Raw genomic sequence first — 56560 nt, 5'->3', positions numbered from 1 at the left:
GGGGAGAGAGCTTTATGGGGAGTTGACCTGGAAGATGGAGAACCGGATGCAAGAAGTGGAGGTATGGGTGATAAGGTTGTGGACTTCTACTAGGTACCAAGGGTTGACGTTTTTTTTTGTTGTAGTACTTCAGAGGACTCAGTAGTACGCTTTGACGCTCTAATGATCGCCTTGTATGTGTCATGGAGTGACCACAAACCCAACCATGCTTTGGGCAAGAGGACCTTTAAGTGGATGAACACAGGTCTAGACTCTACTAGACTAGGGCAAGTGACTAGACCACCTGGCTGGACCAGGGACGTGGACCAAGGACGAGGAAGGACTAGACTAGGGACGAGGAAGGCCTAGACCAGGACAAGAGTTGGTTGGACCAGGGTGAGAGAGGACCAGACGAGTAGGCTACATAGTGCAAGGCAAAGTAGGCGAAGCTAGGTAAAAACCAACCAGCTCCTTGATTTGTACCTCGACAGAGAGTGAGACTTCAGTTGAGGTCCCATCTGAGAGCACCTGTAGCGCGGATAATGTGTTGTGCTCTCTACGGTGGGTGCTCCTCAGTGCAATGTGCATGACAATCTCACTCAAAACAGACTGAAAACAAAAGAAACAATAGATAACAATTGATCTCACACAGAGACACAATAGTAGACCAGAACATATGACTCGACTATCTCAAAGAACCGATATAGACTCTGGCGTGGCAACACACTCAACTCTAGCCCAGAACTTACGTGTACAATGGGGTGTCGAGATGAAGAGGTGCAAGGATGGTGCATACGTGTTGTGTGTATAGACTCGCTACTATAGACGATGACGAAGGACCATATCTGAAGACGATAATCCAATGACGACCCAACAACTACTACTCGTATGTACAACCATAAGAGCCACCAACAACTTATAAATGTCAGCCATCTAAGTCTATCTCCAAACTGAGCGGTGGTGATGTCCTGGCACGATGTCCACTAGACCACCGTCTGTATCTCTACTACCACGTGTCACTGCCCAGCCCAGAGAGTCCATCCAGTGTGAACCAGACCACACCAATTGTACAAACTGTGTGTCCTGTGAAAGTGACATTGTAGCTGCTGCTACACTTTGCTTGTATTTACACTAGAAATCATAAAAATCTTCCAGTTTTCTTCAAGGCAAGATCATAATCTAGCCGAGATTTTGCAATTTTAATCGATAAAAGTATACTAAAAACTCGATTTTTGGCAAACATTACCCCAACATGAGAAAGGTAATTTGTTAGAGTGGAAAAAAGTGACATTGATGTGACTTCTCTTCTCACATACACATATAGAGAGGGAAGGGGGTAAGAGGCCCAAAAACTAACTACACCCTTTTGTTAGGTAAAGGCGGTGTGCCTCACCGTGCTTTACTCATGTCCGTCGGCCAGTGTCCGGCTACCCACATTTATCTCTTTATTTTTTATACATACAAATAATAAGGAGCTCTCACTCACATTCTCACATGGTCCTCATACAGTGAGATTTGGGAGCTCCACCCACATCCTTTGTACTCTCTCTCTCTCTCTCTCTCTCCTTCTCACTCTCCACACACGCACCGCATTCGCGCACTCACAATTGGTATCAGAGCCATGGTGACCGCGGAGAGCACGTCGGCTTTGAGAGCTTCGAGGCGATAGCTCACTTGCTCTCAGAGGTGGAGAGATTAAGAAAGCTTGGAAGCTTTGTGAGAATGAAATGGGAGCTTGTGAGCTCAATTGAAAGTGATGTATGCTCTTGTGGAAGCTCAAAAAGGAGTGTGGAAGATTGTGTGTAAGTGAAGGTGCTGCCCTAAAAACTGTGTGCGCAGCAACACTGTTTTCAGATTCGTTTTTCTCCTTGTAGAATGCAGCTTGTGGTTTGAGAGTTTTTTGGTAGATTTGGGCAACGAAGTACGAAGACGTTTACACACCATCGAAGTGGTCTCTTGAGAGACACGTTTTTTGGAGCACACAGGTGGAGCTTCTTTCACTGGTTTTCACAGGATACTTTGGCAGTGATTTTGTGCTTGGATTCATGGTCTTTGTGAATGGGTTTGCATATGGTTATGGTGTATAGTTGATGCCCATTATATATGCATTTTGGCGAGCACTTTCAAGTGTCGGTGAGCTCTCTTGAGAGCATTGTTTTCGCATTGGTCAAGTTTTCGGATTGCAAATCTTTTGGCGCTTGCTTATGCGCGGTCACTCCGTTGATGATGTTCAGTGCGGATTGCCATTGTATGTGAAAATGTGGAGCCAATTTGGCATTTCTACTCAATGGCATTGAGTAGTGTTATGGTTTATAGTAGAGATTGTACTTGAGTTTTTGATCATTTTGCAGGGGAAACTCCATCGGATTTTTCCCAGATTCTCGCCATAGTTTCTGATCGAGTGTTTACTCTCACTTCGACAGGTTTTGTCAGTTTGGACACAGTTTTGTGTTTTTGTATCTACTCTTGCAAGAGTGAGGAGTTGTGTATCTTTCTTTGCTTGAGACAGTGGTTTTCTCTCGGGTGGGAGAGTTTTGTGATCTCGAGCATTGTTTGCCATAGTTTTGGCATGGAGACGCTTCAGGTTAGAGGCGGTTCTCGTTCACGATCGCGACTGACATGTTGGCACTGCGGCCATGATGGGCATATTAGGCACCGTTGCTTTAGGCGTATGAGGCAGCGAAAGAGGCAGATGCATGGTGCTACTATGAGGACAGATTCTAGACAGTATGCATGTGACGGGCATGTCACTTTTGAGTCTAGCTTGCCTTCAGACTACTTTGTGTCTTGGGATAGCACATTGTCTACGCGTTTTCTACTAAACGAGCATACAGTTTTTCACGTGACGCCACGTTGTGATTTGTTTTGCTCTTTCTCTAGTGGGAGACTTGGTTGTGTGCAGTTTGCTGATGGTTCAACATATGACATAGAGGGTGCTGGAGATGTATGCATGTCTTTACCTAGCGGTGCATTGCTTACGCTACGAGATGTACGCTATGTACCAGGACTCAGGCAGAGTCTCATTTCAGTGCGTCAGTTGCAGAGTAGTGGACATCGTGTACTGCTTTGAGAGCGGTCATTTCAGCTGCATAGGGGATCACTGGTGATAGCCAGAGGTGCTAGGAGTGGTCTGGTATACCCTTTGCATATTTCTGACACACAGGCGATGTAGTCTCTGTGTATTTGCAGCCATGTTTGGAGCGAGAGACGAGGCGTGTCTCTTTTGCAGATGTGCTGCATGAAGAGCAGGTTGTGCATTTGTCTTGTGGTGATATTCACACAGACAGTGGTATCTCTGGGAATTCACAGCTTTCGTAGTCATCAATTGAGGTGACATCAGTTGAGCAAGAGACCGATGCATTGTTCTATGATGCGTCTGATACGTTTGAGGGTGACAGTGTCCTTCAAACAGCTGTGTGATTGCAGTGGTGCTGATTTTTCAGTTTTGCAGTCATTCTCAGCGAACATGCCTTTGCCAGATGATGCTGACATGGTGATGCATAGTCAGGTGGTTCCTGATGAGGATGCATATGGCACTGAGGTTGACAGGGAGAGGTTGGCACACATAGTGCATGTTTCGTCAGCTTTCAGGTCTCTCATGTCTGACCTTTTGGTTTCGAGACCTGATCTTGCTTATGCGGTTGGTGCATTTGCAGTGGGAGTTGTCAGTAGTGCGATGACTAACACTGGCATTGTGCATTGTGGAGCCATGCAGATCGTCACTCGATACCTGCATCATGTGTGTCATCGTAGCTCTAGCCCTAGTGGTATGCATGTTGCATCTACATTAGAGCATGTTTGGAGTGAGCCAGTGGGCATAGGTCGAGAGTCGTCTTCTCTCACCTCTTGTATATACTAGTTGTAGGCTAGTCTTCTCGCCACTTATCGGCACACAGCCTTTAGTGGGAGAATGTTAGGTAAAGGCGGTGTGCCTCACCGTGCTTTACTTGTGTCCGCCGGCCAGTGTCCGGCTGCCCACATTTATCTCCTTATTCTTTATACATACAAAGAATAAGGAGCTCTCACTCACATTCTCACATGGTCCTCATACAATGAGATTTGGGAGCTCCACCCACATCCTGTGTACTCTCTCTCTCTCTCTCTCTCCTCTCTCTCTCTCTCTCTCTCTCTCTCTCTCTCTCTCTCTCTCTCTCTCTTCTCTCTCTGTGCACACACACCGCATTCGCGCACTCACACCTTTCGGGACTCTCGCCTATTTGCTTCCTTCTTGGTAGCGTTTGGGGTTCTAAGAAAGGCTTGTTTTTGCGAAAAGGGCTTGGAGGATGCCCTTCTTCTTGTGGAAGAGAACCCGCTCGCCTTGCCATGGTTGAAGTCCTTGGTTCAGTGATGTGCTGGTGGAAGCGGGATGGGTGAGGGGAAAGTGTAAGTTTTCTAGAGCCCGAGTGGCAGCCCGATTCTATCAACGATTGGTCATGGGAGTTTGTTGTGGTTCTCGTGGATCGCTTAGGGGTTTTCTGTTCTAGGGTGGATAGTTCTACCAGTGGCATCTTGGTTCCGGTTGAGGGAGGCTCCATGTCTTACTTAGGGTTCCAATCTTGTTATCATATTTTGCTTCAGTTTTGTTGCATCTCTATCGAGGCATGTCGGCAGCAGTGGCACGGTCATCGACATGGTGGCACCCTGGTTGGTCGGTTGGTGAAGGGTACTTTGGGCCCCATCCTTTCAACAAGATCTACAATATGCTAGTCATGCATGGCTATTACGCATGGTCTTGGAGGACATGGTGGGCTGGGGTGACCACCCACTCCATCTAGTCGTATGCCTATTTATAGGCAACCCCCTACTCTTCCTTTCGAGAAGTGTTTTCATCCTCGAAAACAAAAGTTGGATATTATTTCTTTAAAATACTAATGACACCTTATTCAGGTTGGTCTTTCCAATCAACTAATGAAAAACCTACAAATTCCAAGAAAATCTAGAGTTCTTTCAAAAAAAATTAAAAAGGCCATTTATGAATGGCATCCAGTTTGGATTTATCCATATGAAGACCCGCAACCAAAATTACATGCCTCAAATAGTGAGTCTCATCTTTTAGAAAGTCACACTTGGATTCTTTGGCATATAATTTGTGTTGCCGTAGCGAATCAAACACCTACTTCAAATGTTGTAAATGCTCTTCCTCAAAGACGTTGTACACTAGAACGTCATAAAAAAAAGAACAATGAATAATTTGCCCGGATATAGTTCGGGTATGGTTCCAAGGACACTATATGGCGTCATGAAAGTAGCTAGCGCATTGATTAACCCAAAAGGCATAATTAAAAACTCGTAGTGTCCAAACCTTGTTTGAGAATGTATATCAACAAAACTAATTCGTACTTGATGGTACCCTAACCGCAAATCTTTTTTTTTTTAAAAATGAGTATGGGTGAGTTTATCAAATAACTCATCCATTTGTGGTACCAAATACTTAATAGTAATTGTGTTTAGCCCATGATAATCTATGCACATGCACATACTACCATCCTTTTTCTTTACCAATAGAATGGGACATGCCCATGGTGAAGAACTAGGTTGAATAAACCCTCTACTAGCAAGCTGACATTATGCCATAATAGCCTCAAAATAACTCATTCTATAGGGTGGTTTACTAATGGGCTTACTATGTGCAATCACATATATGCCGTGTTGCATAGAACATGGGCAAAAAATCTTTTCTAAACACATCCTCAAAGATTGTCCATGTATGTGGAATGATGCCTTTCTCCGTGAGTGACATCCACCATTTATAGGCTTTATCCTTTGATATTAGACTTGTTTGCACTTCCTTGATTGCATGTGGAGCTCAGCTGAGATCGTGAATTACATCCCGTTTGCTCAAGAACATATTCTCCTATCTTGGTTGTGCTCCTTTTTTCTCTCAAAAGATCGGTGGCTTAGTGTTTCAATGAATCATCCACCTCTTTCTAAGAGAAGGGGCAACATATCCGGATTGGAACCTTGCTCAGGGTGTTTATTCCAAGCATAGGACTCGAAGAAACCTAAAGGTTCTCATTAACAGTGCCCTTGGCAAGCTAGTGCATGAATTTGACTCCAAAACACACTTATGTATTTGTACTGCTATAAATTCTTTCATATAAAAAACAATCCTATGCTATCATCTTGGCTAGTTGCCGTGCGGGTATCCTCCATGAGAGTTGCCGATTGCGGGACAAAAGTAGGCTAAACGGGTCATGTGTTTCACAATTGAAAGTATGATGCATGTCTGTGTCTGAATCCATGGTGCAATTGTGTTGTGTGAGCAACAAGAAAAGGAATACCTTATAGTAAGAATTGCCTGGTGAAACGCAAGAGAAAAAGACGAGCAAACTCCACAAGAGATAGCAATTGTTCATGCCAAATCAAAGACCTACATTCAAGATAACTTGCCAAATTGTTTTCAATGTCGATTATGACTGCACAAAGTCCTTCAAAGAACAAGGATAATTAGGAGAAACGGTCAAAGAATTCGAGACAACTTTAATTTGGAAAACGTGTTTCAAATCTTCATAAAATCATCCAAAAATCATGCCAGATAATTTGCAGAACTTGTAGTTAACTTACCACCTGAGAATTTGCAGAATTTGTAGTTAACATCCCACCTGCTCTGTATATTTGGAAAAACTGATCTAGAAGTCCTTCCTCATCATCATCATGGATTTCCCTTCTACTTGTTTCTCCTCATCAATATGAAGCCCTCTTGTGATTAAGAGTGTGATTCAAACTGATTGAGGGCGAGATTGAAATTGTGACTGAGAGTCAAATTATTGTGATATGTTGGTGAACATGCAATGTAATGAAAATGGCCTATGAACTTTGAGAGTAGGACAATTAGGTTATTTGAATAAAGCACTTTTGTGAGATTACTTTGTGAGCATAGCGGGTGAACTTAATTGATGGTAGCAACATAAACATGGTACTTAGTTAACTTGGCATAAACAATACTTTTACGAGAGAGAGAGTTTAGAGAATATGACAATAGTTGAGGACCGGATTCATACGGAGCTGGTCCCCCCTCCAATAGGCATTTGTATTATAGTTTCTCCCATCAAGCGAGACTTGGTACAATACAATTTTTGTGTTCCTTGTGACCTAGGTGATGCAATGAAGATGGAAAGCTTCATGCATCAAAAACATATTATATACTTTGTAGAAAGAATTAACTATCCCAAGCCTCAGTCCCAAGATCTCAAACACCTTCAAAGGTGGAGAGCGCTAGCGGGGAATGAGGGTAGGGAAGAGGAAGAAGAAACATTCCATAGGAGAAAGAAATAGTTCCTCACTTATCATCACTCTTCTTGCTAGCATACATAATAGCATAGTAATGAAGATGGAGAAGTTGGCAATCTTAAGCATTCAAGCATGGCTCTTGGTTGGATTTGAAATCCATAGCCAAGAGTGTTGATGTAGGCACTCAACTTCTCAACAAGCTTGGAGAAGGAGGTAAACTTCCTCTATGAATCTACAAAATGAGTGTGTGAGAGGTGTATACCCCCACAGCACACCCCTTGCTTGCTTGGGGCGAGTTCTACTTTTTTTCTCATGCCTCAAGCTCATTGGACCCCTCCCCCCCCTAGCCAATCATATGCATCATGCATTTCAAGTACATGGGTAGTCTTTGGACAAGTGTCCTCCTTACCCCTTAGACAGAGAGAGCTTGAAAATATCTAGATATTTGTTGAATGAAACTAGAAGCTGATTGGACCCCTCTTTAGCCCAGCCAATAGCATTCAAGCATACCATGTGGCTAAGCATAGGGAGAGTCTGACATGTGTCCCATGTTTCCCTTGAGAAAAGGGTTCCCTTTGGGTGAGTGGGAGGTTAAGTCAAAGATTCCTCTAACTTGGGGGCTTCCCCCCTCCTTTGTAGGGTCTTTTTTTTACTCAAGCACCTTACCCCCCATGCATAGGAAGCTTCTCAAGCACCTTCCTTATCAAGCATGACAAGCACCTCAAGCACGTTAGTCATCAAGAACGACAAGCACCTCAAGCACCTTATTCAGCAAGCACGACAAGCTTAGATCGGGTTCCCAACCTCAAGCTCAGCCCTAGCTTGCCTAAGGTCAAAGGACTTTTAACACTAACTATTGGAGGTCTTTAATGAAGCTAACCCTAAGTTTTTTTAAGCTCCATTAGATGCATGTTGCTCTTGATAGACTACCTCCTTTTGGACCTGTATTGAGATGTAACCATCTCTCCTCTTGGTCCCCTATTGAGATAAGTTTAGAAGCACTTATTGCACATTGCTCTTTGGTAGACCGTCTCCTTTTGGACCCCTATTGAGATGCAACCATCTCTCCTTTTGGTCCCCTGCTGAGATAGGTCTAGAAGCATTTATTACACATTGCTCTTTGGTAGACTATCTCCTTTTGGACCCGTATTGAGATGCAACCATCTCTCCTTTTGGTCCCCTGCTGAGATAGGTTTAGAAGCACATGTCTCTATTCTAACGCTTGTTCCCGTTTATTCTCCCACAATAAATAATCACTTTAATATGAGAAAATCATTTGGGTTAGCTAGATATTAAATTTTATGACATTACCTCTCTCTTGAAATCATAGTCGTCCTCAACTATGAGGTAGAGAAGATAAAGCCTAGTCATTAGTCCATGTTTCTTATCGGGTAGAGGATCCCTTTTTACCCTATGACATCATTCCAAGATGGATGACTAACCCATTTGGTGCTTGGGAGATGTAGCTGCCACAAGCATGTCTGCTCTTTAGTCCATATCATACTTCCAAAGTAGAGTGACAAGTTCTATTTGGTGTTTGGTAGACATTGTCACCATAAACATGATTCTAAGCATCCATACTACTTAAATTTGTGCACAATAAAAGAGAACTAGTCTTATAAGACAAAAAAAATAAATAAGATGCATTTTTGTATGCTTACTCTATTGCAACATTGTAAGCATTGGCAAGGTTCATATTATCCTTAAGCTAGGTTCCTTGCATCCATTTAGCATCTTTAAAAGGATAATTCTTTAACTTAAAAAGATATCATCAGATAATCTTACCGTTTCTTAATACCTTGTCTTCATGTCATAGGATGGACTTATATTGAAGTACTTCTTCTTGATCTTCGATTTTTGGAAGGTCTGCAACTATTGCTTCTTTTGATGGCGCTCCTTTTTAAGGCTTATGTAGGCTCTCATGGAAAACATGGTGCATGAGCCAATGGCTGGGCAAATTTAATTGATAAGCCATCTCATCAATTGGCTTAAGAATTTAAAAAGGACCATAGTATCTTTTTACTAGTTTAGCACTCTTGGTGGCCCGAAGGATTCTTGCCCATAGTATGCCTTAGATGAGCCTTGAGAAAATTTAGCAAGACCCAATCATTTTTCTTAAAGGCTAAGGCTCTTCTATGCTTATTAGCAGCAGCCCTTTTAACCTTTTCTTTGAGATGGATATAGCCTCTTTAATCTTTGGAAAAGATTCTTGTGAGTCTCCGCTATATTCATCAGTAGGCGAAGATCTTCCCATGTACTTTAAGTAGTAAGGGACTTTTGGATCTTTCCTCTTTAACCTCGAAAGGTGATTTCCCCATAGAAGTATGTATAAATATAAGAGGTAGGTACTTCTATCATTGAGAACGTTGATCTACCTCCATGACATAGGCTTTTAGTAGGTTCAAGAATCGTTAGGTTAGTTATTTCACTTTGGTCATCCGTTTGTGGATGATAGGCCGAAAGAGAAATTTAATCTACTTCCTAGATTCCAAAAGAGACCCTTCTAGAAATTAGTGGTCATTCTAGGATCTTTTTCTGACACTATGGATGTTGGAAATCCATGATGCTTGAAAATTTGAATCTAAAGAGGGTTGCCATTTGATGTGCCTTAATAGTCTTTTTGACAGGCATCGAGTGTGTTCTCTTGTTAAGCTTGTTAACTGAAACAATCCAAGTTGCTTCCCTCGATCAAATTTCAACTTGTGGTATACTACACATTTTGAAACATACTCTTGTATGCTTACTTTTCATGGTAGCAGAAATACATTTCTACTCCTTGAAGAGTAGACTATGGAATCCCTCTTTGCCCCGCATAAGGAGAAGTATGGGATTCATACACGACTTTCTTATTGTATGGGTGATTAACACATAGCCTATCGCCGTTTGGAAGATAACCATCCTTCAAGGTGAATGGTTCTTTTTTCTTCCCTATTGCAAAGGCTGTAATTACGTACTTAAAGTCTCGGTCAGTAGCATACTCATGTATCATAAAAGATAGATCATTGTGAGCTGCTATAGACACCACATTTACTCTTCGTCATGGTGAAAGTGCATCGACCACTTGATTGTGCTTGCCAACAATGTGAGCAATATGAATGAAATTTAAATTGCGAAAGAAAATTTTCCCACCTCATTTGTTTGTCGAAGAGCTTGGTTTGCCTCATGAAGTTCTTGGGGCTTTTTGATCCATTCGTATGATGAATGGAGTCCCCAAGAGATAGTGTTTCCATGTGTCTAGGGCATACATAATAGCTAGTAGCTCTTTTTAGTATTTGCCCAAGACTCACTTATCGGAATTGAGTCTTTCACTCTCATATGCTACGGCATGCCCTTCTTGAAGCAAAATAGCTCCAAGGCAATCACCATAAGCATCACATTTAACCTCAAATGGCTTTGAGATATCTAGTAGTCTGCCTCTCCTTAAGCTTCTTCAAAAGCTTCTTGCACTTTTGCAGTCCATGAATACTTAATGTTCTTTTTTATTAAGTCATGTAATGGGCTTGCTATTAGCGAGAAGTTTTTTTATGAAGCATCTATAATACGCACACATACCTATGAAGCTTTGTACCTCCTGTACATTCCTTGGATTAGGCCATCCTTTTAATATCTCTAACTTTGTTGGATCCATACGGGTGCCATCTTTAGAGATAATGTGACCTAAATATTGAATCTCTTGTAGGAAAAATTCACTTTTCTTTTGATTAATGAAAAGCTTATTCTCTCTCACAACTTGAAAGATTACCTGGAGGTGTCGCTTGTACTCCTCAAGAGAATTTGAAGGGCCTGAAGATTTTTGTCCATCATGAGTTTGAATGCGTTTGGAGCATTTGTCAAGCCAAAACTTGTAAATTATCAAATAGATCTTCTACCCGCGGCACAGGAAATCTATTTTTGATAGTGATCTTATTTAGTGCTCTATAGTCGACAGACATGTGATATGAGTCGTCTTTCTTTTGCACTAAAAGCAATGGTGAACAAAATGGAGAGGAGCTAGAACTCACCATCCCTTTTTCCACCAATTCATGCACTTGCCTCAAGGTCTCCTCTTGTTGAGCTTGTGAAACTCGATAAGGAGGCTTGTTAGGCGGTCAGCTTCTTGGTAGGAGCTCAATTGCATGGTCATCATCCCTCATTCTAGAGGTAGCTCACTAGGGATGCCTTCAATGAAAACATCTTGGAATCTATTTAGGAAATTAGACAACTCTAATTCCTCTTGATTCCCTTTATTGCAGGGATATGGTGTTCCTAAACTCATTAGCATCTATGTACATGCTCTTTTCCCTATAGGTGAAGTAGATTCTCCTTTCAAGGAACTTCAAGTTGGAAGCCATGCGGTTAAACCATGATGTCCCAAAAATAACATCCTCATGTTTGAGAGGGGAGACAAAGAAATCCTCTTTGTCCACATAGCTTTGGACATGAAGCCTCAATTTTCAAATCAAGGGAGAAAATGCGGTTCCTTGCCCCTTGAAGGCTCCATTGGCTACAACCACATCTCGTGGGCTTGTATGCCTAGCTTGGTGGTCAACTCCGTGGATATGAAGTTGTGAGTTGAACCATGGTCAAACGAAATAAAGGCATCATGTTCCCTTACCTTTCCCCAAGCATAGGAGAGAGGTGATCCTTTGCAATGAGCATCCTCTTTTGGACCTTCGATCATGGAAGCTCTAGGAGTCTCAGAACGGTAGCCATGTCCTTGCTCCCCACACTTAAAGCATTTGTGGTCCTTACGAAAAGCTTCTAGCTCTTTAGAAGAGAGTTTATATTTACCTTTCTAAACTCCCTTCTCCTTGGACCGATTGTTGTTGGAATTTCCTTGGGAAGAGTTTCGGACATTGTTCTTCCCCTTTTCTTCATTTCGGTCCCTAGTTTTCGTGGGCATAAAATTCCTTTTAGCCCCTTGTTGAAAATTTATTTGTGAAGTAACCATAGTATGGTGAATCACTTTAATGATAGTCCTAGGCCTTGAGAGTTGACATACTCGGCCATATATTCAAGTAGTCTCACACAAAATGATTGCTTTTGCTAGGTGAAGTCTATCTTTTGAAAGACAGTAGCCTTGAGATGTAAATTCCAAAACTTATCAACATATTTGTGGATAGACTCATGAGGGAGAAGCCTCAAACTCCGCTATTTGGTGAGCACTTTGTTCTGTGCATCGCTTGCAAGGAATTGCTTCATGATGAAAACTCGTACAGTTTTCCATCTCTTTCGGGCTTCACCGTTGCCAAAAAGGCTAGCCCATCATTGACGAGCTGATTTTTGGAAGTATAAAGCTACATGGCATAGCTTGGAGGACTCCGTGAAGCCCTCGTCTCCAAAGGCCGCATCAAATTGTTGGATGAAGTCCAATACTTTGTCAGTAGGATCAAAGGTGCCATCATAGGTGAGAAAAGAGATACTCTTTCCTCCCTCTTTGAGCTTCTTGAGCTTTTGTGACCTTCGCCATGCAGGATAAGATTTGCGATGTCCTCCCCTCTTGTATTCTCTAGGAGAATAACTATTACTTTCGTCATAAGAGGAGGAAGGTGAAGAAGAAGGAGAAGACGGTGACCTCTTTCTTGTCCTTTTCTTCCTTTGTTTCCTCTCTTCCCTTTTTGAAGTGATCAGGAGAAGGACTATGGATTGACCGTTTCCTCTTGGGAGGAGTTGGCGATTGTATAGTCCGCTGTCCTCGTGGAGCCACATCTTCGGAGGAACTTAGGGATTCATTACTTTTTGGTTCTTTGGATTCCTCCTCTCGTATGGGAGAGAGTCTTCTTTTGGGGGTTTCATCAAGAGGACTCCTAATCTCTCTCTCCTCTTGGAGAGGAAAGAAATTCCAATAAGCACGAAGTTGTTGAGTAAATTCGGCTTGTAAAGCGGGGTTGCCCATAGCTTGTTGCAACATAGTAACAAGATAATTAACAAACATAGGGGCATCATCATTAGCACCTTCATCTGCAAAATCAAAGTTATCAATGTTCATTCTACTCTCTTGGTTATTGTCAGCCGTGTTAATTAAACTTATGTGTCTACTAGTGTATGCTTTGGCAATTCAAAACCTTGGTTGCTACTACTGTTAGCCTTTGAAAATACGTACTTAAGTATCTACACCCACGGCTTGAATTGGTTAATTATAGAGTGTAGTGGAGTGAGTCTAACATAGCGAAGTTGTCGAGGGATAGCTCCTTTCGGACTTCCTTATGGCTCAATAATGGTAAAGCAAGTAGGCAAGTCTAAAAAGACTCCATTATCAAGCCCAAAGCTCCTGAGGTGTGCACCATATCCCACATAGTTGGCTCAACAAAATCGATAATAGATCCCAGTCCCACTTACCCTAATATAATTAACAAAATCAACCATTAATAGGCTACTTAAGGACCTCTCTTCTTAAGCAAGAAAAGAGAAATCAAATGCTCTGAAACCAATGTAATGGAAATCGCCTATGAACTTTGAGAATATCGGAACTAGGATATAGGATAAAGCACTTTTGTGAGGTTACTTTGTGAGTAGAGCCGGTGAACTTAATTGATGGTAGCAACATAAACATGGTACTTAGTTAACTTGGCATGAATAATACTTTTGAAAGAGAGAGAGTTTAGAGAATATGACAATAGTTGAGGACCGGATTCATACGGAGCCGGTCCCTCGTCCAATAGGCATTTGTATTATAGTTTCTCCCATCAAGAGAGACTTGGTACAATACAATCTTTGTGTTCCTTGTGACCTAGGTGATGCAATGAAGATGGAAAGCTTCATGCATCACAAACATATTATAAACTTTGTAGAAAGCATTAACTATCCCAAGCCTCAGTCCCAAGATCTCAAACACCTTCAAAGGTGGAGAGAGCTAGCGGGGAATGAGTGTAGGGAAGAGGAAGAAGAAACATTCCATAGGAGAAAGAAATAGTTCCTCACTTATCATACTCTTCTTGCTATCATACATAATAGCATAGTTATGAAGATGGAGAAGTTGGCAAGCTTAAGCATTGAAGCATAGCTCTTGGTTGGATTTGCATTCCATAGCCAAGAGTGTTGGTGTAGGCACTCAACTTCTCAACAAGCTTGGAGAAGGAGGCGGAGTTCCTCTACTTTCACCAAGTGAGAATGAATCCACAAAATGAGTGTGTGAGAGGTGTATACCCCCCCAGCACACCCCTTGCTTGCTTGGGGCAAGTTCTATATTTTTCTCATGCCTCAAGCTCATTGGACCCTCTCCCCCCTAGCCAATCATATGCATCATGTATTTCAAGTACATGGGTAGTCTTTGGACAAGTGTCCTCCTTACCCCTTAGAGAGAGAGAGAGAGAGAGAGAGAGAGAGAGAGAGAGAGAGAGCTTGAAAATATCTAGATATTTGTTGAATGGAACTAGAAGCTCATTGGACCCCTCTTTAGCCTAGCCAATAGCATCCAAGCACACCAAGCATAGGGAGAGTCTGACATATGTCCCATGTGCCCCTTGAGAAAAGGGTGCCCTTTGGGTGAGTGGGAGGTTAAGTCAAAGATTCCTCTAACTTGGGGGATTTCCCCCTCCTTTGTAGGGTCTCTTTTTTACTCAAGCACCTTACCTCCCATGCATAGGAAGCTTCTCAAGCACCTTCCTCATCAAGCATGACAAGCACCTCAAGCACCTTAGTCATCAAGCGCGACAAGCACCTCAATCACCTTAGTCAGCAAGCACGACAAGCACCTGAAGCTTAGATAGGGTTCCCACCTCAAGCTCAGCCCTAGCTTGCCTAAGGTCAAAGGACTTTTAACACTAAGTATTGGAGGTCTTTAATGAAGCTAACCCGAAGGTCTTTTAAGCTCCATTAGATGTACATTGCTCTTTGATAGACTACCTCCTTTTGGACTTGTATTGAGATGTAACTATCTCTCCTCTTGGTCCCTTGCTGAGATAAGTCTATAAGCACTTATTGCACATTGCTCTTTGGTAGAACGTCTCCTTTTGGACCCCTATTGAGATGCAACCATCTCTCCTTTTGGTCCCCTGCTGAGATAGGTCTAGAAGCATTTATTACACATTGCTCTTTGGTAGACCATCTCCGTTTGGACCCGTATTGAGATGCAACCATCTCTCCTTTTGCTACCCTGCTGAGATAGGTTTAAAAGCACATGTCTCTATTCTAACTCTTGTTCCCGTTTATTCTCCCACTCTAAATGAACATTTTAATATGAGAAAATCATTTGGGTTAGCTAGATATTAAATTTTATGACATGCAACGAAGAAAAATCTTGAAGGTGGTCAAGTGGAACAAACTTCTTCAAGAGGATTTTTTGTTTCACAATTGTAGCTTGACTATCTAGATATAGGAACCCTCTTCTCCTACATATATCCCTATCTTCATCTCTCAAAAGTTTTCTTCCTTTGTTATTGTTCTGTTAAGATCTTGAGGTGCTTTACCAATGGTATAATAGTAGTTCAATCTTGCGACCATGGACAAATACAAGAGAAACATCAAGGGACAAGAAAAATTGACTCTTCTTCACATGGATTTGAAGCAAGCAAACATATCTAATCAACAACAAAAAGGTGGTGCATACGAGGATCTAACAACAATTCTTTAATGAAGAAGAAATTTTTAAGGAATAAACTTACTCCTACTCGGTCTAGTTCATCTACAAGCTATTAATTTCTTCATGAGATTTTTGAGATTCCATCAGCTCCAGCATCAGGCCTTGCAAGCTATCCAACCAAAAACTTAGCATGCTGGATTCGAACTCTCACCGCTCCACGCGAGCATCTTCAAGTTAACTGAGCTAACCACATTGGATGCTGCATATGCTGCACGACTTAGCGCAACGCGTTAATTAAAAAAATATAACCAACCCCCCCTCCCCTCCCCTCCCCCAAAAAAAAAAGAACATGCCTGACTGCACTACCGTCAATGACTGTCTGTCGTTGACCCCAAGCTCCTGCTCCTGCTAGCGTGCTACAGTAGACAACTGCACATCGTTCCTTCTGTCAGTCCCATCCTTTATCTTTGCAACAGGCATCTCCTGAGATTCACGTCGTACTTTCTTTTTCGAAAATCATAGAGACATACTAGTGTCTTTGCAATGAAGGAATAAAGGCAAGAAATCAACATGAATTGATTTCATGATCGAGAAAGAAAGAGATAAATCCTATTCTTGTTATTCTCATGAATTTATTGCTTACTGTGCATGTATATTTTGTTTATCGGCTATCTAAAACCCAACTTTGAGGACAAAGTTCTTGAACAAGGGGAGAATGTAACATACCGTGATTGATTGAAGTAAAGATGAAAGGCTTAGAATAAATATTTACTATCTATTTATAAATAAAACATGCATGCTTTTCCTTAAAGTAAGTGAAACTTGTTCTAAATTTAGAGAAAAGAGAAAAATCGTGTGGTATGATAAATTTCCTAAATAACTCATGATATATGAGGATTTCAAGAAAGCATCTACGTTTTTAATGTAGCATCTACGTTGCTACAGCAACTTTGGTATATTAAAGTTTTTGATTTGGAGATGGGAAGAGGAAGATATGACGTGATTACTAAAACTCTATAGATTTGGAAGTACCAATCTTAAAGTCCTTCCTCATCATCACCACTCATTTCCTTTCTAGTTATTTTCCTTCATCAACATGAAGCTCTCTTGTGATTGAAAGCAAGATTGAAAGAGAGAATGTGATCTACTGCTCCACATGCCACGAAGAAAAACTCGAGATTAAAAGCGCGCTATTGTTCTGTTAAGATCTTATGGGGCGTTTCATGCATAGTGCTTTCATGTTGATGCTTGTATCCACACATATACATGTGCACACGCACACACACACACACGCACAGAGGGTGATGTCAGCCAAAGATGTCATGCAGGTCTTGCATACTTACATGAGCCAAGGAAAGTCTTAGCAACTTAGCTCAATCGGGAGATAAATAATGTGGGTGACTATGTATGGGCCCCAAGAAACTTTCATAATTGTGAAAAACATACTCTATGAGAGAGAGAAAAAAGAAAGTTCCATTAAAGATTGGAGTCCTTTCGAAGCCAATAGATACATCATGCCCAATTCATGCCCAATTCATGTGTTGGATGTATCCATGTCAATTTGGTGTCTAGCTGAATCAAGTACTATCTAATAAATCTAGTGGCCTCTATCCACGTGAGAGACAAGGAGGGTGCATCCAATGAGAGTCTATACTGAAACCATGTAAATGAAACAAGGATATAGCATGTGCATACCAACAAGATGTATCTCCTTGTGATGCTAGGTGATGGGAGGACTCCAAGGCTAGTCAGGTATATCCGTCTCTGGGGAGGTCCCAAATACTATGTATAAAGGAGACTGATCTATTAAGTGGTTCTACCACCAATGAGAAGGCAACTAGCTCTGCACGAATAATTTCATGTGGTACAAAAGCCTTGGCTCTAATCATCCTAGATAGCATATAAAACAGAAGCCTTTTCATACATCTCCATCCTTTAGTGCTACGATACATAGAAGGGCCCCATATCTACACTCCATGAAGCATAGATGAGGTCACCAACGTATCAAAAAGCCAAAGCTTCGTTCAAGATTCCTGGAACTGAACCTACGAGCACATCCTCTCAAGTCTCCCCAAAGCTACATATGCACTAGTCAGTCTAGTCTCTACTGCTCTCTTCAAGGAAAACATTCGGCCACTAAGTACCACCCCAAGATAAGTGTATGCATTTGTATACTCCACCGCCTCCTGACCATAGGTAAGGGTGGGTGTTGACCTCCTAAGCCATTGGGGTGTGGTAACTTGGTCTTGCCAAGGTTAGCAGACAAGCCAAAAATGTGCAAAACATCCAAGTGACGTTACATTCCCTCTAAGGGAGACGAAAATCAACACAATGTCATCAATATGAGCAACAATGGAATCCATGTCCCTGCCAAGTGTGCTCCTCTATCACACTCCCTCTCTATGTAGTCTGAAATCTCATCCATATACATACCAAAAAGAGCAACCTTGTTTCACCCCAATAGTGGAGAGAACCAACTCAGAGGTCTCTTCTAAAGTGCAAACTTGCCCTACAACTATCCTGAATAACGCCATGATCCCCAAATCAATTGTGTGGGCACCCACATCTCCTTCAGTCTATGCATCAATTCGTTGTGGGACTATATCAAAAGCTTTGCAAAAATTCACAAAGCTACAATAAATCCTCCTCAATAACAACTATCAGTGTCAATATATGGTCTAGAGTACAAAACCCCCTCCTCAAACCTGGTTGTTCTGGTGCTCATATGCCCTCTCTTTCTACCCATCTAATTAATTGCTGCTCAAGAATGGATGCATGCAACAATCATGATAGTGCGATAGTTTCCAGGCTCCATTATATCTCTTGCCTTGAAGATGGACACAATAGTGGACATATTCCGAGTATCCGGGAGACCCTCACACATGGTCCGGTTGAAGATCACTGCTAAAAGCACTGCAAGCATGTCTCTGGCATGTATAAAGTGCTCTGCCACCAGGCCATTATATTCATATGCCCTCCCAGTCCTCATTTTGTGAATGCATGTAAGTTCACCACAATTGCTGACAGCACATGCGTGAAAATAATGTCGCATAATAGGCTGTCATCTCAAATGCAACGTATGAGCAATTTCAACGATGGACACTGTTCAAGAAAAGTGTCTTAGCTTACAACCGTACCACGTTGAAACTCAAAAATGCCAATTGAGAGGAGGGGGAAAAATTCCACCTAGAGTTTGTGGAGAATTGTGTAAAATTAGTAATAATTAGCTCAAGTTGTCAAAATTTCCTCTTGAAAAATCTATAGAATGAAAGGTGTCTGGATTTTTCGAATGATGACAGGCCCCAGATTTGAAGGGCTGCCCTTGCTTTCATTTAGAAGCCTTCATAGAGCCATCCCTTTTTCTTTATGTAGAGATTGGAAGGGCATATAACAAAATATATTGCACTGGTATTTAAAAGCTTCTTTAGAGTGTAAAACCTCCTTCCGTAAGGGTGTTGCAGCCTTCAAATGTAAGGGCTGCTCAATGCTGCAAAAAGTTAAGCAGGATTACATAGTAGCAAGAGACATCAAAAGAGTGGCAAACATTGACAATAAATATCAATAACAAGTAATTGTATATAAGCATCACCACTACATTTCAGTTCTGAGCTGGGATGACTACATGCAACAACTTGAACAATCTGGACATCATCAACACTCGCAGCAAGTTGACCAAGAAAGAATCCTCTTCCTGCGATCATGGACAGACACTCTACAAGACTCCTTCGCGTGTAGTCTCTTGAACAGCACTGTGCTTCCAAAAGAAAGCTCTACACGACAACATTGCGCACAGCCGTAGATGTTAAGCCGTCTGCTCGGACTATGCCTCACTCCCTCCACCAAAATGGCGAGAGTTTCAAATTGCTTTCACAGTGAAGCCTTTGCTTCACTTCAGCACTTTTCACAAGCACAAGGTGCAGGTCCTGCCAAAGTAGATGACAAACAGGTATGGTACAGTATGTCTGTGCAAAAATAGGGCTCTACATGCAGATGAAAAATGACCCAATTGAGTCGATTTAGAATGTCCGTTGTCATGTCCATTGGTGAATTCAACATTGACCAAATCTACATTTTGACCAAATCATCTCATCTTAGAAGTTATTATCTACATTTGTGGCCAAATCATCTCGTCTTATAAGATGATACCTAACAGGTAAGAAAGTCAAGGGACTTGGATGTGCCACTTTGCATGCCCTTTCTCACCAGCATTGACACACATTGTATCCAGCTGTGTTCTACAAATCCAAAAAGAACGACTATACGCGTTGACATTAACCAAAAGTATACTGTGAACACTTCAACAAAAGCTGGTGTACTACCAAAAACAAATGCAGCATTCATTTTGGAGAGGATATTGGTAGAAGGGGTGAGGGTGGGCCTGTATTGTAATTGTCGCATTTCAAGCGAACACATAGTTCTGCATAAAATGATGTGAGGGAACCAGCTTTATGGCAGGAGCTTTCCAAAGAACCCCTGTACCCTGCTGGATTACTAGCCCCGAACGTGCTGTGTGAATCTCCCTGAAATCAAATACACAGGTCAAAATTGTGTGAGTGACTGCTTTACATCACTACATTTTTCACTGGAATCACGAGTCTAACAAGAAGATTGCTTCAGATGTCATGCACTATGAAAGCTTGGACTTGAACACTAGGAGGCCTAAAACAATATAAAATGCAAAATTAAGAGACAAATACACCTTACAAATTGAACACTCAAAATTTTTGAAGCTTCTGTATTTTCAAAGAAGAAGATCCTCCTATTACTTGGAAAAGCCCAGGTACCCAAAACTCCAAAAAAAAAAACTGGTATCCCAGTTTCTGTTACCACTCTGTTTCTGTTTCGGTTTCGGTTTCCACCCCCCAATTCCCGTAGTTGCCAAGAAACTCATTTCTTAGATGAAGAAACTTACGACACATTTCTAACGTTTCAAACTTCTCTCCAGACATTTCAAAGGTGCATGCTTGTTACTAGTCTCTATGTCACATATCCACCAACTGCATTCTCAACTCAAGGTGGGTTTTGGACTCTCTCCTAGTCTTTACATGTAATCTCTGTGTCAAGGCGTTACATAAATGAGCTTTGCACGTGCATATTTATGGGTTGTCACTCATGGTTGTTGACAAAACTTTAGAGGTTGCGTTTATTGGCACTGCCTTTCGGCAGAAAGGGAGGGTAAATGCGAGGGAATTTCAGTCCATGTACATCGGAGCACCCTTCCAATGTTTGGAAGGCATGTTTTATGTTTTTCCTCTTTAATCTATAGTCACTCTTTTTCTTCGTTCCCTTCTCTCTTCATGCCCTCTCTTTCTCTCTCTTTCTTCAATCCGAGTGAAAGGCAGTGGCGACGTCCGTCTCCAAACGCCTTGTTAATCTAGTGAAACCATTTCGAACCTTTTGGAACTCCTTTCATATGAGTCTTTTCGAAACTTCGTGACTATTATGCTCATTCCCTTTAGTTATTGGAACCTCCACAAAACTCCAAATTTTTCCTGTTTCTGTTGATGGTTCCGCTTCCTTGTTGCCATTAACTATGCCCTCAAGGCCTTATAAATATCCCCTGCTCAGAGGCAGGGATACAATGCAGGTGGGTCCTAAAAGAAAAAGAACACCTCACAGGACAAAATCATGTCACGCATGGGATAAAAGAATAGCCAAAGAGGTGGCCTGTCATCAGAAAGGGTCATTTGCCAGTAGGTGCTGATGTGAAAAACTATTACGAATGCCATGTGGCAGACAATCTGTAACTTTCCTGCAGATGTGAATGAGCAAGCTAGAAAACAGCACATAACTGCTGAAAAAACAACAGCAGATAGAGAAGAAGAGATCGAAAGTTAAAGCAGAGAGCTTGCTTTTTGACCAGCGCTTTGTCTCTCTAGCACACACACAGTGCCCGTGTTTTCAGGAGGCGCCCAGCTTGTGGGTGGATTCGCTTTCGACCCTGCTCTTTCTGAGCCCAAAGGAGAGGGCTTAGGTCTGCAGTTGCGACTTGCAAAGTTTCACCTCTGTGTCGACAGAGCACCTATACTGACACTCTAGAGTGAAACTTTTGCCCTCCCAGCTCACATGCTTGCTGAATCAATAGGAATATACAATACAAATGGCAGTTTTTAGGCAGAGCATCTCTCCAAGTAGCCGCTCCAGCTACTAGTGCCTCTAAGTAGAAAGTTCTCCTTTTGCTGTGTTTTCCATTCGTAATTATGCGTTTGCAGTTGTTGCCAGTGACCTCCTCTAACGGGTGTGATTGCCAGTTTCAACCTGTAATGCCAGCAACCAAACTTCAAAGCCACACTCCATTTTCCTGCTTGTCAAAGAATAAGGAAACCTGATGGTATAGGTAAATGCTATCAAAGCTGCACTAGAACTGCCTCAGAGGTGAGAATAAACTCAAACAATAGGTCTTGAATGGTCTCTGCTGAAGGCACTCGACACATCCGAAAGAAACAAAAACAGAAAGGTCTCCAAATGAACCAAAGGTTGAGGAGGCTGACCATCTACTATCATGCTCCAAATTCGCATAGAAAAATCGGAAGTATCGCACAAGGTAGGCCACCCCATATCTCGATTACCACAGTCTGCCTCAGTCTCATAGCAAAGGGCAAGGCTAGAGGACGTCAGCCCTGACCCTACGCCCCAAGTGAGGATACCAGGTAAAGATCGTAGTAGTAGCAGCAGAGCGAGCCTAAACATAGAATTCTAAGCCATATCTGCTAAGCTTGCAGGAAGTCCCAGAAGGAATGGCATTGACACTCGGTGGCTGCATCTTGTACATACTGGAACATGTGCCATGTGCCAACAGTCCTCTCCTCATGAGCCCAAAAAAATGAAAAAAAGCATCCTCTGCCTCTGATGGCTTGTTGCTTATAAGGAGATGACAGGCATGGTCCACAATCCAAAGGCCACCTGGGAAGTTGTGAAAGTTGGCTATTTACAAGCACCCAAACCAGTTTAAGATGCTACACCTCGACCAAAGGAAGTTCCTAATTAGATGCTACACCTGACTTGTACATGAGCTACAAAAGTCCAGCCTAACAAGAGAAAAATGAAAAAGTTTTCTCTCACTGGCCAAGGGGTAAGAAACAAAGGACTACATGACCGTATAAATAATGGACCAGCACCTTTGGCAATATTTGTCACTTAGTCATCTATAAGGAACCACTCTTGATTATATGAGCAGTCACGTCAAAGGCTAGCACTCATGTGCAATTTGATGCAGCAGGTTTGCCTCTGGCCATGCAAAAACAACCCTTTGTCTTCCACAATGTGACCAGTTTTCAAGTTAAGGAGAGCATACCAAAGGCATGAGACAAAGTTTAAAGAATTCTGGACTTCCAACTCTCACTATCACACAAACATAAGACGAAAGTGCAATGTCTTGAATCCTAAAACAAGCTATTAACTGAAATTAGATTGTTCAGCGGGCACACCAGGAATAAAACACTGCCCAACAAATTTAAACACAATCTTCAAAACTTGACATCAAGAGACCTTGACTTCATTCCTTGTCCAAACAAAGTGATAATCATCACCTTTACAGTTTAAAAATCAGAACTTCTTAGACAAACAGAAAAAAGAAATTGCATTCAAACATATTGATGGCAAAAAAAGTGGGAAAATTCTATAAAACATACCCAACTTGAGAAGGTAAATGTCATCATTGATATCGACACATTTGCTGACTTTAATTGGAAACTTCAAAATTTTCAAGCATACCTACCTGCTCAAGGTGAATCACTTGAATAGTCCTCTTCATCTTTCACACCAACCCAGTTTGTGAATGCAAACAAAAACTCTTTGAATGTAATCAGACCATTCTTATCCCAATCCATCTCCTCTGCACAAAACACCTCTTTCAGTGCACCTTTAAATACATAAAATAAGACCACAAAGAGGTCACACTGATTTCATCCTCACACCAAATCTTTTGAGGCCAATCCTGTCCGCATTCCTAGAACCTGGTGAAGCTTGACCGATGGCTTCTACAATCTCGCTCTTGCTAACATAACCATCACAGTCTTTATCGAAGAACACAAAGGCATCAGCTATCTTATCAAATGATTCTTCCAACTGAGCCAACCCTAGGCGCGATTTCTGGATTTCCGCATAACATCAAATGCCACAATTACTTGAAGGAAAACCAAACGCATCATACCCATGCTCAAATCAGAAACAAGAAACTCACACAACAACGTAGGCTGGATGATACATTGCTCTTATCACTGGGTGATGTGAGAAGATAGACGAGAGCCAATAGCACAATGAACTCCTTGAAGTCAATGCCACTGTTTGCATTCATGTCACTTTCTGCATACAATTCTTTCACCTCTTCATCTGTGAAGGAAACTTGCAGCTCTATGAAACATTCCTTAAGTTCTTCCAGCTCAAGAGTGCCATTGCCATTTTTATCTGCTTCAATTCAGATATAAGTTTACCTTAATGTTTCATACTTTCACAAAATTCAAAGCAGCTTGTATATTTTTCAAATTTGTGAGAGCTAAGTGAACACACTGGAACCACGGAAGGTTAAAAATTTATTCATCTCCCTTTTGACAAAAACTGCTGTACTTCCTTTGTTCAAAGATGGGCCCAGATTTTCTCGTCCTAAAAACTCTTAATTGTTTACACAATGTCATCTACAATCCATTGTGTGTGAGTTGTTGTGGCTGGCTGAGGGGTGCATAAGTGGCCCTTATGGGTGGTGACTGTTGATTTCCTAAATGTTCAGATGCTGCATTACTTCACATTGCTTCAATCTTGGAAAACATAATCCGTCCGTCTCAATCAACTGGCAATCAAAATAGCTTTTGTATTTAATGAAATACAGATGTTATTCCTAAAAATAAATGCTGCTGACATTTTAATGGGACATGCATTAATTCATTCGAGATGGGGTGTCTTTGCCAGAGCACGTTTTACTTGCAAGAAATTTGAACAAACGGCCTCTGAATGTCCTCAAAACCTATTGAAACTCCCTGTTTGTGATTGCCATGCCTTCTCCTCTCGTGGGTAATCTCATCTTGATTTCTTCAGCACTTTCAAGTGCCATGGAGAATGCGCAAGACAATAGTGCTGAGGAAGAGGTGGAATATGAAGAAGTGGAAGAGGTGGAATATGAAAAAGTGGAAGAGGTTAAGGTTAATGTTTCAGATGAGGAGATGAACAGCCATGGTGAGGATCCAGATAGTGAAGATGAATGAAAGGTTCAGGTGGATATCCGATAACCTCTTGGACCACTTAATGGAGTTCACACGATACATAAAGCGTATGTGTAACAACGTTGGACACTCAAGCCAGACTTCGATAGCAACATGAGCAAAAACTGCAACAATTGAACTTGGATAGAGAGAAATGAAATGAACTGAAAGGTTATATTAAACGTCTTCAAAAGGCCAAAATAACCTAATAGACCAAACTAATACAATCTTGGTGGATCTAATACAATATCTGGGTACAAAAATAAAATGAAGTAAAGTGAAAAACTAAAATCTTAACTGCTAGATGTGAACTAAGCCGCTAGCTGGAATTGTGTAGGATATGAGTGAGGGGTGAAAGTAGTGACTGGGAGCTAATACAACAAAATGTGGGTGTGCGTGTGGGAATATAATGGGTGAGAGCTACAAGATGAGCAAGGTGTTCTCAAAAGAGCTAAATCATAGGAGATCCATCATCAGTCGCTGGCGGATCTCATCAATATCTCCTCCATGGTCAACAGTTTGACCGGGCGTCGTGCATGTCGGGCCAAAGTAATCCGAATTCTCTGATGCAGCCTCCGTTGACGCTATGTAGTCCTCCGTAGTCGTGGGCGTCTAGATCTCCCTAGCTCGATCGATCAACGTGCCTCTGGTGTGGAGGAGAATGCGAGCTCTGCTGTGGTAGCTGCTCCTCTGGCTACCCACTGTCCACTCTAAAGAAGTTTGTAATCCGTCTCTGAGAATGGCTAGCCTCGCCTCTCATTAAGCTTTCTCTGTGTCTGCGCAACTCGAGCAAAAACAAACCCAGACATCTCTGGTCCTCATACCCCATGACTCTAGAGAGAAATGAAATGAAATGAAATGATATATTAACGTCTTCAAAAGGCCAAAATGACCTATGAGACCAAGCTGTTACAACATAGTGAATCAAATACCATGTCCGGAAACAAGAAGAACTGAAACAAAAATACAACTAATACAAGCTGGGACTGTATGGATGTGCCAGCTACTACAAAAGGTGTCCAATACAATGTGTAGTACAATGGGGGGGGGGGGGGGAGGGGAGAGATATGGTAGAGATCCATCCTCATCTGCACTCTGGACGTCGAGAAAGTATGGCTCGAATCCTCTGCTGTAGTCTATGTCAATACTGTGTAGCTCCTCTCCTCAATTGCGGTCGTCTAGATCTCCCTAGCTCCAATGCTCGGTCTATGAGAGTGCCAGTAGTGGTAGTATGAGTGCGGGCAGAGCTGTGCAATGGTGGCTGCTCCTCTGGGTGTCCAATATCTAGTGTAAAGAAACCTGTAATCTGTCACTGGGACTGTTTCTCTCCAGCTCTGCTCAGTAAAGTGTCTCTATGCATGTGGAACTCAAGTAGACACAGTCCAAGACATCTCTGATCCTCATAACTCATGACCCTAGATAGAGGCCCAAAACCCTCTCTGAATAGACAAGGAAAACAGCCTCGTATCTCATAGTACACTGTGCAATGACATATATAATGTAACTCTGTCTCTGGCTCTAGATGACATAAGCGGCATATCCTGCTATCTATTGGTATCCCTCCGAATCTGCCGGTCTCAATCTTGAGCTGATGTGAGGATGTGCATATCTGGCCAATGGCACAACGGAAACCATGAGAGAGATGTGTTCATATAGCTAGGTCGAATCACAAACCCATCCCCTGTGAGGTGGAGAAGATGCTCTCTATAGAAAGCCATCTTCGTGCCCAACTCCTGTACCGGCTCTATCCATGTCCTCCTCGTGTCTAGCTGGATCAGATGCTGACGAATGAGTCTATTAATCTCCACCCGTGTCAGAGACATTAGGGGTGCCTATAGGGAGTATTGAAAAGGAGGCACTTGTCCATGGTGAAGCCATGTGTTTGAAACCATGATGTCATCTGTGCATACCAGCAGGATGTATCCCCTGTAGAGCTAACTGTCTGGAGGACTCTAGGGCCAACCTGGCATATCTATCTCTGGTAGTATCCCATAGGTAGTGTACAAAGGAGTCTGATCTAGTAAGCGCATCAATCTCCATGGGGGGGCAGCTAACTCCACTCGAATGATATCATGCGTGGTATGGAGGCCTTGGCTCTAATCAGCCGAGAGATCATAGATACCAAGGGCCTCTCCATACGTCTCCAATCATCCTGGCCTACAGAAGGTCCCCAAACCTGCACCCCATATAGCATAGTAGAGGCAACCAAAGTATCAAAGAGCCATAACTTTGTCCTAGGTTCCAGGAAGTGGTAAGTGTATGCATCTGTATGCTCCACAATCTCCTAACCATATGTGAAAGTAGGTGTTGATCTCCTGATCCACTGTGGTGTGGTGTTAAACACCATAACCTTGGTTTTACCAAGGTTTACACACAATCCACTATCCTCTGCAAAATTGTGTAGTGGATCCAAATGTCGTTGCATACCCTCTGGTGAGTCAGACATCAACACAATATCATCAGCATATAACAACAATGGGATCCACGTCCCTACCAGTTGGGCACCTTTGTTACCCTCTCTATCAATGTAATCAGAGACCTCATCAACATACATCCCAAATAGAGTAGGAGACAATGGGCAGCCCTATTTCACCCCAATAGTAGAGTGAACTAAATCAAATACCCCTTCTGGAGTGCGTACATGTCCCATCACTGATCTGTACAAAGCCATAATCCCCCAAATCAATTGTATGGGCACCCCCATCTCCTGTAGTCTGCGCATCAATCGAGGTCTCGGTACCATGTCAAATGCTTTGCGGAAATCCAAATAGCTACAATAAATCCATCTCCAATGTGACCTGCCTCCTCAATGATGGCTCTGAGTGTGAAGATATGATCAAGAGTGGAGAAACCCCTCCTGAAACCGGCCTGACCCTTTGCTCGTACACCCTCACCCTCTGCCCAATTACTCAAGTGCTGCTCAAGAATGGATGCATAAAACTGTGCCAATGTGTGTCCAACCATAATAGTGCGGTAGTTCCCAGGCTCTGTAGGATCACCTGCCTTGAAGATAGGCACAATAGTAGACAACCTCCGAGTCTCACGTAACCCCTCACACATGGCACGATTTAACAACACTGCAAGAACCTCCATCAGAGAGAGAGAGAGAGAGAGAGAGAGAGATGATGATGATGATGATGATTGAATTATCGTCCGCGGAGGTCAGATATGACCCATGGGACCGAAATCAAAACATTACAAAGGGGTTCTTCTAAACAGGGGGGATCATGAGATACATCTCAGTTAAGGACTGAGGGTCCAAAGAGGTGTCAAAGGAAAAGGAAAAGTTGAAATGAACAAAACTAAGAAGGGGAAGGTGAGGGCGGGGCCGGCTTGGGAGTTCAAAACTCCTGGATAATGGCTTTACCTCCTCGATAGACTGCCCATTTCCCTGCTGTGCATGCTTCTCACATCTTCTGGAGTTCTGCCTTTTTTTGTTTGAGTTGGGCGGGTGTGAGATCTTCTGCAAACCAAATTTTAGTATCCTTGAGGAGCCTTGATTGTTCGAGGAGTTCGGTTCGATCCGCCTTGGTCTTAAAAGTTAGGATTGCATGATTGGTGCGATGCTCATGTGTAAGAAAGGTGATTGTTGTTGGATCCCATTGTACCAAAGGGGTTACTGCTTGGATACGGGCAAAGCACTTGTGAAACTTGTGATCTCCCTCCCCTTTCCAGTCACTTGGGAGCCCGCTGATGCGGACATTGAGGGAGATGTCCTCTTGTCGTTGTCGCTCGCGTAGTGTGGATGTCACACGGTCCTCGACCTTGCGAAAGATTACTTCGTGCACTTGATTTTTGACCTCCTTCGTGAGTATGGTCTCCACTTCTGCCTTTGTTTTGTTGAACTTGACTTCCATCTCTTCCATCTCTTCTTTCTTGCAGTTTTCCATTGCGGCAAGCCGTGTCTCGATGGCGGCAAGTCTTAGCTTGAGCTCCGCATTCTCCTTGCGAAGCTGTCTGACTTCATTTTGAAGGCCGACGACGTTGTCCTGCTTCGGGGGTGTTGCTACAACTCCTGCGAAAGTGAGCTTGCTGCGGGATGAAGCTCGAGTGGTCATTTCTGTTGTTTAGAAGACCCGGAGGTGGGCTGTCCTTAGGCTCGGGGTGGGAAAGGCCGCTTAGGGTTTTTAATGTGTCACTGTGTGAGCTTGAAAGGTAAAGAATAATGTGAATGCTGGACAGCGAGGAGACGGGGGCAGGTATGTGGAGCAGAGGCAGTCCGTGGGCGGAACAGGGAGCCTGTGATGGCGCTGCTAGAGATGGTGATGGTGCGCTAGTGGCGGGACAGGGTGGCGGCGCTACTGCTGGAGTTGTAACGCAGAGCCGCTCGGGCTGGAGCTGGGATAGGGCAGCGCTGTAGAGCAGGGGACCCCCCCGTAGGGCAGCCCCTCGCCCAGGGGGAGGTCAGCGAAGCTGGAGAGCAAGAGAGCTAGGGTTCAGCGAGAGAGAGAGAGAGAGAGAGAGAGAGAGAGAGAGAGAGAGAGAGAGAGAGAGAACACGAAGCCGCGAAGTTCCACTTCCAAATGCACTAACCCCAAAGACTAGCGCCTCTTTCAATATTTCTTTTTGAATTGATGCTTCACAGAGTACAATGATCAAGGGTCTCTTCTCCGCGATTCTCCTAAGCTCGTCTGCCGAAGCAAGAGCGTTGGCTCTGCTCATAAAGAGTACATGGAGCCCCTAATTGGGTGCCCCAATTGGCTTTTCCCTGCCCAAAAGCTGACATCCCAAAAGCTCTAGCAAAAAGCTGCGTTTTTCGGGACAGTCCACCACCTATGCAAATTTATTGACGCGTTAATTTAGGTCCGGTCCCCTTGTGTTGGTCATTTGCAGGGCCATTAGGTAGTGCCACGTCATTACTTTTGTGACATACCCCCCTCCTTGAAAGAAGAGTAATTGCCCTTGATTACGTCTGCAAAACATACAAAGAACAGAAACTAGCTTAGTATACACTGACTCTAAGTACCCATGCACGACACTACACACATCCAACACTTGCACAAAGACGACAGTCACATTACATTCACAGATTTATCCCCGTCCAGATCCAAATGAGAATCATGATCATTGCAAATTATTTAGCAATTACATCCAGACCGCGCTGATCTTTTCATGGATGTCTTGATCTACTAAATCTCGTTACTATCACGTTCACATCACCCGTCAAGTGAAAGAGATAAAATGCTACAATTATTTCATCTTTTTAACACATACTCAAACAACACGCACATGAGAGAGCGCATGTAACAAGTTTATTTTAGGAATTTCCATTTCAATGTACATCTTTTCATAAAGTCATTCCGTAGAAAACTGTCACCCTGTCAGTATTCCTAAACTCTCATGGAGAAATTAAGTCACTTTATTCCATCCTAGGAAAGTGGCTCCCCTCTTGTGCAGCACACACCACACCGATTCAACCCGTTGATTCGATGTGCACTTAAAAAAAGGATGGTGCTAAACCAAAAGCCTCAAGGTATAGCTCTAGTACCCGAGGAGAATCTGCTAAGTCCTACTCCTCCATCCACTTTGCATCAAGAGCTAGATAGTTCCTGAACTTGACCAAATATCCGTGGACCAGCTTACCCTTCACTTCCTTTCCTTGTGTGCGAGGAACTGTTCTGGAATGAAAATCTCTTCTGTCTCGTCCACTTCTAGTTGCTCCTCTGGTTCCCTATCCTTGGGCACCTCACCTTTGAAAGCTCTCAAGAGACTCACATGAAAAGCATTGTAAATCTGGCAACTTGAGTCGAAAGGATACATCGTTTACCTTTTCTTGAATTTGGAAGAGCCCATAGTTTATCTTCCAAGTATCTAGCAACTTTAGTCAAAAGGATATATCGTTTATCTTTTCCTAAATCTGGAAGGGCCTATAGTATCACATACTAAGTTTTGGGAAAAGACTCTCCTTACCCTTCCTCTTTCATAGGCGTGCTTTCTCAATCTGAAATAGCTCCCAATCATTCTCTTTCAATTGCAAGTCGCAACGATGCTTGTATGCTGCCTTCTTATGCCGTGCTTGAGACATCTGCAAAGCCTCCTTTACCTTGGCAAAAGCAATCTTCAGATCCTATGTGTACTGATCTGCTTCAAAAATCCTGTCCTTGGTGCACAGAATGGGTAAAACCTTTCTAACACCATCGGCAATCTCAAATGGCGCCTTCCCCATAGACATGTGAACAGTGTTGTTGTAAGAAAACTCCGACTGAAGCAAATACTTCTTCCACTGAGCCTTGTTGTCAGAGGTATAAGACTTCAACAAGTCCAAAACCATTGAATTGGCTACCTCCAATTGCCCATCTGTCTGTGGATAAAATGACGATGAGAACTTAAGTTGAGTGTCTATATTCGCCCACACTGTTCTCCAAAACAAACTCGTAAATACGGGTCTCTATCTGACACTATAGAAGTAGGCATGCCATGTAATCTGAAAATTTGTGAGATAAACAAATTAGCCAAGTGGTCGGCTTTCATTGTCTTCTTTATTGGAACAAAGTGAGCCTGCTTGCTAAATCGGTCAATTATGGTCCAAATACCATTATGCCCAATTTGATTTACCCGAGCATTAGTATTTTTCAGCCCTTCAGCATACAGCCATGTAGCGTTTTTGCATCAGATCAGCTAGTGCAAATTTCAGCTGTCAATTCAGCCAGCGTTTTCAGATTTCAGCCATAGCCTCGTTGTCAGTGGAAGATCCCATCAGCATCTCAACATCTAGGCCCATTGTATCAGCATTTGTACAATCCAAAGTAAATACCTCTCTAGCAATAGAGAGGGGGGCCCTTGGAAGGGGGTTTGGAGCCCATCCAGTGTAAGTCTTCTTCTCTCTCTATCATTCACAGAACCTTCACTCACAATATCATTCTCTCTTCTCTCTCTAGTCTATTGCACAAAGTAAAAGGAACTCTCTCATGAAAGTTAAAGGAACCTTGCGTACAGACTGAGCACTCATCCTAATCATTCACCATAAATCAATTCCGTTGCACATTACATTGGTATCATCACTCAAGAAAAGAACCTAAAGAACCCCTCTCAGTTGTTTTTATCAAAGAATTCAAAGGAACTCTCTCATGACAGTAAAAGGAACCTTGAGTACGCACTGAGCCCTCAACCATAAATCACTTCCGCTGCACATTACTTTGGCATAAGAGCACTTTGGCAATGTCTGCTATCATCACTCAAGAAAAGAACCTAAAGAACCTCTCTCAGTTGTTTTTATCAAAGAAGTAAAAGGAACTCTCTCATTAAAGTAAAAGGAACCCTAAGCACTCGTCCTGTACATTCACCATAAATCACTTTCATTGCACACTACATTGGTATCAGAGCTCTTTGGTAGTGTTCCGTATTATCACTCAAGAAAAGAACCTAAAGAACACCTCTCAGTTGTTTTTTATCAAAGAAGGTCCATGCCCCTGCCTCAGACTTATTAGCCACTCCCACCCTTAGTCCATCGTGCATCATACACGCTCCCGTCTTCATTGCTCTATCTTAAGGGCCATTAAGCCAGAAAGAACCACATTAAAAAATTTGATTGTTTGAGATTGCACGTAACCCAAGACCACTTGGGCGTGTTAGTCTCTCTAATATCTGTTTTTGAGGAGTGGTAGATAACCCAAAAAAGAACCACTCGCTGAGGGCGGACCTTGCACATTGCAGCTCGCCAATCGACGTAGGGTGGGAAAAAGCAACCTTGGTGTGAGCGCACGGCCACCAAGGGGTGCACTCGCAAGGAGTTGAGCTTGGGTGAGAGAAAAGCCTTCTTGAACACACATTGCAAGCAGTACCAAGTGTCAAAGGTGGCAGCAGAAGATGTGTTGAAGACAAGAACTAGCTCATGGTTTGGTGGACACCTCGACTCCGATCTAGAACACCTGCAATGCCACATACATGAGCAAGGCACACTTGTGGAGAAGAGAGATCACTGAGATAGAAAGAGACACGACATCTAAGAATGAGAGAGAGAGAGAGAGAGAGAGAGAGAGAGAGAGAGAGAGAGAGAGAGAGATCTGGGAAAGGCTCTCCATGCTGACAACAAGCTGCTCATATAAGTGAGCAAGGGTGGTCCGGCATAGATCTGGCATGCCCTATGGATAGACCTGAGGTACACACAACTGCGACTGCTCCTAACACTGCCAACTGCTCCTACACAGGAGACCACATGGATATCATCTCCAACATGCTCTAAGAGCATAGATCTGGTGCACCTCCTCCTGGCTAGATCTAGAACTCGATCTGGATCTCGAATGAGAAACCTTGCCACTGCATGATCACAAAGCCTGTGTAAGGCCACCCTGAGAAGGCTCTGCACAGTGGAGATGGTCTGTGAGCACTACCACTGCTGCCCAAGAAAATACGTTGGGGCTGATCTGCTCTCTCCAGCAAACCTTGCCATGGCTGCCCTCCAAGGAAACTGGGGGCTGCCAGTCACAAACGCTAGGGCTGAACTCTTGAGCAAGAGCAAAACGCTAGGGCTGAACCACAGAATAAAAACGCTGGACTGATCCACAGCAAAAACACTAGACTGCCTGCTCGGAAAACGACAGATCTGCCAGTAGTTGATCTCCATCTGCTGTCTGTCACAAACAAATGATGTGGCATGACCACCCGGACAGACAATACCGACAGAGTACGCACAGAGGCTGACGTGGCAAAATCTCAAAAACTGCGCTGACATGCTAATGTGGCAGACAGTACGGCCTTCCACAATTCGCGCTGACAGATGGTGACGTGGCAGCTTGTACGGATTTCCACAAATTGTGTTGCCTGCTTTTTTTGCCAGATTTTGGAGCTAGAAGCTTTTGGGACCAGTTGCTTTTGGAACAAGTTTCTTTTGAGTTTTGAAGCTTTGGGGGCTCTGCTTTTGGGCATCCCTTGTAAGAATAAACAAGCCCAAGGGGCCTCGTTCTTCAGGACATCTGGACGCACAGTCTGAGAGCAGAGGTCCCCTTGGGAGTTGTACTTTGCTTAAGCATTAATATAAAAGAAATACCGAAAGGGGCGCCAATCTTTGGGGCCAATTTCTCTAGGCACGGAACTACACCAAGCCGTGTCGACTCAAATTTTAAAGTTGTGAAGTATTTAAGTAATCCTCTCATGTGTTGTGTTAGATTCCTAATTTGGGGTGCCCAACCCCGTGACAGTGGTATTAGAGCTTCAGGCATGTGCTTTTTCTCAAAGCATACCGGTCCTACCAAAGAGCAGACAGAACACTTGGGTACAATTTTGGAAATTGTCATTGAAGAATCTTTGTGTAGCGACCCTGGACTTGATAGCCACTCCCATCCTTATTTCATCGTGCATTGGGCGCGCCCCCGTCTTCATCACACTGTCTTACAGGGCATAAGCCATAAAGAATCCCACATTACACATGGGTTCTCGTGGAGAATCTAACAGAGATAACACCTCTCGGTGGGCAGGCAAAGAAAAGTTGAAATCCGACGCGGGAATTGAAGAAAAGAATGAAGAATACGACAAATTTTTGAAGGAAAGTTTGCCAAAAGATCTTTAAAAATCTCTTCAACGGTTGAGAATTTGGATATGCGACAAAAGGTAAAGTTGATCCTCTCAACAAGCTCTACGCATTGACGCGAACAAAACTTAAATCCAATAACTTTGGAAAATTAGGGGTTTTGTAGAAAAAATCAGTATGTGTGGAATTAATGTTTTTGGAAGCTCTTGTTATCTGTGTGCAGATAACTACTAGGAGCGAGGAATATGCATATGAAAGCATTTGGAACATGGAACTAGACATCGACTCTTTTGCAATGAGGTGAACCATTTGCTTAAAATTTTGTCTGTTTTGTAGGTGAAATCGAGAATGAGATGATAAGGAATTAGGAACGCCGACAGCACCAAAATGAATCCGATCACGATTCGAGATAAGATTCGTGAACTTTGAATGAATGATGATGATTCTAGTGCGTCAAGTCCCACATGAAAGAGATGACTAGATACTGTTGTGAGCGCATCAAGAGTTCCTGCGGGATGAGATGGCTACACAGGAATCTAGGTGCATCAAGACTTCAGGACGGATGTTGTCGAACGAAGGGACACTCCGAGAGTACACCACGACATGGCAATTTAGAATATCACAAGCCGACATAAATCAATAGTAATGAGTTCTTCCTCGTGCAACTACAAGATTTTTGAAATAAGAAAGTCCCGACTCCCTCCAACACTCACTGGAGGAGAAGCATAAGTCCCCCTTCAACACTAGAGGGGATAAAAGTGGCGGGGGAAGGGCACATTCCCTATAGTATTATTGTAAATGTGGAGAGCAGTGCCAACTCCACACCAAACGTATGTATGGTTTTTCTTTTTTTCAATGGCACAAGCATCCCAATGCACGAAACAAGGTTGTCCTCGTACGTCGAACGGCAACATCCGTACTATACGATTCTCGTGCGGTCGTTTTTTTCGAAATTTAGAGCCATTAACCAGTTTGACCCCAAATTTCACGGACTGCCAACAGTTGTATTTCCGAACGTTCCCGCCTAGGAGAGTGGGCATTTGGGAGCCTTGGGGCATGTCACATGTGACATGATGCCATAGTCGTAGTCTCTCTCTCTCTCTCTCTCTCTCTCTCTCTAACCTATTTCTCCCTCTCCCCCTAAAATCTATATAATGCTTGCCCACCCTCTCTTCTTCTCCATCAACTTACCACCTCCTTTATCTCCCTCAAGATCTCTCCATTAATCAAGCTCTCCCTCAAGCTCTCTCCATCACTCTCAAGTTCTCTTCTCACTCCCCATCTCCTCCAAGGCTCAAGCTCTCCATCACTCTCAAGATCTCTCCTCACTCCCCGTCTCCTCCAAGGGCTTCTTCACTCTCAACTTCTCAAGTTCTCTTCTAACTCCCCATCTCCTTCAAACTCTCCATCACTCTCAACTTTCAAGCTCTCCATAATGTGGCCCGCTCTTCATGAAGCCTTCACGAAGAGTTTCTGATACTTTGAAAGGGTGAAGAGTAAGAAGAATGTGTGCCGTTGGTATTGCAAACATTGTCCCAAGACCATGACCTCAGGTGCCACCCGCCTTATCATCCACTTGACCAAGAAGGGAGGGCAAGCGGGTCCATGTTCAAATATCCCCGTCAATATCTTCGAAGAGTGCAAAGCAAAGTATCTCCCCTTGAAGACACGCAAGGGGTTGCAAAGGCATCGCACGAGGTGGTGCCGCCCGACCATGATGTCTCCGATTCGGGAGAGGATAATTCTCCATCAATGTCCGTTGCATCCGGTGCCGCTACCGTGGCCTCCACCGACGGAGGTAGCGTCTCAAAGAAGAGCAAGAGTTGTCATGGTGGGCGGCCTCCAAAGCAAGCTACTCTTGCACAAGCAGTGGGTGGAACTTCCCATTGTCTTTCCTCAAAGAGAGGCAACGGCAAGCGGAGATAGAGATTGCACGCACCATCATTGAGTGCAATCTCTCTTTCCATATTCTTCGTACGGACCATTGGAAACGCATGGTGATTCGTGAAGGCTATTGCCACGGTTGGTTCATGTGAGGGATGGACCGTAATGTCATACCATGACATGCGCACCAAGAAGCTTGATGTAGAGAGGGCACGACTAGACAAGTCTCTTGACCCCGTGAGTGCCGGATGGGAAAAGTAAAAATTCTCTATTCTCTTCGATGGATGGAGTGACCGCAAGAAGAGGGGCATCATTAATATCCTTGTCTCATGCCCTATGGGCACCTACTTCTTGCGAGCTGTTGATGCGGGAGCAAGGGAAAAGAAGGTCATGGTGCCTTCATATACCGGCACATTCGTCAAGCCATAAACGAGGTAAGATTTCATGTTTCTACTTTCAGGTATCTACTATCTTTATCTTTTTCGCCTTTTGCATTGGACCTTCTCACTTCCCTTTTCTCCATATGTAGATCGGTGCAAGCAACGTCATTCAAGTAATCAACAACAATGCCTCCAATTGTGCTTCCATGGCCAAAAAGCTAGAGGCGGAGTTTCCGTCCACAGTATGGACTCCATGTGCATCTCATTGCAGTGACCTTCTCATGGAGCACCCGATGGATCATGGTAAACAATTTAATCCTCTACTATTTTCTATATGCTAGTAACTACCTATCCTTCCATGCTTGACCAATGACAACTCTAATTATTCTCTCTTTCTCTCTCTTTGTAGTGATGTGTTGGAGGACTCTCCAAAGAGAGATATCCTCTTTCTTGATAAAAAGCGGTGGGATTGGATGAGGCAACCAATCCATGGTTTTGCTGCCCTCTTGCATCCTGCTTTCAAAAAGCCATCCATCTTTGCGGATCAAGCACTTAAAGAGGAGCGGGACAAGTACCTTCCAAAGATACTCAAAGAACACCATGGAGAGTTTCTCCAAGAGCTCATCAACTATAGAGACCAAAGAGGCACTGCATTCGCTTCCTCCGTGTGTTGGAAGAGGGATTCCTTAGTGAAGCCTCTTTTTGGCTATCAATTGCCTCACCTTCAAAGGATGGCATTGAGCGTTCTTGGATAGGTATACGATATACCATAAGTCATAAGTTTATAATCTCGCTCATATCATGAATCATCTCTCGATTCCCATAATTCAAATCTCATGCCTCTCTTCTACTTGCTCTAGGATTGCTCATCCGGTGCGTGTGAGCGGAATTGGTCGGCATATTCTCTCTTACACACCAAGATCCGCAACAAGCTCTCTATGAAGCAATTGGAGCGGCTTATCTATTGCCGCTCCAATTTACGTATGTTGCGGTCTATGCATGAGATGCGAATGGCTAGCAGGTAATCAAGTTGGCTACAACCTACTCTTTGTTTATGCTTTCACATGTATGATGTGCTCATAATTTTGCCATGCCAAATTGCTAACTCCATTTACCTTCTTGCATGTTGTAAATGAAAAATAGGTCAATGTAGATGAATGCAAGCTCTCCATTGAGACTCTTAAGAGTCTCAACAAAGAGCACGATCCAGAGGACGGGCAAATATTTCGAAACCTCTCCTTGGAGTTGGAGGAGATTGATCGCCGTGTCTCTCGCACACGGTCCCGCAAGAAGGTGGTTGTGTGAGCTTCGGTAAGAGTGAGTAGAGAAGCTTCGACTCGGGTTGCTTGTGGGAGTGGTAGAGCATCGGCACAAACACCTAGGACCTATGTGCGGCAAGGCTCGGAAAGCGGATCTACTATGGCGGCCAGCACTTTGGAGAATGTGCCTATTTCTAGGCCTACAGATCCTAAAGAGCCAGAGTTTGATGATGAGGGCAACATCCTTAGTGACGGAGATTATGGTCTTGCAACTAGTGCATCTGATTCATGTAGTGATGAGGATGATGCCAATACCTCAAGCTTAAGCTCAAGCTCGGACCACAACTCCGGTGATGAGAGCGATATGAGCACTAAGGACACTCTCTTTCTGCTTTCAAGTTTGCACCCATGGGCCATGAGTTCTCACTATTTTTTGGTACTTAGTACTACTTTTTGTCGCTTGTATCTCTCTACTTATGTAATGCAATCAATGATCATGATTCTTCTTTTTTCGAACTATCATGTTCTAACTTTTGATTCTTAAGTTTGAGAACTTCTTGGTTTAGTCTCTCCTGTAGGCTCTAAAGACGTATAATTTTTTGTTTTGCATCTTACGTTACGTCAACGTGCGTCTAATTTTTTTTAGTTTGATTAGTGTCGTAGGTCTCCGTACGTGTACCCGTTGTACATGACAGTGTTTGTCAATTATGGCACGAATTGCATCTTCTTTCATCTTTAAAATTTACTATTTGCAAATTTTCTCCTCCACACATCCGTTAATGCCAAATTTAAATTTGTCTTGCGAGGTCATGGAGCTTTTGGGTAAAAGCTTTGGGGAGAGATGCTACGAAGACTCCAAAATAAACGACGATATGAGGTGAAAAGTACAACATTGCTCCTCTTCTTTATATCACACCATTTCTAGAGTGAATCAATCAAGGCAAACTAGTTTTCGGCCTTTTAGAGCAAAAACAAGCTTATAAAGCCATGGGAAACTATTTAGAGATGACTCTGTTAGAATAGACAACGAAAGATGCAATGAAGACAAGAACTAGCCTCCAATCCGATGAACACCTTGACTTCGATTTGCTAGCTCGACTCCGATAAGATCCTCTGACACTAGAGTACAACTGCAATGCCATATAGATGAACAAGACAACTGTGGAGAAGACTGATCACTGAGGTAGAAAGAGAGAAAACATCTAAGAATGAGAATGTGAGAGAGAGAGAGAGAGAGAGAGAGAGAGAGAGAGAGAGGAAAGGCTCTCCATGCTGATAACAAACTCCCAAAACAAGTGACCAAGAGTGGTCCGGCATAGAACTCACATGCCTCCATGGATAGACCCAAGGTACACACTGCGATTGCTACTGCAATCTGCTCCTGCACACAAGATCACTGACACGGCCTCAACATGGGCTACCCTAGCCCCCTATGAAAGCAAGACTCCGCTGGCATCTAGCTGTGATGCTCTACATCTGGGTGATCACATCGGCTCTGCATAGAATCTAGATGCTCTGAGAAGAAAAACGCAAGGAGGGACTCCATGCTGCCCATGACAGCTGTTGATGCTGCTACCATACCACTAGTGAAGAAAAACGCAAGGGCTGCAAGAGAAAAACGCTAGGACATGCTCCCCCTTGCACTCTAATCACCCCTAGGAGGGACACCCTGCAACACAAGGCACATGCACATACTCCCTATGGTACTAAAACCAGCCAGCACATAGTAAAGGGCAGTACAATTTCAAGTACCTATTAAGTATACACAGAGAAATGAGAAGAAAGAGAACACAGATGCGTCCAGCAACTAGATTGTCACTGCGCACACGAAGACCAACACCCTGTAGTCCCCAAAGATTGGCGGTATTTCTTTATTCAATTGAAAACAAACGATCCCAACACTTGGACAAGACTCCCACCGAGCTGTCCAAATCTATCAAGGGCTGAAATTGCAGGTTTTTGACCCAATTTCAGTAACATAAGGGCACCAAAATCTCTATAGGTCAAAAGTACAAGTCTAGGACAGATTTCCCTTGCATTTTAGAAACTTTTTGGTGAGCTCTAAGTCAATTTCAGCATGCAGTAATTTCCTTTTTTGGTCACTAGCAGGTGCCCAAACTCCTGTATCACCACCCCAAGGTTTCCCCGAGGCTTCCCGGGTGTTATCTTGCAGTTTTGGTGCGAAACCCTAATGCTACAAATAAACACAGCAAGCTATAATTCTCTATTTTGGATTGATTTGAGCAGAAAGATCATGTCTATGAATGTCTCAAGTTCCGCACGCAATGGGACACTTCCCCTTTAATTTGGACAAGTTTTCACGCAAGAAAGCTCTCTTGTTTCGCAATCTGTTGCGATGGAACTGTAATTACCTAATCCGGTTCTTGTTCAAAAGGCTCTTGCCTTGGCAAACACGCATAAAACCCACAAGACTGTATAGTCATTTGAGAAGCCCAACTAGTGGGGCATTACCATATGTGTAAGGGGGAGAAAGATGCACGAGTTGAATCATCGCGCTACATGAGACAGGGGAGAAGGTAAGCTTTCCATTAAAGCTTGAAACCTGAAAATCCACTCAAAGAAGTCAAGATCAGCCCTCTCACATTTTGGACGCCCCCAAGATGCCCCCTGCTTCCTTGGTCGTGGGTTGTCAAGCAGGTTGCTCTCCTATTCACATTTGTCCATTATGCTTCTTATGGTCCAGTTTCCTAGCCCCTCCCAACTTATAAAGTTGTCAGTGACTTGCTACATGCCTCAGATTCCATTTAGGCACACACGTGCTTCCATATGTCAAATGTGCAACAAAAAAGGGTGAATCGGGTGATGATCTCGTCTGCAACCGCAAGCAATCCTCCTCTCAGGGCCAGCAACCAATGGATCTCACATCTATCGCGATAGATCTCCTCATACACAAGCTCCTAGCGCGCACCGCCGGACACGGCAACCACTTGCAAGCAAACACAGCACGTGTAGGGTGTCTACACAACGAGGAGAGGGAGCACTAGGGAGAGGAAAAGAGATCGTTGGGGAAAAACGCCACAGAGAGAGAGAGAGAGAGAGAGAGAGAGAGAGAGAGAGAGAGAGAGAGAGAGAGAGAGATGAAATGAAATGATATATTAACGTCTTCAAAAGGCCAAAATGACCTATGAGACCAAGCTGTTACAACATAGTGAATCTGATACCATGTCCAAAATCAAAAGAACTGAAATAAATAATACAACTACTACAAGCTGGGACTGTATGGATGTGCCAGCTAATACAAAAGGTGCCCAGTACAATGTGTAGTACAATGGGGGGGGGGGCAGATATGGTAGAGATCCATCCTCATCTGCACTCTGGACGTCGAGAAAGTATGGCTCGAATCCTCTGTTGTAGTCTCCATCGATACTGTGTAGCTCCTCTCCTCAATTGCGGTCGTCTAGATCTCCCTAGCTCCAATGCTCGATCTATGAGAATGCCATTAGTGGTAGTATTAGTGCGGGCAGAGCTCTGCAATGGTGGCTGCTCCTCTGGGTGTCCGATATCTAGTGTAAAGAAATTTGTAATCTGTCTCTGGGACTGTCTCTCTCCAGCTCTCCTCAGTAAAGTGTCTCTATGCCTGTGTAACAAGTAGATACAGTCCAAGACATCTCTGATCCTCATAACTCATGACCCTAGATAGAGGCCCAAAACCCTCTCTGAATAGACAATGAAAACAGCCTCGTATCTCATAGTACACTGTGCAATGACATATGTAATGTAACTCTGTCTCTAGCTCTAGATAACATAAGCGGCATATCATGCTATCTGCTGGTATCCCTCTAAATCTGCCAGTCTCAATCTCGAGCTGATGTGAGGATATGCGTATCTGGCCAATGGCGCAACGCAAACCATGAGAAAGATGTGTGTCCATACAGCTAGGTCGAATCACAAACCCATCCCCTGTGACGTGGAGAAGATGCTCTCTATAGAAAGCCATCTTCGTGCCCAACTCCTGTACCAGCTCGATCCATGTCCTCCTCTTGTCCAGCTGGATCAGATCCTGACAAATGAGTCTAGTAATCTCCGCCCGTGTCAAAGACATCAAGGGTGCCTGTAGAGAGTACAAAAAAGGAGGCAACCTGTCCATGGTGAAACCATGTGTATGAAACCATGATGTCATCTCTGCATACCAGCATGATGTATCCCCCTATAGAGCTAACTGTCTGGAGGACTCTAGGGCCAACCTAGCATATCTATCTTTGGTAGTACCCATAGGCTGTGTACAAAGGAGACTGATCTGGTCAGCGCCTCAATCTCCGTAGGGGGGGCAGCTAACTCCGCTCGAATGATATCATGCGGTACGGAGGCCTTGGCTCTAGTAAGCCGAGAGATCATAGATACCAAAGGCCTCTCCATACATCTCCAACCATCCTAGCCTACAGAAGGTCCCCAAACCTGCACCCCATATAGCATAGTAGAGGCAACCAAAGTATCAGAGAGAGAGAGAGAGAGAGAGAGAGAGAGAGAGAGAGAGAGAGAGAGAGAGAGAGAGGCCACACACTAGTAAGCTACAACGTCGCCAATCATATGGCCAAATTTTCCAGGTGGCTACACCCACATTTGGGTCCTTTGTTCTGACATACTTCGGCCCCGGCTCTTCTGGTCCAGTGCCCATATACCACGTCACTAAGTTGTGGCAATGTAGAGGATAGCTAGGCGAGGGTGATTTTGTGAGAGGACATCATCCCAAATCCTTTTGAAAAAGAAACTTTCCCGTCCGCTTCTATCGTGGTGTTAGGAGGTGTTCACCCCCTAAATCCATCGAGATGCCATTAACAACAAACAAATCTCCAATTGAAGATACATAGCTTCTTAGAGAATGCTAGGCCACTCTTGACAAAGACCATTCAAATGTGCAACACCACAGCACACAAGTAACGAGTTGAAGCACAAGCATGTGCACATCACGAGCATAGAGTGGCAATAAGCACAGAAACTTGTATTCCCATTTTCACTTTAACATGTTATGCAGTTGAAAATTACATATCGTGCACCTTTTATCTATATACACTGTAACCTGAAAAATAAGTCAGCTTCCCGTATCACATTGATCCCGCAATAATTTAGATCAAGCCCTGGTCAAACAGACAGCATATCCTTCTACTTAGAATGACAAAATAAGCACCACATTGTACTAAAGGAGTCTAAAGCTTCATAAATGACGAAAAAATCTAACAACTGACTTTCGACTTGGTCTTCACAAGTATTATTCGGTCTCCATGATTATTGATGGCCCAAGGAACAAAGTTGAAAACATAGAAACTCTACAAAGCTACAAATTACACACCCTAAAAAATTGTTTGACAATTTGATTACATGAAATCCATTAGAAGAGCGGTAATTATGATCATGCCCCAAAAAAAGTGAAAAATTTTGAAATAACAAGGGACTTTTCGATTCAGTAACTTACCAAACCTTTTGAATGTATCCCTCACAGCTTCAAAGGTTTTGTCAATTCTTGGAAACATCATAATTATACTGTTGAAAGTTTTGACAGAACTCTTTCCAGAGGCACCTTTTTCTTTCATAGCGTTAATCATTCTTCTTTCAATTTTGGACAGTCCACGACCCTTGCTATGTTTACCAAATATTACACCCATAGTCCACCTGGACATAATGAACACCATGAAAATTAGAATCACTTCACACAGTGTGGCATATAACAAGAATGTTCAGTTGATGAAATGTGCATTACAACCAAAAGTTGCACCCCATTCTCAAGCTAATATAAATCTCTTAAAATATTAGCAATGTTTAACTATCAGAGGTGGTCCATGTTTTGAGTGCTTCTTTAATCCCAAGTAAGCTCTTAGCGCTTATACAGTCCTCGGTAAGCTCTAACCAGAGTCCTACACACTTTGCAGAATCCCCGTGAGAAAGGCAGAACAACATAACAAAGCTGAAAACTTTGAAAATAAAATTTAACGCACTACACATGTAGCTCACTAATTAAAGCATGCAATCCATTGAGCTGACACCTTGGCGCTGCAGATCACTAATGTCCCTTAGTTGGAACCCCAATCTCTTCATTTTCTTTCCTTTGACTATGTTAAAAACATCCTCATAGTGCTCATCCAGAAAGCTCTTCCGCCCATAAGTTAGCAAGGATAGCGCTTTATATGGTGTTGGGAGCTCATTTGCGGCCTGACACTTTGGTTCATTTGGTGGGCCCGTTGCTTTCGCATTTTCGAGGCTCGACCTGTCCCACCAGCTGAGACTGTTCGTGATATCTGGCTGGAGCTGATCCATACACTCGAAGTCAATTTGAGAGACTTCAGGGCAGCTCCGACCGCAAGCGGGAGTGCCGCAAGGCCTGCCTACAACTTTGGCACCCAGGGCCCTTTTTCACCATGGTCCGTGGCATGCCTAGATGGCAATGCCGGCCACCAGTGTGGCTATTCCCTCCTCCCATCTCGTGATTTAGCCATCATTGTACATATCTTGTCTTTTCATTGGGAAAGTCTCCCCACGTTTTGATGTAGTCCTCTATAGCAGAGGCCGTTTGTAGCCACTAATGGAAGGATCTTTTTCTTGGGACAAAAAAAAAGGATAGCGCTTTATAGCGATGAGGTTTTCTTGATTCAAATCCCCTTTAAATCTCTGATAAAAAGGGACAACTATATCAATGTGTTCAGGCGCTAGCCTCTCTTACAGTTGGTCGCTCAGATAATCCTCTCCATTATTTGAGCAGCGTAATGAGCTTTCCCTAGTGATGGATGATGGGGATGCCTACGCATTGCGGCCAGGGACTCAAGCATGACACTAATCAATATTTCAAACTTCTTCACACGTACAAGCTCTCTGGGTGTGCTCTATAAAAGAGAAACCCAGAATGCAATTAAAGCTTGATTACTTAATAACAAGAATGCATGTTTTCCAAAGATTAATGCAAGCATATGGGCAATGAACTATTAGCTTCTTGGGGCTCTCTCTACTATCATGTCGAAATTCAGGTCTTCTCTGAAGTCATCCTTCACTAGATGCGGGTGAACTCAATTTGAAGCTTACCATGGCGAGTGAGAAATACGCAGGCGAAGAAAGATCGCTTATACTTGAAATTTCTCGTTCAACGACAGACAAAGAGGGCAACAGGTCAAAGGACATGATTACCTTATAAGAGCTCCCCTGGACTTCTCCTCCTCGTTTACGGAACAGAAGAACTAGACGCAAATCAGGCTTTCAGTCACAAGAGCTCCTGCCCACAAGATGAAAATCGAACAAAAGCACCACAGTGTTTCCAACACAGCTCGCTTTACGCAATGGCTCTAGTGCGACCATTTGCCACGTGTCGCTATGCTACGCGTCGGCACGCCATTCGCAGAAAACGATGTGGTCAAATGTTCATATTTGGCCCACCAATCAGCTCAATTTTAAAAGTCACAATGGCCCACATAAGAGGATGAGAGAGAGTGTGTATGACCCATTAGTCAATGCCCTTCTTAGAGCTCGGTTGCACCCACGGGTAGCACAGGGAGAGAATGCGTGGAAAAAATTCAAAGAGCTGGTTGCACCAGAGTAGCAAAGGGTGGGGCGAGAAATTGTCACTAGATTGCAATTCTCAGGCTGAACGCGCATTGGCCTGTGGCTACAAAGAATTACATTCGAAATTGGTAGGATTAGTGCAGCGCTTACAGGGCTTCGAAAATTGAGGCCGTTACTAAAAAAGGCTGATTCCACGTCACTTTTCCCCTGCTATCCTTGGGTGTGACTCGGCCCTCACACGAGAAGCCTAAGAGCAATTCTAGGCTTTGCAACACGTGAGGACATACAAGTGTATTCACCTAACGCCTAGCAACCTCATCACCTAATGCACCAGGTAAACTTTAAAAAAAAACAAAAATTGGGGTCGTTACTAAAACAGGTTGATTCCATGCCACTTTCCCCCTACTATCCGTGGGCGAGAAGCCTAAGAGCAATTCTAGGCTTTGCAACACGTGAGGACATACAAGTGTATTCACCTAACGCCTAGCGACCTCATTACCTAATGCACTAGGTAACCTCTAAAAAAATAGAAATTGAGATCGTTACTAAAACAGGTTGATTCCAAGCCACTTTGCCCCTAATATCCCTGGGTGCAACTCCGCCCTTACACGAGAATCCTAAGAGCAATTCTGGGCTTTGCAACACGAGAGGACATACAAGTGTATTCACCTAACGCCTAGAGACCTCATCACCTAATGCATTAGGTAAACTCTAGAAAAACATTGAAAAGAATGGCGCAGCAAAACCTTCCACATAAATAAATATCGGAGAGGTCGTTGATAGACTTGGCATATTGCAGTAGCAGAGGAATCGTGGTCGATCGATGTGTAACAAGAGAGCTTAGGTGTTGTGTGCCTCTGCACACAATGGCTATATGAGTTGTTGAGCGACACCTTCTATGAATTGTCTCCGTGAAAGACGTAAGGAGCACGCAAGTAGCCTGTAGGTACTCTCTCTCTCTCTCTCTCTCTCTCTCTCTCTCTCTCTCTCTCTCTCTCTCTCTCTCTCTCTCTCTCTCTTTGTGTTGGCGGATACGCTGCGAGCAGACGCTAGCATAGCGAGAACAGAACCAACAACTCTATGTCGGCCAAGGGCGAAGCTTAACCCGTAGGCACATGGAAACAAGAAGATGGATGTCAACCCCCTTCTCGACCTTCTAAGACAATCTCTAATCGAGGAAATCAAATCTAAGCGTTCTTATGCACTAGTGAAAATAATCCAACCTACGATGCCCATGCTATCCGAATCTAGGCCAAAGGCATTCGAAATGTCAGGAAACTCACAAGATATACTCTCCTTATCACGAGATCAATACCCTATGGACTGTGACTCGATAACCGACCTCCAACTACCTCTTGTGGCAATCGCGTATAAAGACAGGCAGCAAAATACAGGTTACCGTTTTTCGTGGCATATGGTCCTAATGTGTAGTCCTACTCTCCGTGAATCCATAGGTGCAAAGTACTCTCCAAACGGACACCTGGTTTGCAAGAAAACTCACCCGGAAGCTTGTAGGAGCTCACTTCGCGTCGTAGTCGAAATCTCACACTCTTGGCATTGAATGGAAGCCCTCGTCGTTGCTAACACGATGGTGGTGTGGCTTTAGCAATGGACCTTTCATAGCGCCCGTAGGGAAGAGAAGAAATCTCTCTCTCTCTCTCTCTCTCTCTCTCTCTCTCTCTCTCTCTCTCTCTCTCTCTCTCTCTCTCTCTCTCTCTCTCTCTCTCTCTCTCTCTCTCAGACACCACGCACAGTGAAAACCAGATTTGATTAATTCAAAAGTTGTCTTTAGGGTTACAAAAATTGACTTCTATACATTCCTCCTTAGAGGCTTGTTCCCACAAAATTTAATGGCTGCTCAAATATTACAAAAAGTATCATTCCGCTTTAAAAATAATGATACAACATATTGGGGAAACTTCTTCTGTGTTCCGCCGTCAACACTCCTCCCTTCCGCATCCATGTCGTCCCTGACATGAATGGTCTTGCTCTTTTGCTTCAGTGAAAGTTGTTCTACTATCAGTGGAAGCCTAGTGGTTTTAGCAGCTTTAGGTACGATTTGTACCTTATATTCCCCAAAGTGACTGTTGGGCCGAATATTTTGTTATCGTATGTAAAGAACCCTGTGTAGAAAGCTTCCTCAAAAGCTTGCATGTGATAGATGGGCAGAAACATGATTCTTTGATACAGTAAATGTAAAACCTCTGGAGATGGCTGTTTTGACAAATCATATGTCATTGCAGTGACAGTGTCGCCCATTGATAGAAGTGTAGAATCCGTGGCTTTGGAAGGCGCAAACACTTCAATGCAAGCCAACGAAGTTTTGCAGATTTTTCTGATCATGACATACGTCAAGTCTCGAGAGCCTGTGAAAATCTTAATGGTGCCCTTCAGGGTTTTCACCATATAAGAGACACATATTCTTTCTCCTTCCTTGAGTGGTGGCATAAATGGGTAGTTAAGCGAGTTTGGATGTGCCTTTATGATTCTGAAATGATTTGCCCAAGTGTGGACACGAGGGACTAGGCAAAATAAGAGGTCGTCTCTTATGATCTTTGGAGCCTCCACCAAGTATTTCAAAAATCTTGGGTACTTTAAGAGCCAGGATTTTCTCCATCTTGGTTGAGAGTCCACCACTTTAACTGCAGCCTCTGTATTCTTGACATCTTCTTCATAAATCGTCTCTTTGGCTTCTGCTTCGACTCTCTTCTTTATTATTATCACCTCATACTTTAGGAGAGGATATGGGAGTGTGGGTTGCATCCATTCCTCCCTAAGCACATTTGCGGCCAGCCCTTGGACTCCTACATAATGTAGCATTCTTGATTCCCATTCCAAGGCTGCCTTGTGGTCTTCTGATGTGGTCTTTTCTATCAAAAGTTGGAGGTGTGTCTCCTCCTCTACGGTCAGTGGTTGTGTTTCTTCTACCACTGTCTCCTCCTATTCTTCTTGGTGTTGCATATCTTCGGCACCCTCAGGAATTTCCATGGGCTCATCTCTAACATTTGTCTCCATTTCACTAGGCCCTGGTTCTGATTCCTGTGTCCTTGAGTCTCCTATCTCCTTTTGTCAGTCCGTGATCTGTCGTTGCGCAAGTGTATCTCGTTGAATAGCTTCCTCTGCCATGTTGGTGTTCGGCTCTCATTCTTCTTCTCTTCGGCAGCTAGAGACCCTTCTGCCATGATATGCATTCGCTATCTTTGCTCTAGCCGCAATTCCTTCTGCAAGGTGGTGATTTGTGCTTCCAAGGCTTGTATAACTTGAGCATCTGCCCCTGCACTTGCCCGCACCGCTCTTGGTGTTGCCCTCAGTCTTTTGATTGTCAAGTCCTGGAGCTCTAATTTTTCTTTCAGCTCCAGCACTTCGTCTTTTGCTGCTTCTAATTCATCTTTGACCTTATCTTTTTGCTCTTGGAGAGTCTTGACTACTCTTGAGACTTCAGCCATCTCTAATGTGAGACTGTCTCGTTTGCTCTCAGCCTCCCTTAGTGTTGCAGTAGGAGTTTCGAGCTCCTTCTTTGCTTCTTTGGCCTTCAGGTGGGTATCTTGTACCAGGTTTGAGAGGTTATCATGTTCCATTTGCATGTTATTATCCTTGTTACACAACATACTGTTCTCTTCAGCAATGATAAGAGACCGCATCCTGACTCTGTTCAGTATTTGAAAGGCGGCTCTTATGTCATCTTCATTTGCTGCTACCAGGTTTCTAGTTGTTGGCTTGTTTATAGGGCCAGCCAATGGAACCTAATAACATGTAATGATCATTACTCCTACATGTGGTGCTCGCCATGGGTTAGCCAAAGGTCTCCATTGAGGCACTTGAGGGACGTGAACCAACCTTGGCACTCTAGGCTATGGGGAGTATCTTTCTGGAGTTATTCTTTGCAACTCTTGGTCTACCTTTCTCTTCAAATTCATCAGCTATGTCCTGGCCCATGGGGAACTCTTGTCTCTCCTATTCCTCTTTTGCAGCCCATGGTGGATTAGGAGTTCTATAAACAATTGTCGAAGCCTCTGCTATTGTATATCTGGCTTGGATGAGGTCTTCATAGGTGTTCCTTTCATCTTTCTCCTTATCCCCAGGTGCAGATGTGGCCTCTTCTGTTGCTTTTGGTGATGATTGGGGTCCAAGTGTAGAGGTTTTTGGACTTGGAGGAGGGGTGGGAGAACTTGGTGGTGAAGGTGGTGTTTCAACTTTCGCCGCTCTTTCTCTTGATCCTTCTTCACTGGTGTTTTCGACGTTTCCTTCTTCTTGATGTCTTGCACTTCCTCCATCCTGAAAGACTCTAAGTTTTGCTGATCAATCACTCTTTCTATCTCTTCATAAGCCCGGATGTAATGATCAAATTGGTCCTCTAGTGGTTTAGAGGAGCTTCCTCCAACTTTTGTCGGGTCTGGCACTCAGTACTCTTCATAATCTCCTTTTAGTGCTCTTTCTGCTCTGAACTATTATATCAGCCTCTCAATCCGAGCGGATTTTTGGCTTTGCGCTTCCTTGGGTTTGGATTCCTTGGCCATTGTTGCTTTTCCTTTCTTCCTTGGTGGCTCCTCAAGCTCTTCTTCAGGCACGGTTTCCAACTTCCTTTTGTGATCACTACCTTGCAGTCTTTTTGAATCGAGCTGACTAGCTCATATACTCTTTGAACATCCACACCTGTTGGTGGTGCTGTGTAGAAGTTATGGAGGTCCGCTCTTTCTAGTTGGTGGAGGGTTTCTTCTCGGTTTGCCATTTCTAATATCTCCCGTGGATTCATTGGGATATCCAATGTGTTGCCTTGTGGGTCTTTGAAAGTGCCCTGGTATACCGCAACTCCTTCCTTTTCTAATATGGCATTGTCTACCTAGGCCTTAGCTGGCTTGAGTGTTTCCTCTGGCAATGTATAGGGCTCATCGGCCACAAAAATGTCTTTTATGGACATCCTCTTCTTCTTTGTTGGTGATTTACTGGACTTGATAGATCCTGCGGACACAACACTCATCATGTACTTCTTGAATATATGCCTGGATTTCAATTTGGATGTCATTTGGGCAAGCTGTGACCACTAGAAATCCATGTAGGCTTGAAACTAGATTTTGGCTTAGCTCTGAGTATATGCGGCTCAAATGGGATGAAATGAGGTAGATGCTCTCATAATCATGTTGTGGAGGCTTAGATGGGTTAAAGTTAGTCTCCAGGTTCATCTTCAGAGCAGTGAGACATTATATGCGTATAATGTCTACTCTGTTAAAAGTGACTCAGACCTTAAGTGTAAGTGGTCATTGGCATGTGATACCTTCTTGTGACGTTAGAATTTGATTTTGGGTTCTCCTCCTGTGTCTGGAACCAAATTTCAATTATGGAGCCTGGGATTCCGATATTGAGGTTAAGATGGGTAAAAGGCCACAGAATTTAATGAAACTTGAGCTTTGGGTTAATATTGTTGGAATAAAAGCCTTGGAAGTGAAAGTTTTGCCCTAGACTGCCATTTGGTCATTGAGAGACATCATACGCGTATAAAGTCTCCATTGAGTTTTCTGGCTTAGACTGCCACTATAGCTTCCTTTGGTGACTGGGACTCCCATTATCAATTTTGATCTTATTTGGAAGTGGGTTAATTGGATGGGTCCTAGAATACTCCTTAGGGGGGATTTTTTGATTTTGTGCTTCAAGTGGTCATCACCTAGCCCAAACTTGTCCAATTTGAAGGTATGCATTGTATACAACATGGTGCACAAGCCTATGCTGAGAATTTCTTGGTTTGGCCCATAGTTAATAGTTTAGGCATTATACGCGTACTAAGTCTCCTGATGCAAAACAACTAGAAATTCCACAGGCAGGTGCTGTATGGTTTGTGTAAAGTGTCCATGATCTTTGATATGAATTTGAACTTGTGAATTGTGTTAAAAGGCTTCAAAAGATGTCAACGCACATGATTTCGCTCTTTTGAGTGAATGACGGTCAAAACACCTCCATTTGTGATTGATGTGTGTTAGGGGGCTCATGGATGATGTGTTCAAAGAGCTAGAGGCTTCAAAACCATGGTAGCCCGCCATGTCAGGACTGGTAGACATTATACGCGTATAATGTCTATTTAAAGATTCTTGGCAGATATAGTCCATGATGTTATAAGGCTTTGATAGGTGCACACATGAAATTGGATAAGTGCTCTTGAGCTCAAGGTCATAAAATCAGGTTATGACACTTTGCTTTTGAAAATGAGGTGAGTAGTGACCAATACATTCCCAATTTTGTCCAAATTTGGTGTAGAGGCTTGGTGTGATGTGCTTTACAAGTTTGGATGATCAAAATGTTGGCATCACTCTTCTATGGTTGAGCATAGTCATATGATATTTGGGCTAGGTTTATGTTGTCTACAAAATTTCACATGATTTGGAGCCATTTTGATAACTCTAAAGCCAAATTTTAAAATTAGGCTGAGACTTTGCATTTATTGGTTCTTGGGTACCTTTAATGGCTCCAAATCTGATGAAATTTTATGTGCTCCATCTGGAGGGTATGCAGAATGGTTTGGTGAAGTAGTGTTTCTTGTGTCAAATCTGTCTGTGAGACATCATACGCGTATGATGTCTTTCATGATAAAAATTGTTTTTGATGCCTTGCGGTGTTTTGTGATTGTGCCTTAAGCCCTGCTAGCTGATTTTCACTTTAAAAAGTCAGTTGTTCAGTTTTGAAACTCCTTGCTTGGTATTTCAGTCTCCGGAAGAGATTTCTTCATTGTGGTCGTGTTTCCGCACATATTCTTCTTGACCTTTAATTTCCCCGCATGTGGATGTTGTTGGGTACCCCCCTGCTGGGATTCAGGCCAACTAACCGAACATCCCACTTACTACTAACCCATCTACTAACTTAACCCATGTATACACTTATTCTTTAATATAACAGAATAAGGAGCTGCAACAGGATAATGTTGTTGTGCGTTCCACCCAAAGCAGGTCTCTCTCTCTCTCTCTTCTCTCTCTCTCTCTCTCTCTCTCTCTCTCTCTCTCTCTCTCTCGCACACGCTTCCCGTGGCATCTTCAACTGGTATCAGAGTAAGGTTTGTGCTTTCCGTTTTCGCATATGCACGCGCGCACTTTTAAAAGTGCAAACATGTTTCCGTTTCGGCATCGGCAAATTTAGCGTTCCGAGAGCGTTTCCATCAGGTGTCCTGTAGTTTTACCTTCCTTTCGAAGTTCTTTGTGCAGTCAAAAGCTTCATGCAAGCTACGCTTCAATAGTTGTATTTTTCAACTCCACTTTTGCTAGAGGTAGAGGTAGAGGTACAAGACACACGTGCAGGTTTTTCAGAGACTATTTTGGGATTGTATATAGCCATTTTATGGCTATTATGTGCTATTGAGACGGTGTTTATGGGCTGATTAGGAGCACTTTTTGGCATCGACATTGTCTCGAGGTTTTCACGCATCCATCTCCTCACAATTTCTTGCATACATACAGGACATCCGGGTTTCTTACAGGTTGTAGTGTTTTGCATCATCACAAATTTCAGTGGGAGTACTTGATGCGCATATGCATTGTTTTTGGCACTTTTGATAGTGCTTGAGCTCTTTTGAGAGCGGTTTTACTCCCCGCAGGGATTTGTTTATTGCTTGCATATTTTGTTGGCGCCTGTTTGAGCACGTATACTGCACCTTGCAGTATTGTTGACAGTGGATGTTTGTTGAGTTGCGGAAACTACTATATGTACCTTTTGTGGAGCCGATTTGGCTTGTTTTTGGCAGTCCCGGTCGTTTCTGAGACTCAGTTCAGAGGCCCTTTCTGAGACTGGGTTGGTTTCTTGTCTGCATAACCTTTTGTGAGGGTCGATAGCGTGAGGTTTTCTTGAGTTGAGGGATTCTTGAATGTTGAGATCCTTTCGATGATACAGGTTGCTGGAGTACCCCTTTTTCGTGGCCTCGCCATAGGACATGTATAGAGAGGGCTAGGTGCATTTGACGTCGTGTTGGCAGTCTTGGGTCAGTTACTTTACTATAGTTGGAGAAAGGACTACTAGAGATGTATTGGATAAGTTCTGTTCCAGTTATGAGAACAAAAGTGCCACTAATAAGGTTTTCTTGATGAAAAAGCTTTTTGAACTTCCTATGAAGGAAGAGGGCACTATTTCTACTCACATTTATGAGTTCAATATCATTTTCACTCAGTTGACCTCTCAGGGTTTGGTCTTCGATGAGGAAATCAAATGTATCTTCTTGCTATGTAGTTTACCCTCGTCTTGGGATACGTTTTGTACTGCGATTAGCAACTCAATACCTGGTACCGGTCTAGTGTACAATGACGTCCTCGGGAGTCTGTTTACCAAGGAGATTCACAGGAAATCTCTCGAAGGCAAGAAGGATGGTGATGCGTATGTTGTAGTGATAGGCAGAGGGGTCGCACTCAAAGTCGTGCCAAAAGCAAGGAACGTGGGGGCTCACGCAGTAAGTCTCGGGGTTCTATGCATAATGTCGAGTGCTATCACTGCCATAAAAAAGGGCATGTGAAGAAGGATTGTAGGAAATGGCAGCAAAGCAAGAAGGATAAACAATCCAATGACACTTCTAAGTCTGATGATTCAAACAAGGGCAAAGCAAAGTTAGAGGAGATCAATGTGCTAGAGTCTTCAAATGCTCCTATTGTAGAGACTCTTCCAGCGGTTGTTATGCCACTTACCTCTGACGTATTGGTCTTCACAACAGATCTACTTGTCGAGGCTCTTGTTATAGAAGATGCGCAGTATGCACAGAATTGGATAGTAGATTTTGGTGCGAGTTTCCATGTGACACCACATAGAGAGTGGTCTCTACTACTATTCTCACTCTTGTGCTAAAGTGAGACTTGGTGATGCATATGAACTAGAGATTGAGGGTGTCAAAAATGTCAAATTTCATCTAAGGAGTGGCACGCACTTTACTTTATGTAATGTCAAACATGTGCCTAAGCTGACTAAGAGCTTGTTTTCTGTTGGCCAGCTTGATGATTTGGGCTACAACACCACATTTGGCAATGGTTTATGGATAGTACGCAAAGGTAATCTTGTTGTGCTCAGAGGTCAGAAGCATGGTACCTTATATTCCATGCATGTGTCAAATGTTGGTCATGATTACATATCTATAGCCGTCTACTGAGTTGGGCATTGCCGGCTAGGTCATATTAGCCAAAAAGAAATGAGAACTCTGACTCGTTTTGGCTACTTACCTGTCTTGTCTTATGTTGACTTTCATGTTTGTGAGCACTGTATCTATGGCAAACAGAGTAGGTCTGTGCACTTACCATCGGGTCAAAAGCGTGCTGAACCTCTAGATTTAGTACATAGTGATGTTTGTGGTCCTATGTCAACCAAATCTCTAGGGGGGAACCAGCTATTTTGTGACACTCATAGATGACTCTACTCAAAAGGTGTGGGCATATCCTTTGAAACATAAGGATCAAGTTCTTCCTGTGTTCCAAATTTTTTTGGCACTTGTTGAGAATCAGTCAGGCAAGAAACTCAAGAGGTTGCGCACTGACAACGATGGAGAGTATGTCTCCAAGGAGTTTGACAAATTGTGTGCTAAAAGGGGGATTAAAAGGCAGTTTACTGCACCATACACTCCAGCTCAGAACGGAGTTGCCGAGCGCATGAATTGTACGATTCAGGAAAGAGTCACGGCCATGCTTTCTAGGGCAAATCTCACACAAGGCTTTTGGTTAGAAGCCGTCTGGACCGTAGTGCACATTATAAATTGTTTGCCTAGTACACCATTGAATTATGAGATTCCAAAAGAGTTATGGTCTAAACGTAAGCCCCACTATGACCATCTACGTGTTTTTGGTTGTGAAGCTTATGCTTACGTGCCTGAACAACTTCGACAGAAGTTAGAGCCAAAGTCACACAAATGTATTCTCATTGGATATGGTGCAGATGGAGAGATGGGATATCATCTCTGGCACCCAGAATCTCGTCGAGTCATTCATAGTTCAGATGTGATCTTCAATGAGTCAAAGATGCATAAACAACCTATCAAGGAAATAGAGGTTTGGAGAGTCACTTTTGAGGATGTTGCCTCAGAGACAGGCTATGGAAGTGGTGAAGTGGGAGCAGGCTATGGAATCTGAGTATAACTGGATTTTGGCTAATGACACTTGGGACTTGGTAGAACTGCCAAATAATGCGAAAGCTTTGCATTGAACTGCCAAATGATGCAAAAGCTTTACATTGCAAATGGGTTTACAAGAATAAATTTACCTCAAGTGATCCAAATCCAAAGTACAAGGCTGGACTTGTAGCCAAAGAGTTCAAACAGTAAAAGGGAGTCGATTTTGATGAAATCTTCTCGCTTGTGGTCAAGATGACAACACTTAGAACCGTACTTGGTCTTTTAGCGATTGAGGACATGGAACTTGTCCAAATGGATGTGAAGACAACATTTCTTCATCATGGGGATCTCAATGAGGATGTTTACAGGCAGCAGCCTGAAGGGTTTGTTCAGGAGAACGCATCTCGTGAGGAGCTAGTATGTAAGCTCAAACAGGCACTTTATGGCTTATAGCAGGGTTCAAGGCAGTGGTATCATAAATTTGATGCATGTATGAGGTCTCAAGGGTATAAAAGGAGTGAAGAGGATCACTGCTTGTACACAAGAAAGCTAGATGATGGCTCAATGATCATTCTAGTTTTGTATGTTGATGACATGCTTATAGCTGGGAAATCCATTGTGGAAATTGCCAACTTGAAGACAACACTTAGCAACAATTTTGCAATGAAAGATTTTGGGGATGCTACACACTTTCTTGGCATGTGAATCAAAAGAGATCGCAAACGTTGGATTCTTGAGTTATCTCAGGAAACATACATTGAGAAAGTTTTGCAGCGTTTCAATATGCAGGGGGCGTTGGCCTTCAAGTGGGAGTTTGTTGGGATTTAGGCCAACTGGTTGGACATCCCACTTACTACTAACCCATCTATTAACTTAACCCATGTATACACTTATTCTTTAATATAACAAAATAAGGAGCTGTAACAGGATAACGTTACTATGCGCTCCATCCAAAGCAGGTCTCTCTCTCTCTCTCTCTCTCTCTCTCTCTCTCTCTCTCTCTCTCTCTCTCTCTCTCTCTCTCTCTCTCTCTCTCTCTCTCTCTCTCTCTCTCTCTCTCGCACTTGCACTCGCACTCGCACACGTTCCTGTGGCACCTTCACCCCCATTG

General features: G+C 43.3%; 1 protein-coding gene across 2 annotated transcripts; it reads right to left on the bottom strand.

The window, feature by feature from the left end:
- Positions 1 to 19267: 19267 nt before the first annotated feature.
- LOC147416939 (putative calcium-binding protein CML21) lies at positions 19268 to 45159 on the bottom strand. 2 transcript variants are annotated; one of them, XM_086507945.1, is made up of 6 exons: positions 43324 to 43520; positions 23892 to 24115; positions 23626 to 23800; positions 23520 to 23543; positions 23427 to 23443; positions 19268 to 20229 (listed from the first exon to the last, which is right to left on the bottom strand). In XM_086507945.1, the coding sequence occupies exons 1-6, from the start codon at positions 43511 to 43513 to the stop codon at positions 20047 to 20049; spliced, it is 813 nt and encodes a 270-aa protein (XP_086364071.1). In that variant the 5' UTR covers positions 43514 to 43520; the 3' UTR covers positions 19268 to 20046. The 2 variants fall into 2 exon arrangements, with proteins under 2 accessions (XP_086364071.1, XP_086364070.1); XM_086507944.1 differs by adding an exon at positions 45024 to 45159 and having other exon boundaries at positions 20093 to 20229; positions 23427 to 23543.
- Positions 45160 to 56560: the final 11401 nt, after the last annotated feature.

This window comes from Adiantum capillus-veneris, unplaced genomic scaffold (assembly GCF_014529385.1).
Source record: "Adiantum capillus-veneris isolate H3 unplaced genomic scaffold, ASM1452938v2 Hic_scaffold_344, whole genome shotgun sequence".
Taxonomy (NCBI): Eukaryota; Viridiplantae; Streptophyta; class Polypodiopsida; order Polypodiales; family Pteridaceae; genus Adiantum; species Adiantum capillus-veneris.
The sequence above is the reverse complement of the archived record's forward strand: the minus strand, read 5'-3'. Positions and strand labels throughout refer to the sequence as shown.

Coding starts and splice junctions, on each gene's coding strand:
- LOC147416939 (XM_086507945.1), bottom strand. CDS start 43,513: ATGGGTGTAATATTTGGTAAACATAGCAAGGGTCGTGGACTGTCCAAA. Junction 23,801..23,891: donor CATCCAGCCTACGTTGTTGT/GTGAGTTTCTTG, acceptor GCGGAAATCCAG/AAATCGCGCCTAGGGTTGGC. Junction 23,544..23,625: donor GATTGGCCTCAAAAGATTTG/GTGTGAGGATGA, acceptor TGTTTTGTGCAG/AGGAGATGGATTGGGATAAG.